Source organism: Eublepharis macularius, chromosome 7 (assembly GCF_028583425.1).
Source record: "Eublepharis macularius isolate TG4126 chromosome 7, MPM_Emac_v1.0, whole genome shotgun sequence".
Classification (NCBI taxonomy): domain Eukaryota; kingdom Metazoa; phylum Chordata; class Lepidosauria; order Squamata; family Eublepharidae; genus Eublepharis; species Eublepharis macularius.
The window spans coordinates 60,022,768-60,094,856 of NC_072796.1; the positions used below are offsets into that span (position 1 = coordinate 60,022,768).

At 46.5% G+C, this 72,089-nt stretch overlaps 1 protein-coding gene across 1 annotated transcript; it reads left to right on the forward strand.

The window, feature by feature from the left end:
* Nucleotides 1-18,630: 18,630 nt before the first annotated feature.
* On the forward strand, nucleotides 18,631-19,593 carry LOC129333932 (uncharacterized). The gene has a single exon (XM_054985868.1). The coding sequence runs from the start codon at nucleotides 18,631-18,633 to the stop codon at nucleotides 19,591-19,593; it is 963 nt and encodes a 320-aa protein (XP_054841843.1).
* The last annotated feature ends 52,496 nt before the right edge of the window (nucleotides 19,594-72,089 follow it).

Sequence of the window (72,089 nt, forward strand, 5' to 3'; positions counted from 1 at the left end):
ATGGGCCAAGCTACAAGTGACGAATGAATGACACTTGAACAGCAAGTGTATTTCTCCCTGTTCACTTGCCGTCCACTCAATCCACTTGCTGTTCAAGTGTCATTCGTCACTTGTAGCTTGGCCCTATGATTCACTATTAGAAGCAAGGGGAAAGACAGCTTCAGCCACTTGTTTGTGCTTGTCTTTTCACTCACGCAGAGCTAATCGGAGGGGCATTTTGAATCATAGAAGAGGCATGGGAGGTAAAGGTTCAACTCCCTCTCACTGACAGCATCTGCCTGGGTTACCAATTAGCTTCTAAGCACTGGCTAATTTGTTTCTTTTAAAAATGGATCAACCAAATTAGAGATCTTTTGCCAAATCAGCAATCATATGAAGTTTCCTTGGGGCCTCAGATGTTCCCACAACTAGGTGAAAAGGGGTTGCACACAAGAGCCATCTGACATTCTCCAAGAGTGTGTCTTGGAGGGCACCAGCTCAGGGCCTTTTATGTTGTGCAGGGCAGGTCTATTTTAGAAGATACTTATTTCAGAAAGGTAAATAAGAATGAATATACATATTCCTAAATCTGTCTTAGACATATTTATTTTCTTCCTCTTGTATACCCTAGTGCACAAACACAGCAGTCTAATAATTTAAAAAAAGACATGAAAGCTTTACCAAATGGTATTTAGTAAAATATCCCTTTTCTATGATGCTCCTTTCTCTCAGTCTTCTTAGTGGTCTTCCTGCTGTTATTAATCTGAGCTGCTTTTTCATAAAAGGGTTGCAGGCTATACAAATGTCCAGCTTATTGTTGTGGCTGGGCTTCCAACTGTTGTTATTATTTGGCCTCTGGCAATATTTCCTACTTTTATCCCCATTTGAACAGCATCCACAGTTCTTGGGTATTTAAATTCTTACAGAAATTAGACTTGACATATGAGTCTATAACTTAGAAGACTGTGTCAATTTTCTATGGGATTTTATTTCCACCAAACCGGATCTGAACAACTTAATGGGTTCAACCCTCACCTAGTAATGTGTGATCCAAATTCCAATGGTTTAGAGTAGACACTCATAACAAAAGGTCATTAAGCAAGCACCATAAAAGCTTAATGAGAGGATTCCAAAATAATGTTAAAACTACATGAATTGATGGGAAAGACTCAATGCTAGGAAACAAAAAATGGAACAACAATAACTATTCAGGGGTTCTATTCACATGCAGGAAAAACTGAAAATGAAATTGGGATTTTAAAGTCAAAATAATGATGCAGAAAGCTATGGAATTCTGTGGCATTTCTACTTGGCCCCTTTGGACGTTGACTTGAATTCCGTGGGAAACAGGATACAAATGCAACTGCTGAACTTTGCACGACAGAATAACAGGATAACAGTACAATGATCTAGGCATTGTATGGCAGGCTTCTGTAACAGTTTTTTCCCCTCAGAGTCTTCTCCCATGGCTGAAAAGGGAGCTTGCTGAGGGCATCAAAGTAGTAGACCATGGAAAGCGTTAACCACCCTCTAGTGCTCCAATGTTCAAAAATTCAGTTTCCCACAGCTGCTTTTCATTTTAAAAATTGGAGGTTGTTATGTACATCAGCTGTGCATTGTTTAGTTTGGCCCTGAAGCCATAATTATAAACACGTGTCAGCAAATGACTCTTGCACGGAACTTTCCAGAACTGTAACCTGGCTTGCACTACAAAGTCTGTCAGAAGTGGATTTCTTGGGTAACTTTGAGAAAACTTCGAGCAGAAGCAAAGAAAAAAAGCTTCTGCTGACCTCTTTGCTGCATGAATCACCCAGGTTTCATTCTTGCTTGCTCAGCTGCAAACAACATGCTGAGCTCACTTGCCGAGTTGGATGGCTGATCCCCAGAACATCAGGAGGAAAGATCAGTATGTGCCAGAATAGCTACAACCTTATCAAAGCAATACTCTCAACTACGGGAGTCAACCCAGGAGGAAAGCTGATAGCTGAGCCCCAGGAACTGTGAATATGACACAGGAATCAACAGAATGTAGATTTCCTCTAGCCACCTAGATGCTGAGAGATGCCTGGTCACCTAACAAAAAAAAAATGGTGCCATTGTTTATGTTTGACAAAGCAGCTAGTTTGACTGCTATGTAGTTTTATTTTTGGATTTGAATATTTGCAATCTTTTTGGCATAAAGGGCCTGTGAGTGAACACATTAAGCTATCTTATACTGAATCAGACCATTGGTCTATCAAGGTGAGTACTGGTGGGCAGTGGCTCATCAGGCCTTCAGCTATATATCCCCTGCATCACCACTTGCCTGATCCTTTAAACTGGAGATCCCAGGGGTTGTACTTGGCCTGGATCTAGTTCCAGTCTTCTAAAGTGGTAGTGTTGAATAAGGACTGGAGTCTGAGTCCAATTCCTTACGCATTGGGTGATCTTGGGCAGTCTCCATTCTCTGACAGAAATACAATGTGGAGGTCTGGGGACCCAGTGGTACTATTAGGTAATTTTACATTCAGGACTAAATGGTCTTATAGGAACCTCATTCAGTGCAGGACAAACCACTTAAGAGACCAAAGAATTACAGCCAGCAAACCTATGTACACTGACTTGGGAGGAAGCCCAACTGAACTTACATGAATTTACATGTAAAAGTATATAAGATAGTACCATCTGGCAGGTGTTTCGGCATCCCTATCCCCTCTTTAGCATCTATTCCTATTCTAGCATCTCTCAGCTTGGTTTGGTATGCAAAATTACTGCTGTGTTAGAGAAGAATTTGGTTGACATATTACTTTTGCCCTACCTCTAAATACAAATTAGTCTGGATGAAAGTTCATTTCTATAAGTTTCTTTCTTATAAAAATTGGATTGTGCATTGTCAAATATTGCTTTAAAAATATTAAACCACCCATAACTTTGCTTAAGGCTTCTTTAAAGTATTGTGAAAATCTGCTAGGAATTTAATGGACTAAAGCAACATGTGGCAAACATCAAAAATAAAAAAGAAAGATTCAGTAATGGCCCCCACCTCAATTACTCTGAATAACTTTTACATCTGAGAAAAGGCTAGAAACTGGCAAGCTGCTATAATGGGCAAACACTCTCCTTTGCTGTTTAGCTTTAAGAAAGGTCTTTTTAAATGAGGTTCTTAACAGAACCAACAACCATTTCATTCACTGTGGCAAGACACATAAGCTTCAAATGTACATTAAAAGGCTGACCAATATCTTCAGGAAGGAGAACAATGGTGGGCAATTGTACCACAGTTAGCGCAAACCACCTGGGAAAAAAATTGTAGCCCATCTTAGTTCTGCACACAACCCCAAAATACTACTGCAAAAGCCCCCATGATCCTGGAAGAAATATTTGCATACACCACCACCCCTTCATGACTGGTCAAAGAAAACCAGCCCTTTCTACAGAACTCTTCACATAAGGGGTAGGAAGAAGGAGATGTGATAAGCCTTCAACCTATAGCCTTGAATGATTTCCCTGACTAGAGAGAAGGTGTAAAAAGCAGAGGTGGGCATGAATCGCGAAAAAACTGAACCATACAGTTCGTGGTTCATGGCGTTTTCATGGACCAGGAACAGCTGGTTTGCTGGAAATGAGGATCTTGCCAGGGTCTTCCTCTTGAATAAAGAAGGGAACTTCATAGTCGCCCACTCACTCAGGTTCTGAGACTCAAGGCTTTTCCTTGCTCAGAACCATAAGTAAACCCTCCTTCACCAGTAGTGGCTACTCTACCCAAGAGTAGACCATTGGAAGGCAGAAGAGAGTGAATATTGTGGTTACATCAACCTCATTAAGCACATGAGCCACACAGCAGATTTCACATCTTTTTACAGCTTTTTTTCCTAATGAAGAATTTTGCCAGGCAGCCTTTATTGGAAGGGGCAGATGCATCAAGATAGTATGACATCTCCATGTTAGGGTTTCTGAGGGAATAAAGTGTAAGGGAGATAGTGTGCATGTCTTGCCAGTAAATTTTCATCATTCTCACTTATGAGTGATACCTACAGGATTTGTGGACAGTGTTAAAGGCATTCTGAATTGTACTCTGTTTTTATCTTAGTTTATTTCTTAGCCCTTTTTTGGTTGCTGGTGTTTTGAATTAGAAACTAATGTTGAGCAGTTTTCCATATGGTGTCCTTTCTGTGAATGTTGTGCTGACACAGGATCTATTGTGAAATTCTAGAATTTCTAAGAGACATGACTCATTGGAGCCATCTGTAAATTGTTCTCAGTTTAACCAAACTAACTAAAATGCCTTTATTTCTGAAACGTCTCTTGCCTAACTTTCTGGAGAACTTTCAGTAGTCCATGACATTTTCCCACCTCAAATATATCTTGATTTCTCTTTGAGTATGTTGAAGTTAGGGTTGCCCGGTGTCCAGTATTTTCCATTTCTGTCCAGTAGATAAACTGAGAAAAAACTGGACTGTCCAGTATTTATAAATGTTCAGTATTTTCTAATTAAGTAAACCTGCAAACACCCTGGCCAAGGTCCATGCAAGCACTCTTTCTCCTGCGGCTTGATAAAATGGTGACTCCCCTGTCCACTTGTTCTTCATCACAGCCAGGTAGGTTTGAAAAGAACCAAAGTCTGCACTCAGCGGCCAGACAAGACATTTCCAGAGAGATCCTATTGGTTCAACTGACAAAAGCTGGAAAGGAGAAGACTTTCATGGCCAACCAATATTGCAACCTATGGCTAATGGTGAAGAGATGAAGAGGTGACAAACTCAAACCCACACATTAATTGGAGTGAAAATTGGCCACAACTTTACTGAAATACAGCATGAAGGAGCATTGGCGATGCATATGGATCAGATCCCAAAGCATCGGCTGACCTGCCTGCCAGCCGATGTCCCTCACCCCCCCCAGACCACTGCTGAGGGGGGGACCCCAGGAGTGATATTAAGGTGGAGATCATATGGGTGTACACCCCTGTAAGATTCCCCTGCCACCTGGGAGTGAACATGCCCTGGCAGCTCCCAAGCTGGGCATGCACCTCCTTAACTCACTCCCAAGATTCCATATGGGAATCCTCTTAATGGGGAGGCTGGGCACGCAGGCCCTGCCTCCCCTCATAAGGGATCCGATCCAATGACAAACTGCCAGATGAAGTTGTGACAAAGAGAACAAACATAACCACAGGGAGAGATGGGTGAGTTTTTGCAGCCAAGAGCAAAGTGCGGAGGAGCGGGGCTGGCAGTTGATAAATACCCAGATGCTGGACCAGAGGGAGAACTGCCTCCCTGCAGTCCGAGGTCAGGCCCTGCCCCCCCCCTGGCTGCTCCCTCCCAGCCACCCCTGATAGGCTGGCTGGGAATTTTAAACTGATTGGCCCCCAAGCCTGCAACTTTAAACTGATTGGTCCCCGAGCTCACCCAGAGGATACTGGGTGAGCTGACAACATGGCGGCTGCCATGCACCGTCCTCATCCTCACCCATGGCAGCAACCAGGCCCCTAGGTGACTCTGGTGACTGTAGCATATTCCCATGTTAATTAACTAATTTGGAGGGGGGTATTAGATAATGGTAGGATTAAAGCTTCTACAGAAAAGTGAAAAAGATATTGGAGGTCATGGCAGGGGAAAAGGCTGGAGACATTGGAGGCAGCAAGTCTCTTGGGGGGCAGTATGTGAACAGGGTGTCTGCCTTGCATTTTTATCTTTTGCTTAGCCCTGATGACTGCAGGTACTTTATTACTATTAATTGCTTTAAAGCTATGCAATTTTACTTAGAAGTAAATGACACTGTGCTAATTGAAAGTTACTTCTGAGGGCCAAGCTACACATGACGAATGACACTTGAACAGCAAGTGTATTTCTCCCTGTTCACTTGCCCTCCACTCAATCCACTTGCCATTCAAGTGTCATTCGTCATGTGTAGCTTGGCCCTGAGTAAACATGGTTAGGATTCTGTGGTAATTCTCCCAGTGATTTCATTGGGAGTGTTAAGCATATGCTGTTTCGTTTTCAGGACAATGGGAATTTTAATATGCTTAGCTTTGGATAGATTGTGTGTCATCATTTGCCAAACCCACCGTAACTCCAGGTAGGGCTGCCAGGCCCTCTTTACCTGAAAAGTGGGGATGGGGGAGTGCTGGGGGGGTGATCCTCGTGTCCCAGTAAGCAGAGGCAGGTAAAAGTATCCTGCAACCAGGGTCCTCAGGGCTATGGCATCTCAGCAGGCCCAAAACACTGCATTTTTGCTTTGCTTTAAGGTGATTCTTAAATAATTATCTCTGGTGAGAAGCCATAACTTTTAGTTTAAACTGGAAGTGACATCATTGGGCCTGCACAGCTTGTGTGCAGCATGCTCCAGCTTGCCTCTGCTCACTTTTCCTACCCCTGCCAATCTGCCAGGTGAGTGGTGAAGAGAGACTTGGGTGGGAAACTGTTCAGCCCTGACTCCAGGAGCTGTTCTCACTCTCACCATGTTATTTGTATGACTGTAAATATGTCATACTAAAACCATGCAGCATTTCAAAAAAATCTATAAACAACAAAAAGAAGGGAAATAAAAACATTGACAAATATACAAACACATTAAACAAAATAAATTTGGAAGAGATTTTTTAGGCCATCTATCCTAAATCCTCTCTTCAGGGCATGAAATCCACAACTAAAGCATTCCTGAGAGATGGCTGTGTGGCCTTTGCTGGGATACCTCCAATGAAAGAGACCTTACCATTCCTCTAGGGAGAAGGTTTAATTGTTGACTCTATCTCACCAAGTGCAGACTTTGGGACAAGCTACAAGTGACGAATGACACTTGAACGGCAAGTGGATTGAGTGGAGCGCAAGTGAACAGGGAGAAATACACTTGCCGTTCAAGTGTCATTTGTCACTTGTAGCTTCGCACTGTGTCATTTGTTCACTGCTTGACCAAAGAAGATAGATATATGTACCGCACAAAAGTGACACTTCATGCTGTGGTAACTTTACCAACTGAAATATAAACATGAGATGGGCCTAGCAGAGCAATCCTATAAGTATGATCAAAGGCTTATCAGCCTTGCTCTCCTTTCAGTGACCTATATGAAACAAGAATGCATCCATTTGACAGGGCTTCCAGGTATTTGAAAAAAATTATGAGTGGTTTCTAGATATTTTCATTAGATTTTAACCACACTGCTGCAATTTCTTGTTGGTAGGGTGGACAGATTACTAGTTACTATCCACTTCATACTATAACTTATAGTATGAAGGGGACTTAGAATTTTAATAGCGCTGTCCTATTAAGGATCTCCTTTGGCCGATTGTGATTTAGTTACTGGTAAACGTGTTAGGATTTCAACGAATATTGTCAATTACAACAATGATTATAATGGCTTTGACTATTTGTGAAGTTGGCATTATATGTCTTCATTTCCTGTTTCTTATCAATGAATCATAAGAGATAAAGGACAATGCTTTAGTTTGCTAGACAAACCAAGGCCTGATATTGATAAAAAGAAATCTTTTCATTCCTGGCACATCTTCATCTGTTTAAAATGCACTGCAGCGAAGATACAAATGACTGTTAAATCATGAGTTAGCAGACAGCCGTTACCAGCCCAAATTTGTATACCTTTACAATAAATTACCTAGGATCCAAGGATGAAGAAAACAATAACAGAAGGAGAAAGTGAATTATCCTCCATGCTTATTTAGTCAAAGCTTAATCTCAGCTGCAGCTGAATGTGGCTTTGGCTTGTTTTCTCAGGGGGATCCAAACATTTCCAGAGAAAAAAGGGCAGCTGTCCCAGACATTGAATGAATGGGATACTTAGCCACAAGTCGATGAGATATAAAACCCCCAGAATAGGAAAACAATTTTTGAAGGTTCCCAGGGTGAAGAACTTTGAAACAATGCATTCATATTTATTCCCTTTATGCACCAGAGCTGGCTGTGCTGTCTCTCTCATTTCTCTGTTGAAGCTCTCACTACCCCACCCATCTCTTCCTTTTCCCCAGCTGTTTCTTGGTGCCTCGAGCCCCTATAGAGATGCTGTAGACTACCAAGGGCAATTTATATGAATACTTCAGGAATGCTGTACTTCAAAGCTTTCAATACAGGCTCCAAGATATTGCCATGTTGTACTTTTGAGGGTAAGCTGTCCAGCCATCAGTCATGAGGAAACATGTTGTTGGTGTTTCACTCCACTGTAGATTTTAGTCAAGGTGGCATCAACTGTATACCGCTGCCTGTGATGCATCTCTAAAGTGGACATGTCAGGTAATACTTGGTCACCATGACAGGAAGCACCAAACAAACAAGAATTCCAAAAGTATTATACAGCGTAGTTATACAGGCAGCTGTGAAATCCTAAGCATAGTTGCATCATTTTAAGCATATCGGCTTCAATGGGTGTACCTTAGAAGAGTGTATCTGTTTGAGATTGCACTGTTTGGACAGTGCTTTCTAGTGAAGTATATTTTAGTAGTCCTGGTTTTGCTGATGGGTTTTGCTGATTCATTTCTCAAAATGACTGCCTCCAGCTTCATTGTCCTTTCAGTTAATATCTTCATATTATGTCCGGCTCTATGACCCCTATCCACAGAAATTAGGTAGGTGGCAATTAGGAACAGTGTATTTAGTAGGGACAATGGAATGCCATCATCCTGTAGGTAAAAGAGATGCCTTCTCTTTTATCCTTCAGGTGCTAGATGAAAACTTTTTGAAAAAATTTCCAATTCTTTTGATGGAATTCTTCTCACATTTATTAAGCCATTCTAATATTTTATTATGGATTTTGGATGGCATGTAGTATTCTAACTAGACATGACTATGTTGTGTCTCTTTGTCCTTGTGGTGTTTCTCTGATTTCATTACTGCTGGGTTGGATGATTTTACATTTCATGCATGGCTGCATGGGGGAAAGCCTTCCCCACTCCAGAATTCATGTTGAAGTTTACAGTACTGAGGTCTGTACTCAGTATATGCTCAGCCAGTGCTGGGTGCCTTTTGCAGGCTAACATACACAAGGGGTAAGTGAGGTGTATGACTCAACTCGCAATAGAAGAACCATCCAGGTGCACAGATGTGCAGGTGATTCATCCAGGAAAGATCAAAGGGTAGAAAAGTAACACATAAGAGCTTGGGAGGTCAAAAGTGTATGTGTGGGGGTGTGGGGTGTGTGAATCTTCCTTTCAGAGCAAGAAAAGAAAGATGACCCCAAAGGGTTGGGCAAATCCCATGACCATGAGGAAAAGCCTCTTGCTGGCTATCTTGCCTTCTTACAGGAGCTATCTCACACAAGATCTCCATTGCAATGGCAGTAATAACTATGTGTTGCTGAACCAAAGAAGAATTGTCACGCTATGAAACTGAGGTAATGAGTTATTTCTGAAACTTACAACTTCAAGGATAAATTTGCCAGCCCTAATTTTCCAGCACAGGGTATGTAAAAAGTCAGGGTCAGTGGATCATAGTTTTATTGCCTTTTCTTTTTTTTGTTGTTCAGTCTGTTATGTCTGCTTATGATTGTCACTGACCAGAGTACAGATTCCTCCTCATCAGTTAAAGAGGCCAGAGATTCAGAGGAAGAGGCAGCTGCCTAAAACTGCTACAGACTGGACTGCCCAGTATAGAGTATGAGTATGGAGATGAATGCTTGAAACTCTATAGAAGGAATCAGTGTACTCTGAAGAAAACTGTGTGACAGGAAGAGAAGAGGGGCAGGGTCTGAGATTACAAACCTGGATCTCTGTAGAGATTATAACTCTGGGGCTCTACAATTTTTTTGATCTACATTGAAATTATTTCTCTTCACACAAAAATGGCATCTTGCCGGAATCCAGTCCATAAGTCAAGACACAAGTCACTGTTGAAGAATGAGACTATATGAAGAGTGCTTACTTCAAAGCAAACTTAAAAAAAAAACTTGGAATAAAGCAACAATGTTTTTTTCCCAGTAGAAATAGTATTGCTCTGTGCCTTCCAAAGCACAGAAGCAAAATACACCTTTATATCACTCCCAGAGTTAAGGTTATTTTTTTCCATTTGAACTCTCATGACCATAAAAATGTTGAATTTTAAGAAATGTTAAGAAATGTGCTGGGTATGAGGGGGAGGAGGAGGGGGGTTCAAAATGTATATTTACTAGTTCCTTCAAAAACTTGAGATTTTGAGGAGGACTATGCTTTTTATGAACCCGTGGCTATTGTTTGGAATTAAATGCCCCAAATACCAAGACTTTCATCTCTGTGCTATGAGGTTTTCTTAAATCCCACATTACTGCTGATTATGGCTTCCATTTTGCCCCCCTCCCCCCACCAGTTGAAACAAAAGGCAGACACAAAGCTTGGGATTAAAATTGGGCCACTTTATTGATTACAACATACTTGTCACTACGGCAAAGGATCTAGCTAACTAGCGGTACAGGTCAAGCTCTGGGGTCACCTCGGACCTCCGCTTTGACCTGTCTGGGCGAGCCCCCACTGTACCCGGCAGCGGCAGCCAAGCAAATGGTTCCCCCTCCAAGTCTGCAGCACCTCACCGTACAGCAGGAGGGCCTTACTTGTACAGGGGAGCCATGCAGAAGGATTCAGTAGCTGCTGGGAGCTTGAATCAGAGAAACATGAACCTTGTGCTACTCCTCAGTTTGGTGAACCTAATCATATAAGCCACAAGCTAGAGCCGAGTTTCTCTCCAGACTTGGTTTTCTTATTTACCTGCAAAATCAGAAAGAGTCCAGTAGCACCTTTAAGACTAACCAATTTTATTGTAGCATAAGCTTTCGAGAATCACATTCTCTTCGTCAGATGCATGGAGGGCAGAAGGAAACTGGCCAAATATAGAGCCGAAACAGACGTGACGCATTTCACGTGCCGTCCACGCGATTGCACTTACACGTGTCTCCAGCGGGTTTTGCTGTTCACGTGCTGCCCGTGTGTTTCGGCACCCCCCCTTCACGCGTTCGCGGTCGACCGTCCACGGGTTCTCGGCTGTACTTCTGTGACGCGCTTCCCTTGGCGCATGCTCACAGGAAAATGGCCGAGAAATAGGCCATCAGTTGCTGCACCTGAAGTGGCCGGCAGGTGGCGTCATGCATTGATCGTCACTATAAGTTGGCATCGCGTCATAGCACTCTATGCGCACTGTCCGGGTTTGCCGACGCTTGTTGGGGTTTGCTGAAAGGGCTGTTCGAAGTGACGCGGGGTGCCAGCCCCAAGAGCAGCAGGCAGGTCCTGCGCCCGGCATGACCAGAGCCCGGCACACGCTGACTGGCCGCATGTGTGCAGGACCCACGGTTGTGCAGAAACCTGTTGGCGTCTCTGGCCTGAAGGACTGGGCTCCCCGGTCCTGTGCCCGCCGATTCTGTTACGTCTTGAGGGCAGGCTCCCCGCCTGCATGTCTGCCCAATGAACATTTTGCTGACATTCAATTCCCTGGATGGTCCAATCCACCTTTCTTTGTGGTGGGGGCGGATCTTGGGGTTGCCGAATCGGGGCGCCTCGTGATGATTGACGTGTTCCGCATCTCCCTTCTCTTTTGAGGCCTACTGGCTCTTGCCAGGCAGAGGGGGCACACATAGCACCCATCTTTGGCATGCAGGCTTGCTCCCTTCTCCTTTGAGGCCTACTGGCTCTTGCCAGGCAGAGGGGGCACACATAGCACCCATCTTTGGCATGCAGGCTTGCTCCTGTCTCCTTTGAGGCCTACTGGCTCTTGCCAGGCAGAGGGGGCACACATAGCACCCATCTTTGGCATGCAGGCTTGCTCCCTTCTCCTTTGAGGCCTACTGGGTGGGTGCCTGGCATAGGTCGGGCGAGAAGCGTGCCTGGACATGTCCCAAGCTGAGAGAGACAAGGGGCTGGGGAAGCCTTCAGGTGGCTCTTGCCAGGCAGAGGGGGCACACATAGCACCCATCTTTGGGGAGGGGAGGCGGCACAAGGCATGCAGGCTTGCTCCCTTCTCCTTTGAGGCCTACTGGGTGGGTGCCTGGCGTAGGTCCGGCGAGTAGCGTGCCTGGACATGTCCCAAGCTGAGAGGAACAAGGGGCTGGGGAAGCCTTCAGGTGGCTATTGCCAGGCAGAGGGGGCACACATAGCACCCATCTTTGGCATGCAGGCTTGCTCCCTTCTCCTTTGAGGCCTACTGGGTGGGTGCCTGGCATAGGTCGGGCGAGAAGCGTGCCTGGACATGTCCCAAGCTGAGAGAGACAAGGGGCTGGGGAAGCCTTCAGGTGGCTCTTGCCAGGCAGAGGGGTCACACATAGCACCCATCTTTGGGGAGGGGAGGCGGCACACGGCATGCAGGCTTGCTCCCTTCTCCTTTGAGGCCTACTGGGTGGGTGCCTGGCGTAGGTCGGGCGAGAAGCGTGCCTGGACATGTCCCAAGCTGAGAGGGACAAGGGGCTGGGGAAGCATTCAGGTGGCTCTTGCCAGGCAGAGGGGGCACACATAGCACCCATCTTTGGCATGCAGGCTTGCTCCCTTCTCCTTTGAGGCCTACTGGGTGGGTGCCTGGCATAGGTCGGGCGAGAAGCGTGCCTGGACATGTCCCAAGCTGAGAGAGACAAGGGGCTGGGGAAGCCTTCAGGTGGCTCTTGCCAGGCAGAGGGGGCACACATAGCACCCATCTTTGGGGAGGGGAGGCGGCACACGGCATGCGGGCTTGCTCCCTTCTCCTTTGAGGCCTACTGGGTGGGGGCCTGGCGTAGGTCGGGCGAGAAGCGTGCCTGGACATGTCCAAAGCTGAGAGGAACAAGGGGCTGGGGAAGCCTTCAGGTGGCTATTGCCAGGCAGAGGGGGCACACATAGCACCCATCTTTGGCATGCAGGCTTGCTCCCTTCTCCTTTGAGGCCTACTGGGTGGGTGCCTGGCATAGGTCGGGCGAGAAGCGTGCCTGGACATGTCCCAAGCTGAGAGAGACAAGGGGCTGGGGAAGCCTTCAGGTGGCTCTTGCCAGGCAGAGGGGGCACAAATAGCACCCATCTTTGGGGAGGGGAGGCGGCACACAGCATGCAGGCTTGCTCCCTTCTCCTTTGAGGCCTACTGGGTGGGTGCCTGGCGTAGGTCTGGCGAGTAGCGTGCCTGGACATGTCCCAAGCTGAGAGGAACAAGGGGCTGGGGAAGCCTTCAGGTGGCTATTGCCAGGCAGAGGGGGCACACATAGCACCCATCTTTGGGGAGGGGAGGCGGCACACGGCATGCAGGCTTGCTCCCTTCTCCTTTGAGGCCTACTGGGTGGGTGCCTGGCGTAGGTCCGGCGAGTAGCGTGCCTGGACATGTCCCAAGCTGAGAGGAACAAGGGGCTGGGGAAGCCTTCAGGTGGCTATTGCCAGGCAGAGGGGGCACACATAGCACCCATCTTTGGCATGCAGGCTTGCTCCCTTCTCCTTTGAGGCCTACTGGGTGGGTGCCTGGCATAGGTCGGGCGAGAAGCGTGCCTGGACATGTCCCAAGCTGAGAGAGACAAGGGGCTGGGGAAGCCTTCAGGTGGCTCTTGCCAGGCAGAGGGGTCACACATAGCACCCATCTTTGGGGAGGGGAGGCGGCACACGGCATGCAGGCTTGCTCCCTTCTCCTTTGAGGCCTACTGGGTGGGTGCCTGGCGTAGGTCGGGCGAGAAGCGTGCCTGGACATGTCCCAAGCTGAGAGGGACAAGGGGCTGGGGAAGCATTCAGGTGGCTCTTGCCAGGCAGAGGGGGCACACATAGCACCCATCTTTGGCATGCAGGCTTGCTCCCTTCTCCTTTGAGGCCTACTGGGTGGGTGCCTGGCATAGGTCGGGCGAGAAGCGTGCCTGGACATGTCCCAAGCTGAGAGAGACAAGGGGCTGGGGAAGCCTTCAGGTGGCTCTTGCCAGGCAGAGGGGGCACACATAGCACCCATCTTTGGGGAGGGGAGGCGGCACACGGCATGCGGGCTTGCTCCCTTCTCCTTTGAGGCCTACTGGGTGGGTGCCTGGCGTAGGTCGGGCGAGAAGCGTGCCTGGACATGTCCCAAGCTGAGAGGGACAAGGGGCAGGGGAAGCCTTCAGGTGGCTCTTGCCAGGCAGAGGGGGCACACATAGCACCCATCTTTGGGGAGGGGAGGCGGCACACGGCATGCAGGCTTGCTCCCTTCTCCTTTGAGGCCTACTGGGTGAGTGCCTGGCGTAGGTCCGGCGAGTAGCGTGCCTGGACATGTCCCAAGCTGAGAGGAACAAGGGGCTGGGGAAGCCTTCAGGTGGCTATTGCCAGGCAGAGGGGGCACACATAGCACCCATCTTTGGCATGCAGGCTTGCTCCCTTCTCCTTTGAGGCCTACTGGGTGGGTGCCTGGCATAGGTCGGGCGAGAAGCGTGCCTGGACATGTCCCAAGCTGAGAGAGACAAGGGGCTGGGGAAGCCTTCAGGTGGCTCTTGCCAGGCAGAGGGGGCACACATAGCACCCATCTTTGGGGAGGGGAGGCGGCACACGGCATGCAGGCTTGCTCCCTTCTCCTTTGAGGCCTACTGGGTGGGTGCCTGGTGTAGGTCGGGCGAGAAGCGTGCCTGGACATGTCCCAAGCTGAGAGGGACAAGTGGCTGGGGAAGCCTTCAGGTGGCTCTTGCCAGGCAGAGGGGGCACACATAGCACCCATCTTTGGCATGCAGGCTTGCTCCCTTCTCCTTTGAGGCCTACTGGGTGGGTGCCTGGCATAGGTCGGGCGAGAAGCGTGCCTGGACATGTCCCAAGCTGAGAGAGACAAGGGGCTGAGGAAGCCTTCAGGTGGCTCTTGCCAGGCAGAGGGGGCACACATAACACCCATCTTTGGGGAGGGGAGGCGGCACACGGCATGCGGGCTTGCTCCCTTCTCCTTTGAGGCCTACTGGGTGGGTGCCTGGCGTAGGTCGGGCGAGAAGCGTGCCTGGACATGTCCCAAGCTGAGAGGGACAAGGGGCTGGGGAAGCCTTCAGGTGGCTCTTGCCAGGCAGAGGGGGCACACATAGCACCCATCTTTGGCATGCAGGCTTGCTCCCTTCTCCTTTGAGGCCTACTGGCTCTTGCCAGGCAGAGGGGGCACACATAGCACCCATCTTTGGCATGCAGGCTTGCTCCCTTCTCCTTTGAGGCCTACTGGGTGGGTGCCTGGCATAGGTCGGGCGAGAAGCGTGCCTGGACATGTCCCCAGCGGAGAGGGACAAGGGGCTGGGGAAGCCTTCAGGTGGCTCTTGCCAGGAAGAGGGGGCACACATGGCACCCATCTTTGGGGAGGGGAGGCGGCACACAGCTTGCAGGCTGGGGCAGCCTCGAGGTGGCTCACAGCGAGGGGTGCGGCAATGCAGCCTGCATGTTTGTGGAACGGGACACGCGGCTTGCAAGCTTGCTCTTTTCTCCTCTCGGGGCAAGCTGGGCACAAGGGGGGCATGGGTGGACCTGCGTCAGGAAAGGGGGGGCTCGTGGGACGCCTGTCGCCATGGGCGGGAGCATCGTGCAGAAAAGGACAAAATGCGCATGCGCGGTCGGTTGATCAGTTCTCCAATTGCCCACGTATGCGCACACCGGGTTCGAACGCGGGGCGCCGTAGGCAGTGGGCGAGCGCCGTGCGCACTGCCCGTGGGGCCCCGCTAAGGGTAGCTGGTGCTATTCGGGCTTATCTCTCGCCCTGTAAGGGGGTGTGTGGCCTCGGCCAACAGAGACCCCGGGGAATGGGGGGGCGTGGCCTCGGGGGGAAAGGTCCAATTGGTTTGGGGGGGGAGGGTCTGCAAAACATTTGTTTTGATTGCCGGGAATTTGGGGGCGGGAATGTAGTGCACCAAAAATGTTTCCTGCAGCTTCATTGTGGCCACCATTGGGCAAATAAACGGGAAAGGAGCCAATGGGCAATGAGCCCGAGGAAGCCATCACATCACCCCGTGATGGGGCTTTTGGGGGTCGGTGTGTGTGCTTGCTCTTTATTCTCCCAACCGCGTTCCCTCACTGGCCCGGGGGGGGCCATCACGGTGCAGGGTGGTGACTGATAAAAGTGCACACGCGCGGATGACTGCTTGAATGTTGCAATCATCCACGTGTGTGCACTGCGGATTCAAACGCGGAGCACCGATGACAGTGAGCGGGCGACTTGTTCACTGGCCACGGTGCCCCGCCAAGGGCAACGGGTCTATTTGGGCTTATGTCATGGCCGGGAAGGGGGGCGTTCCCTCGGCGAAGTAGGAAACATAACTTTACATGTATTGTTCTTTGATAAAATGGGCAGGGAATGCGGGGGGGGGGAGGGCGCGCTTGCTTGCAGAAGGAGGTGAGGCAGCGTAGTTTGGGGTGGGGCGAAGTGAATGTAAAAGGGAGGAAAAACTTTTTCCCCTTTACCAATCCCCAGTGTTTGATAAAAAGACAAGCAAAGCGGTCGTGGAAGTGTCTTTATTCATGAAAAAAAACCTGGTGCACTCAATTCAAGCGAACATTAGAAGTGCTGGAGCACAAGTCAACGAGGGTGGTGCTGGATAACAAGCAACCGCCCCCCAACCAACCCCCGTGAACCGTGACCGGCACAACTGGCCGCCACCCCTCCCCGGCCGGATCTCTCGAAAGGCCAGCGTCTCCCACCGCCCAAGCTCCCACCGCCACCCTTATGCGTCCGAAATCCGCCCCACAGCCGCCACCGGTTAGAAACAAAAAGTAACCCCCTCAACATTGGGAAAACACATTAATAGGAATGCCCGAGAAGACGATTTGACCCCGGTGCAGAGGGGCCTCATACACCCTACAGCCGGTAGCATCGTGGTGGGCAGCGCTGCCTTTTTGCAAACAGGTAGCCCCTAGGAAGGGGTTCAGGGTCGGCCCGGACACGGACCTCTTTGCGCGTGGAGCGGGCGGCTCCGGCGGCCGGTTCTCACCTGCGGCAGGATCCGCCGTGGGAGCGTGGTTGGGAGCGTCGGTTGTGGGGGCGTCACCGTCTGCGGAGTCCCTGGGGCCGGCAGTGCTTGATGGTGGGGCAGCGGGGGCCTCAACCGCGGAGACCATCCTCTCCAGGAGGCGCACCATGTCACGCATGCAGCTTTCTGCCGTGGCTGCTTGGTGCTCTGCCGCTTCAACCGCCCGGCTAAACAGTTATTTTTGCTCGCCTCGGTCAGCAGCCTCACTCTGCCACGCCTCCTTCTCCACTGCGCAGGAGTCGGTCAGCTCCGACAATATTTTCTCCACCGCACGCCGAATCGCCTCCATGCACACGATCGCCTCGTTGCGCGGGCGCTCCCGGCGCCGAAGTCGGAGGTTCGACATTCGCTCCGCCGGAGACAGACGGCGTGTCCCGGCGGCCGTGGTGTCGGCTGGGTCGCGTGTGAAGAACGAGGGAGACGGTGTTAGATGGGGGCCTCCCTCCCGCAGGCACCCCGCATTCCCGACCGCACAACTGCCCACGGGACAAGGGACATTACTCACCGATGGTCTCTGCCGTGGAGTGGTCTCTGGCCGCTGCTGCCGCAGATCGATCTGGGAGGCAATCGCCGGCGGGCTCCTCAAAGGTGTCCTCGGTGTCCTCCGTTCCAACGCCGGCCACATTGTCGATATCCCCCTCCGGTTCCCCCTCATTGGCTCTGGCCGAACGTCGACGCCGGTCAACGACGGTTGGGGGGACGCCAGTGCCCATCACCCGTGGCACCACCAGATCCTGCTCCAGCCGCAGGAACCGGTTCAGCTCCTCAAAGAAGGGCCAAACCCTCCGCCCGTGTCCCGAACGACTGTTCCCGTCCACACACTCCTTGTAGCCCCTTCTCAGAGTCTTCGCCCGCTCACGACACTGCTCCCAGTCCCCGGGGAAACCCCTGGCCACCATCTCGTTCGTGATCCACTGGAACTGGCTCACGTTCCTGTAGCTTGCGGAAAGCCTGCTCTGCACAGCGTCGTCCCCCCAAATCTGGATGAGGGCTCTCGTTTCCTCGTCAGACCAGGGGGCGGCCTTTGCCTTCTTGCCTCGGGCCACCGGGACCACCGAGAGTCCGGCACCGGTGCAGGACGTGGGGCTGGTGCTGAGGGTGATCAAGAGAGGCAGACTGCTTGCGGGTTTGGGAGGTGCGGTGGGGTCCATGTTGCGGTTGGCCGTTCTGGGTATCCTTTGCTGGGCTCGGGAGCAACAAACGATCGTCAACGGCGGTCTTCGCGGTCAGTTTTGGGCTGCCTTTACAGTACGTTGGAGGGGGGCGCGACGCTGACGCGGCCGGCAGGGGACCAATCGCCTGTCCCCTCGCTGCAAGAGACGGCTGCTCGAGAGCGTCTGGGCGTCACACTTGCGCGGCATTGGACAGTGTCGGCCGCGTCACGAGGGGGCGGGGGGGCGGACAGCTAAGGAGAAGGGGCCGTTGTGGGGCGGGAACCTTGCGGTCGCCGTCACACCATGGCGCCCACTCACGGGAAGAGGAGCAGCACGGGCCAGCCGCCGAGAGAAACACTCCGTGCCTTTGCGGTCGCGCTCTCCTTGTTCGCGCGGTCGGTCATCCGCTCTACGGCCGCCACAGCTGACACTGTGGCCCTGCTCGCGAGGCAGCTGGGGGAGGACGTTAACGGCTGCCGCGCGCGACAAAGAAGAAGACTGCGGCAGTTGGTGGCAACACTTGCGTCCGTGGAGGAGATGGCGCAGTGCTTCATTGTTGCTTTCCTGCCGAGGAAGGCATGGGTGCTTCCCCGGGCATGCCCTCACTGGTGGCCGTGGTGGGAGCGCTACGAGTTCAGTGATGGGCAGTGGCTGCAGCAGTTCAGAATGCGACGTGCCACGTTCGAGTACATCGTTGGGGAGCTTCGCGAAGATCTCGTCCGCGAGACGACCCACATGCGCGACCCAGTCCCTCCCGAGGAGATGATCGCCATCACCATCTGGAAGCTTGCCACGGGAACCACAAACTCCGCGACACTGCCCGCCTTTGGCCGTGGCGTCTCTACCGTCTGCGGGATATTCGACAAGGTCTGCGAGCTCATCGCTGCAAAGCTGACCGAGAAGTGGATCTGCATCGATTACCTCGAGGACATTATCTCTGGGTTCGAGGAGAGGGGATTCCCCAATGCCTGGGGCGCCGTGGACAGGACACACATCGAGATCCGTTCTCCGCCTTTCTCTGGGGACAAGTACATCAACCGCAAGGGATACTGCTCCATGATTCTCCAGGCGGTGGTGGACAGCGATGCACGATTCCTGGACATTTTTGTGGGCTTCCCGGGAAGGGCGCACGACGCGCGTGTGCTCCGTAACTCGCCCCTGTTCAAGAGACTCGAGGATGGTGCCCGTTGCCCGAAGCGGCCGGTCACTCTGGAGGGGGTCACATTCGACCCGGTAATCATCGGGGACCCTGCCTATCCTCTTCGGCCCTGGCTCATGAAGCCCTATCCGGCGCCATCAACGCGCGCCCAGGAGCGCTTTAACTACAGACTGAGCCGGGCGCGCATGAGTGTGGAACGCTCGTTCGGAATTCTGAAAAATCGCTGGCTTTATTTACAGCGCCCCCTACTTGTCAGAGAGCGCCTCATGGTCGCGGTAATCACCACCTGCTGCATCCTTCACAACATTTGCCTCTCGCGCGGGGACATCGTTTACGGGCCGTTCCCGCGCGAGCCGCTGATGGAGCCCGCGGATGAGCAGCCGCAGATTCCCTGGTCCGAGGCCGCTCTTACCGTGCGGGCAGTATCGATTCGTGCCGCCATAAGTGCGCACTTCCAGCATGCCCGATAATCCAATAAAGCTGTGTCCGGTACAGCCGGTTTCAGACTGTGTGTCTCTATCCGGGGCGGGGGGTGGGATGGTGGTGAGGCGGGCGGAGGGACAGCATCTGTGTGTTTGGGCGAGCATGGGGGAGGGGGGCCGCGTCGAAGGTGGTGGTGGGCGGGGGGCGGGCGGGCGGAGGAACAGCATCTGTGTGTTTGGGCGAGCATGGGGGAGGGGGGCCGGGTCGAAGGACTGCTCTTTGGTGCCGTTCGGTGCCGTTTTAGGCAGAGGACCCCATGGGCATGAGGATAGAAGGACGGTTTTGTGCTCATGGGGATCCTCGCTCGATCCTGGGCGACCCATCACGGTCGCGGTTTTCTTGTTTATTGCCGGGGGGGCCTCTAGAGGCTTGGCTGGTGCTTGGCCCGCCCGCCTGACCGGAGTTAGGGCAACCCTCTACATCCTCTGTCTTTTATTTTTCAAGAGATCGTGCTGTTGCAGCCTGGCGGTTGCTCTTGCCTGGGGGCGGGAACCGCTTTGAGTTGGGTTTCACACAGCATACCCCGGGTTTGGTTTGCTGTGTGTTCCCTATCCCCAGGTCCCATTCCGACCGGTGCATACAAATGGAAAGAGACACACAAAAAAACCCCATCATGGAAGACTTCACCCCAAAATGTGTCTCAACCCAAAATGGTGTTTAAAATCGTCTCTTGCTAAGCAAAGTCCAGCTCCTGGGTAGCCGTTCTTAAAATTACCCCACCCCAAAATTGCTTCTAGTCTGGCTTTCACTAGATTCCAACAATTTCCTGAAACTTTATATACCATTGATAAATATCTAGCAGTCACTCTTTATAACACCTAATGAGTTCATGACGCTGTTTGGTCACCTGAATTAAACATGACCCCCTCATAGGGTTGCGGCAAACTGTTTTGTGTGTGTGTGCGTGCATGTGACATTTTGGTTTAATAAAACAACTAAAAAGAATTGACTCAACTGCATGAGGAAATCATATTTTCTTTGGGCAGAATCTCCCACATTTGGTGACATGGAAAACCAGCAGACTCCTCACTAAAGGCAAATCTGGAAGCTGTTTGCAGGGAGAGTTTTCACAGGAAGGGCCCGGGGGGAGCCTTGACTGTGCTCTGGCCCGGGAGCGGGAGCACACGCTTGGGATATTTTCCGGGGAATAATACAGAGGGGGCCCTGATTGGCAGGCCTGGGAGCGGGGACACAGAGCTGGTGATTACTGGGGGTGGCACATACAGCCTACTGGCCTTCGCTTTGTGTGCGCAATTAAGGATGCCTGGTGCTCCGTTAATGTCCTTTACCAAGAGAACGGGGGGGGGTTGCGTGAGGGCCCTCCCTTATTCAGAGCCAAATTCGAAGGCCAGGCAGTTGGATCTTTAGTATAATCCGGCCTGGTCCGGGCATTGCTGCACGAAATTTACGCACAAAGGAGTGCAATGGTGAGAGTCCCGGTTCCACGTGGAATCGGGGCCCTCCACCACCCTGCCGGCCACAGTGTGGCGGCAGGGCCATGTGCGATTTCGGCGGTGCCCATGGAGATGGGGCGACTACGCCGCCCGTACAATACCCAGCGATCGTGAAGTTTCAGTCATGGTGGGCGCCAAGGCAAACCGCAATCCAGCCTCTCCGCAGGCTTCTGAAAGCCCAGGTGTGCTTGCAGTGGGCAAAGAAGGTGCTGACTGTGCCGGCTCCTGCCCGGCGCCCGCCCAATCATTGCGGCTACTCCGCTCCCATGCTCTCTGCTCTTAATTTACATACAAATAAGTGGCTTGGCCAGCCAGCCATCCAGGCTCCGCTCCACCCACAGGACCTCCCCACCCAGGCCTACTCATGGTGATGGCTCGCCCATTGTCTGCGCCCTTCCCTTTGTCACTGTTTTGTCGGGCCCCCATGGGGGCCCTAAGCGTTGTTTCCTCTCAGCAGAAGCTGAGTTCATGGGTGGGCATATGACCAAAAGCCGTTTTCGGGCTCGCGAGAAACCCTGCTCCACGTGGAAACGGAGCTCTCACCAAACCGCCACATTGCGCGGCGGTCGAACTTGGCTCTGAATAATGAAGTCGCCCTCATATTCCCGGTTTTATCGCCCACAGGCTCCATCCCAGCCCTCTTGCGGTCAGGTCACGGGTGCTCGACGCTGCGTGGCGGATGCCAAGTTTCAGCATCGGGCGAAGACGAGGGGATGGTGCTTGGTCGGTTATGGGCTGAAAAGCCTTATTTTTCGGGGCGCACACCGGTTTAATACCGGCAGTACCGGGCGGATAGGCGTGCAATATAGGAAAAATCAGCATATTCCTTCCTGGCCTGCCGTTTCTCGGGGCAGGGGGAGGACTTTCCCCACCACTGTTCCAACAGAGCAGGTTTCGTTCGGGGGATCAAATGGGCGCGCGGCAAGAGGGATGGCTTTGAGTCCATTGTGATCCCCATTCGATCCTTGCCTGGCCCGCGTTGCCTACTTCTTTTTTTCTGGGGCCCAAGTTGCTGTGCAGGCAGTGTGATTTGCACATGTTTCCGCGACAGGCATGCACTGGCCGTGCCCCGGGGACCTCTCTTTTGTCCTTCAGATCACTCCTGCGAGAAAACACTAGCCTCTCATTGAATTTGAATGACTGGCCAGCCGCGGCCTCTGTTCTCCAAATCTTCCTTGTGTCCTGTCCTGCTTCTCCCTCCCTGCCCTCCCCCCCCCCAATCTCAACATGGAGGACACAGGCCACTTCGGGGAGACTTGGCTAAGGAGTCCCCAAACCCCCCTGCCGTTTCTGTTCTCCGGACTTTGTGTTTGAGGCACAATTATAGGACTTGCAGGAGAGATTTGCCTTGTGCCAAGAGTGGCGGAGGGTTTCTGTGTGTCTCCCTTGTGTCACTCGGACGTGAGGCCTGCCGCGGGGCTCCACCCAGAATAAGCGACCTGGCACCTGGTTCCAACAGAGCAGGTTTCGTTTGTGGGATTCAATGGGCGCGCGGCAGGCCCCGTGGGGGCTGGTTTTGCATGTTCTCCTCTCAGGGCCCCAAGTTGGTTTGCAGGCCGTTTCATTTGCACATGTTTGCGCGACAGGCATGTATTCGACGCGCCCCGAGCGCCACTCCTTTGTCCTTCATATTTCCCTTTTGTGCGATGCAAGGGTGAAGTCATCCGATGTTAAGATGCGCTCTGCCTCTCCCCCCCTGAATTCCCTCCCCGAAGGTCGCAGCCAAAATATGCATGCTATCAGAGGGGGCTGCCACACAGGAGTCCTGTAGAGCAACAAGCAGGAAGGCCTGCTTAGTGCCCTGGGACTCCTTGTTCGAGCCCCGCATCGCCGCCCACCCGGCCCGCCTCCCTTTTTCGCATCTGCTGAGACCGACGGGTGGGAACCGCGCTGGCGGCCGCCGGTGTCCCCATGAATTTTTCACCGACCGGGGGGGGGGGGCGCGACCTGAGACACGGCAGGGCCTTGCATGGCTCTTCCCAGCCATGGCCCAGAGGAGAAAGGAGCAGCCCTGCCAGATCTGTGTTCCTTCCACCCCCCCCCCGCCCAAATCCAGGGTGCTGGTTCCAGGCCCTTTGTCCAGATCACCCCCCAGGTGTGCCCTGGACCTCATGTGTCAATATTGAGCCAGAAAAGGTTTTGCTCCAGGCCTCCCCTGCCTGTGGAGACAGAAAAGGTTTTGCAGCCCTGCCAGATCTGTGTTCCTTCCCCCCCCCCCGCCCAAATCCAGGGTGCTGGTTCCAGGCCCTTTGGCCAGATCACCCCCCAGGTGTGCCCTGGACCTCATGTGTCAATATTGAGCCAGAAAAGGTTTTGCTCCAGGCCTCCCCTGCCTGTGGAGACACGGCAGGGCCTTGCATGGCTCTTCCCAGCCATGGCCTGGAGGAGAAAGGAGCAGCCCTGCCAGATCTGTGTTCCTTCCCCCCCCCGCCCAAATCCAGGGTGCTGGTTCCAGGCCCTTTGGCCAGATCACCCCCCAGGTGTGCCCTGGACCTCATGTGTCAATATTGAGCCAGAAAAGGTTTTGCTCCAGGCATCCCCTGCCTGTGGAGACACGGCAGGGCCTTGCATGGCTCTTCCCAGCCATGGCCCAGAGGAGAAAGGAGCAGCCCTGCCAGATCTGTGTTCCTTCCCCCCCCCTGCCCAAATCCAGGGTGCTGGTTCCAGGCCCTTTGGCCAGATCACCCCCCAGGTGTGCCCTGGACCTCATGTGTCAATATTGAGCCAGAAAAGGTTTTGCTCCAGGCCTCCCCTGCCTGTGGAGACACGGCAGGGCCGTGCATGGCTCTTCCCAGCCATGGGCCGGAGGAGAAAGGAGCAGCCCTGCCAGATCTGTGTTCCTCCCCCCCCCCGCCCAAATCCAGGGTGCTGGTTCCAGGCCCTTTGTCCAGATCACCCCCCAGGTGTGCCCTGGACCTCATGTGTCAATATTGAGCCAGAAAAGGTTTTGCTCCAGGCCTCCCCTGCCTGTGGAGACACGGCAGGGCCTTGCATGGCTCTTCCCAGCCATGGGCCGGAGGAGAAAGGAGCAGCCCTGCCAGATCTGTGTTCCTCCCCCCCCCCCCGCCCAAATCCAGGGTGCTGGTTACAGGGCCTTTGGCCAGATCACCCCCCAGGTGTGCCCTGGACCTCATGTGTCAATATTGAACCAGAAAAGGTTTTGCTCCAGGCCTCCCCTGCCTGTGGAGACACGGCAGGGCCTTGCATGGCTCTTCCCAGCCATGGCCCAGAGGAGAAAGGAGCAGCCCTGCCAGATCTGTGTTCCTTCCCCCCCCCGCCCAAATCCAGGGTGCTGGTTCCAGGCCCTTTGGCCAGATCACCCCCCAGGTGTGCCCTGGACCTCATGTGTCAATATGGAACCAGAAAACGTACTACCTCAGCCTCCCTTCCCCCCAAATCCAAGTTGTGTGTGTGTTCCAGCCCCCCGGCAAGAGCACCCTCCAGGCTTCCCCAGCACCTTTTGTTTAAAGATTATCCCAGAAAATGGGTTCCCAAAACATGCAAACATGCTCAAAGCGCAACCCGTTTCCGGATCCAGGACATGTGTATACAGTGTGCGGAGCCTGTTAAGTTTAAACAAAGCTTTATTTTGCCGACAGACAGGGCTCACCATGGCAGGCGGGAACCCCAGGCCCCCTGTGTCCATTCACTCAACTGTCCATCGAGCCAGACGCCCCCCCCCCTTTGACGGCCAAGCACCTGGGCAAAGCTTGGGACACGCGAGAATGCCCTCACTCTTTTTGGCGAGGGTGGACGCGGGGTCGAAGTCCCAGGCTCTTCGCGGAGTTGCTCGGGTGCGTGCGGTCTTCCATGCTGAGTTGCCGCGAGAAAGGCGGCAGGAGACATCCCACCATCCAGCAGGTCAATCTCCTCCTCCTCCTCCTCTTCCTTCCCCGCAGTGGGGCCTGCTGGAGGGAAACCAATTGGAAAGCAATAAGCATTCTTTGCCCCGACCAACCATACCACTGAGCATTGTGGAAACACCGACCAAAGCCCCCATCTAGGCGCCCTCTGTCGACCCAACAGTGACCTCGCAGCGCCCACTGGGCCGCCAAGGATGGGGTGGCACAAGAGGACTGGAGGGGGCGGTGTCCGGGGGGCCGCGATGCCTCTGGCGAAACACCCATTAGCCACTTACTCCAAAACTGGTCCCGGCGTGCCTGGATTCTCTCATGGGCCAACCCCACAGCCTCCATCCGTCGCTCGGTGTCACTGGCTGAAAGAAAGGCGGTGTAACGATTAAGGAATTTCGATCGTTTGGGGATCCCCATCCCCAAACCTGCAAGCCGTGTGTCCCTTTTCCCTGGCAATCGCCACCCCCAGCCTTCCCCAGCACCTCTTCTGTCATATTGGGGGATGACCGGGCCCGCTTCTCTACTGACCGTAAAATTGTCCGGACATGCTTCTCGCCCGACCTATGCCGAGTGCAAAAGTGGAACTTGCCCGGGCATGCTGCCGGCCCAGCCCATGCTCCGCTTTAGCCAGCTAGGCCTAGAGAGGAGAAAGGAGCAAGCCTGCAAGCTGTGTGGACCCTCCCCAAACATGAGTGCTATGTGCGTCCCATCTCCCTGACAGTTCCCCGCTCCAGGCTGCACCAGGACACACAGCGTGCATATCCGCTGGACTCTTGTTGGTCATATTGGGACATGTCCGTGCACGCAGCCGGCCCAGCCCATGCTCCCCTTTAGCCAGCTAGGCCTCAAAGGAGAAGGGAGCAAGCCCGCAAGCTGTGCGGCCCCTCCCCAAACATGCGAGCTGTGTGTCCCTTCTCCCTGGCAAGAGCCACCAGTAGCCTTCGCCAGCACCTTTTGTTGACCTATCCCCAGCACCCAGAGTATAAAAGTGGAACTCGCCCAGGCACGCTGCGAGGCCGCAGGCCAATGTCCCCCTTTGGCCAGCTAGGCCTCAGTGGAGAAAAGAGCAAGCCTGCAAGCTGTGCGTCCCATCCTCAAACATGAGCGCTGTGTTTCCCAGCTCCCTGGCAGCTCGACCTGCGCCTGGCGCCACACAATCGGCTGTACAGTCGGTTTGTTGATGTAATATTGCCTCTGACAAGCAGAGCTGCAACCTTTTGTTTATGTTCACTTCTGTATCACCATCAATTGCTGACCATAATCATTATAACCATTAGATATCATTATAATATTTCACAGTTTAATTCAATCCTGTTAAGAGCAAGCACAAAAAAATCAGCTCTTTAAAAGTTCTCCTTTTGGAGGTTGGGTGTATAAAAAAAATATAAAACCTGCATTGGTACTGCTGCATAGTCCTTTACCTAACCTCTTTCCAAATTGCAGAATCTTGTGATCTCAATCACATTCTTCAGATGGTAGATGCTAAAATAGCATGCCACACTCCAGAACTTCCTATATTGCAAAATGCACACAAAAGTTTTAAAACTGGAAGCTCTCTATCTTGCTTCAGGAGGCTGAACCATGCAGGCAATGTACTGTGCACTGAGCCCGGCTTCTACTGAAATCAATAGAAATGCTTTTCTAGGTTGTGGGACACTTGGGTGCAGACAGGATTTCTAGAACTCAGAGAGGAGAACCTAACTTTGGAGTGCTGACCAGCCAAATACCAGCTGGTAGAGCTGTGACTGACCCAAGGCCATGCAGCTGGCTTCAAGTGGAGGGATGGGGATTCAAACCTGGTTCTCCAGATTAGAATCCCGTGGCTCCTAACCGCACTGTGAGGCCGCAGGCCAATGTCCCCCAGCTAGGTGTCAGAGGAGAACAGAGCCGGCTTGCAAGCCGCTAGGCTAGGCCTCAGAGGAGAATAGAGCAATAGAGCTTGGGCCGCCCAACAGAGAATATAGTTTGGGCTGCCCAAGCACCTGGAGTTCAAAGGCGGAACATTCCTGGGCCCGCTGTGATGCTGCAGAACACCGCACCCATCGAGGAACAGCTTCCGGGGGCCGCCCACTTGTTTCTTGACCAGACTTACTTCGTGGTCGCTCGCCCAGAAACTCCTTTTCCACCATGTCGACCTCGATGTCCTCCACAACAGCGGTCAAGTTCCTGCGGACCGTGTGGGCGAGATCGACACGGTCAGGGAACAGCGACTCCAGGCGGAACGGCACCATGGTCTCCTCCGCCACCTCCCGCTCGTGCTCCGTCAGCCCCTTTTCCTCCATGGCCGCGGCCGCCTGCTCCGCCCACTCCTCACGCCAGTTGCTTGGCACCCACTCCGCCATGCTTTGCGACGATGGCGGAGGCACGTCTGGTCGGCAGGGGAAGCCTCACGAGTTTGCGGGGGTTTGCGCGGGCAAACCAACTGCACAGCCAATTGCGTTGCACCACGCGGAGGCCGAAAGCTTGTTGGTCGTAGCCGAAAAAGCGGGAATCGGAGACACCGACCGGGTCAGTGCGGCAGGTCAAGAGCTGATCAAGCCCCCCCTAATTCCTGGGGCCTCTGAATGGAAAACCAGACGCAGCCGTGATGGGGTCCACCCGGAGGCACTAGGGGCAGTGCGCCCCTGGATTTTGGGCAAGAAAATTTTTTTTGACAGACATGTCTTAGACCTCGCCCGTGCACTCCCTCCAAGCCCTGGGCGGGCCCTGGGATTTCGGACAGTCCCATGTGTGTTTCTCACAAACATGTTCCCCCCTCCCCAAGTGAAGACATGTCTGTGTTTGTCTGTGTTTGTCAAAGGCATGCCCTCCCCCAGTAGACAAGCACCAACCAACGGACAGGGCACCCCGCCCCGCTTCGAAGCCCTCAGGCAGCTGGGCAAGATCCCGGAGCGCGGGGGGGAGCCAGGGGGGCCATCTCTGACACAAAGCCAAACAGTCATCCAATCTTTTGAGGCCCGCGTTGGAGGCCCCCGGACCAGTCCATTGCGCATCACCTGCTCGCTCGCAAGCTGCAGGCAATAGCGCCATCTAGCAGTCATTGAGAGGTCCACAGCCCCCGGGATGGTAAAAATAGCCGCTCTGTTCTGGGAACTCGCTGGTCGTCAGAAGGGGCACGTGCAGACGCGGACACACAATCACAGGTCTGGTGCGGGCAGGACACGCGCCGAAATTCTGAAACAGCCACGGGCGGGCCGAAACAGACGGGAGCGCGGACACGTGCGCAACCACGTGTAGTTCTTAACGTGTGTTTTGGCTCATAGAGGAGGAGAGGGGGGATGTAAACAACTCCTTTGATATGGAGATGCACACAGCTCCTTTTGGTGTGGGGATCAGTTTGCTTGTGTAAAGATTCAAAGTAGTTTGCCGTGTTAGTCTGTAGTAGCAAAATCAAAAAGAGTTCAGCAGCACTGCAGCACAAGCCCTCGATAACTACATTCCTCCCCGCCAGATGCATCTGACAAAGAACCGTGGTCCTCGAAAGCCCACGCCAGGTGCCACTGGACCCCCTGACCCTGCCTTTGTAAAGGAAATCAGTTACCTGTGATAATGAGATAACCATTCATAGTCCCTATTCAGTCCCAGCTTGACAGAGTCAAATTTGTATATGAATTCCAATTCAGCAGCTTCCCGTTGGATTTTGTTTTTGAAAGGTTTCTGTTGAACTACAGCGACCTTTAAGTCTTTGATGGAATGTCCTGGTAGATTGAAGTGTTCTCCCACTGATTTCTGGACGTTGCCATTTCTGTCAGATTTGTGTCCATTTATTCTTTTGCGTAGAGGTTGGCTGGTTTGTCCAATATACAGAGCAGAAGGACATTGTTGGCACATGAGGGCATATATCAGATTGGAGGACGAGCAGCTGTAAGAGCCAGAGACAGTGTAGTTGATGCCATTGGGTCCTGTAATTGTATTCCCTGGGTAGATATAGGGGCAGAGCTGGCATCTGGGTCTGTTGCAGGGCCTGGTACCTGTGCTGGTGACTCTGCTGGCCGATTCATGGTTGTGAGTGAGAAGTCGTTTAAGGTTGAGGGGCTGTCTGTAGGCAAGGAAAGGTCTTCCACCCAGGGCTTCTGAGAGAGAGGTATCATTTTCCAGGATGGGTTGTAGCTCAGTGATGATACGTTGGATGGGTTTGAGCTGGGAGCTATAGGTGACAACCAGCAGTGTTCTGCTGTTAGTTCCTTTAGGTTTGTCCTGGAGCAGACTGTTTCTGGGTACTAGTCTGGCCCTGTTGATTTGTTTCCTCACTTCATTTGGTGGGTACTGTAGCCCCAAAAATGCTTGTTGTAAATCTCTTAAGTGGGAGTCCCGATCAAGAGCATTGGAGCAGATACGATTGTAACGTAAGGCTTGGCTGTAGACAATTGACCGAGTGGTATGTTTAGGGTGGTAGCTGGAGGCATGTAGATATGAGTATTGGTCTGTGGGTTTCCGGTATAAGGTGGTATTTATCCTTCCATTATGTAGTTGTACAGTGGTGTCCAGGAAGTGTACCTGTTGTGTAGAGTGGTCCAGGCTTACGTTGATAGTAGGGTGAAAGTTGTTGAAGTCCTGATGAAATCTCTCAAGGGCTTCCTTCCCATGGGTCCAAATGATGAAGATGTCATCCAGGAATCTTAAGTATAGTAGTGGTTCCAATGGATGGGAGCTGAGGAAGCGTTGCTCCAAGTCCGCCATGAATATGTTAGCATATTGTGGTGCCATGCGTGTGCCCATGGCTGTGCCATTAACCTGTAGATATAAGCTGTCACCAAATTTGAAGTAATTGTGAGTGAGTACGAAGTGGCAAAGTTCAGTGGTGAGGTGTGCTGTGGTTTTGTCCGGGATAATATTCCTTATGGCTTGCAGTCCATCTGCATGTGGGATATTGGTGTATAGAGCCTCCACATCCATGGTTGCTAGGATGGTGTCATCTGGTAGGTTGTCAATGGACTGTATTTTCCTGAGGAAGTCAGTGGTGTCCCGTAAATAGCTGGGTGTGCTGGTGGCATAGGGCCTGAGGATAGAGTCCATGTATCCTGAGACTCCTGCTGTGATAGTGCCTATTCCTGAAACAATGGGGCGTCCTGCGTTACCTGGTTTGTGGATTTTGGGTAGTAGGTAGAATCTTCCTGGTCGTGGTTCCTGGGGTGTGTCCATATGGATGCATTCTTTTATGTCCATGGGGAGTTCTTGTATGAGTTCCCTTTTGTATTGCTCCGTGGGGTCAGAAGGTAGTATTTTATAGAATGTTGTGTTGGAGAGTTGTCTTTCTGCTTCTTGTATGTAGTTATGTTTGTCCATGATGACAACTGCTCCACCTTTGTCAGCTTCCTTGATTACGATGCCAGAATTATTTTGGAGGCTGTTTATGGCATATTTTTCTGCACGGCTGAGGTTCTGCTTTAGGTGTTGTTGTTTGTCGATTATCTCAGCCTGAGTACGTCGACGGAAGCATTCCGTCCAATGTAAAAGTCCAATGAGGAGTTGCGGCCCTCAGGGGGTATCCATGTGGAATTCTTTTTTCTGGAGTTTTGTAATGATGATTGTGTATTGCTGGGTTGGGGGGGGGTGATTGTTGCTGTGATGGTGTCTGGTCAGTGCTTTGTTCATCGTTTTGTTCAGCAGAGTAGTTGAAGAATTCTTTCAGTCTTAGGCATCTAAAATAGGCCTCCAGGTCTCCACAAAGTTGTATAGTTTATGTGCTAACATATTCATGGCGGACTTGGAGCAACGCTTCCTCAGCTCCCATCCATTGGAACCACTACTATACTTAAGATTCCTGGATGACATCTTCATCATTTGGACCCATGGGAAGGAAGCCCTTGAGAGATTTCATCAGGACTTCAACAACTTTCACCCTACTATCAACGTAAGCCTGGACCACTCTACACAACAGGTACACTTCCTGGACACCACTGTACAACTACATAATGGAAGGATAAATACCACCTTATACTGGAAACCAACAGACCAATACTCATATATACATGCCTCCAGCTACCACCCTAAACATACCACTCGGTCTATTGTCTACAGCCAAGCCTTACGTTACAACCGTATCTGCTCCAATGCTCTTGATCAAGACTCCCACTTAAGAGATTTACAACAAGCATTTTTGGGGCTACAGTACCCACCAAATGAAGTGAGGAAACAAATCAACAGGGCCAGACTAGTACCCAGAAACAGCCTGCTCCAGGACAAACCTAAAGGAACTAACAACAGAACACCGCTGGTTGTCACCTATAGCGCCCAGCTCAAACCCATCCAACGTATCATCACTGAGCTATAACCCATCCTGGAAAATGATACCTCTCTCTCAGAAGCCCTGGGTGGAAGACCTTTCCTTGCCTACAGACAGCCCCCCAACCTTAAACAGCTTCTCACTTACAATCATGAATCAGCTAGCAGAGTCACCAGCACAGGTACCAGGCCCTGCAACAGACCCAGATGCCAGCTCTGCCCCTATATCTACCCAGGGAATACAATTACAGGACCCAATGGCATCAACTACACTGTCTCTGGCTCTTACAGCTGCTTATCCTCCAATCTGATATACGCCCTCATGTGCCAACAATGTCCTTCTGCTTTGTACATTGGACAAACCAGCCAACCTCTACACAAAAGAATAAATGGACACAAATCTGACATTAGAAGTGGCAACGTCCAGAAACCAGTGGGAGAACACTTCAATCTACCAGGACATTCCATCAAAGACTTAAAGGTCGCTGTAGTTCAACAGAAACCTTTCAAAAACAAAATCCAACGGGAAGCTGCTGAATTGGAATTCATATGCAAATTTGACTCTGTCAAGCTGGGACTGAATAGGGACTATGAATGGTTATCTCATTATCACAGGTAACTGATTTCCTTTACAGAGGCGGGGTCAGGGGGTCCAGTGGCACCTGGCATGGGCTTTCAAGGACCACGGTTCTCTTTGTCAGATGCATCTGGCGGGGAGGAATGTGGTTATCGAGGGCTTGTGCTGCAGTGCTGCTGAACTCTTTTTGATTTTGCTACTACAGACTAACACGGCAAACTCCTTTGAATTTTTACACAAGCAAACTGATCCCCAAACCAAAAGGAGCTGTCTGCTTCTCCATATCAAAGGAGTTGTTTACATCCCCCCTCTCCTCCTTCCCCCCTTCCCCCCTCCTCCTCTATATTTGGCCAGTTTCCTTCTGCCCTCCATGCATCTGACGAAGAGAACATGATTCTCGAAAGCTTATGCTACAATAAAATTGGTTAGTCTTAAAGGTGCTACTGGACTCTTTTTGATTTTGCTACTACAGACTAACACAGCTAACTCCTCTGGATCTTATTTACCTGGACACATCATTAGTAGAACTGGTGCATTAGGAATTTTCTAGAGTTTTTTTTTAAAAAAAAATCTGAAAATGATGTACATATGCAATTTCTGTAGTATTCAGGTTTTCATAAGAATCTTTTTTTACCCTAAGAGTTGTAAATAAGTTTACACATTGATAAGACACTGCAAAATATAGTCTTGATTATATAATACAAGTATAGTGTTTAACCTAACTACAAGAACACATTTCTGGGTGCTCCAGGTTCTCTGAATTTCCAGCTTTCATAAGTCTTTGGCTCCTTCTGTTGTGGAGATATGCCTTTATAACTCCACAATGGAAGGCCCTTAAAGACTTTCTTTAAAAAATGAAAACAAAAAATTAAAACTAGGAATTCAGAGAATCTGGTATACATATTGTTATACCATTAGATATTGACTAGCAACAAAGCCCATTGTGGAAAAAAATACAATGGGCTCTAGAAAAGGGAGGGAGGGCAGGCAGACATTCCCTCGTCTTCCGTCACTAATCTCAGCCAGATGAAGGGAGGGGGACGGACATGGTCAACTGCTCCGCGCCTGATTCCAGCAGGTTGAAAGAGAGTGAGCATTGCCACCTGCTCCACACCTGATCCTGGATGGGTGAAAAGGGGGTGGGCATTGTCACCTGCTCCACTCCTGATCCCAAGAAAACAATGCCTGTTTATGGCGTACAATCTGATGGAGCTTAACAGAGTGATATTTCTTTTAAATAGAACTCAAAAGGGAAAAATCGATGAAGGTAGACACATCTCTCAGATGGGCAGTAGACTATTCTCATCTTTCAAAGGACTTTAGTAGAATTGTTAAAAGACATTGGTACTTAGTGTGCCATTTACCAGGATGTGCACAACCACCAACTATAGGCTTCCGCTGCACTGTTAACTTGAAAGATCGGTTGGTTCATTCCCGCTTTAACAGCACCAATACCAGACCCGAGACCCACTGGACATTTCCAATGTGGGAAGTGCAATGTCTGTAATCTTGCTGTTATGGGGGTCAATTTTCAAGATTTCCTCATCTGGTAGGGAGATACTTTTAAATCATTTCTCCATGTGTAGTACTAGTGGGATTGTCTACATTATTGAGTACAGCTGCCTGCATATTTATGTGGGGAGCACGAGTAGACCCGTTAAAGTACGCATCCAAGAGCACATTTCAAGAATTAAAAACAAATGCTGGGATGCTCCCCTTACACAAGATTTCTTGGATCACCATAAACGTGAGAGAGAATTTAGATTCTTGGTATTACAAGTCCTCAAAACAGATATATCTTTGGACTTCCATAAAGAATTATTAAGAAGAGAGGCATTTTGGACCTTTGAGTTAGATTGTTTAGGGCCTTTTGGGCTCAACACTCATTGATTATTCTGGTTTTGTGTAATTATGGATTCATGTAATTGTCTTGAAATTGAAAAGGGAGTATACAGCTTTAAGAATTTATAGTATTATTTCTTTATATACTCGGCAAATAGAATGTTAAGTACCAGCCTTTGACCAAGCATGTGATGTGGTTGTGAATCTTGCATAGCTGGCACATAGTAAGTATGGTGATACTTTGATCTGTATTGTTCGGTTCGAAAATTTGGAGGTTGGGGCATTACATATATGATGTTCTTTACAGAAAGTTATTTCCCGTGATCAAGAGGACTGTGAAACAGGAAGGTATCCAGAATCCTGTTGGCATACCACCATTGTATGGGTTCATCCCGCTTTCGTGGGGACTCTCACTTATGTTTCATTTCACCACTTAAGAACACAGTGGATTTCTAACTTGAATGTTGGACCGCTACGAGTTTTTCCATTCCATAATTTACACCCTCCCCCAAGGAGCAACTCGACCAATTTTCTACAGCATCAGCAACGTAGCGTTAAATGATTTTCACTGGACCTTTTGAGTTCTATTTAAAAGAAGTTATATCACTCTGTTAAGGTCCATCAGATTGTGTGCCGTAAACAGGCATTGTTTTCTTGGAAATATATAGTGTTTTGTATATTTTATTTGATTGCCCTATGATTAAGGCTTTGGATAAATGTTCTAATCCATTATAAGTTCTATTTCTATATATGGGGATGTTTGTCTGTTTTTGGTATAATTACTCATATCAGCCCTTCTATCTATTCCACTCCTGATCCCAGCTGGGTGAAACGGTAGGCATTGCCGCCTGCTTCATGCCTGATCCCAGCTGGGTGAAGCGGGAGTGGGCATTTCCACCTTCTCCACTCTTGATCCCTGTTGGGTGAAGAGGGTGGGGATTGCCACCTGCTCTGTGCCTGTTCCTGGCCAAGTGAAGAGTAGGTGGGCAGGCATTGCTTCCTGCTCCACACCTGATACCAGCTGAGTGAGGGGGGGCATGCATTGCTGCCTGCTCCATTCCTGATCATAGCCAGGTGAAGGGGGGCAGGCATTGCCACCTACTCTGCTCCTGATCCCGGCTGGGTGAAGAGTGGGGTATTTCCTCCTGCTCCACAATTGCTCCCTCTCAGGTGAAGAGGGGATGGGCATTGCTGCATGCTCCATGGCTGATCCAAGCCATGTGAAGGGGGATGGCCTTGCCACCTGCTCCACACCTGTTCTTGGCCAGGTGAAGGTGGGGTGTGTGCATTGCCACCTGCTCTGCTCCTGATCATGGCCAAGGGAAAGGGGCAGGCATTACCACTTGCTCTGCACTTGATCCCAGTCACATGAAGGGGGGACAGACATTGCCACCTGATCCACATCTGATTCCGGACGTGTGAAGGTGGGGCTGGCATTACCACTTGTTCAGCTCTTGACCCAAGTGGGTGAAGGGGGGCAGGCATTACCTCATGCTCCATGCCTGATTCCAGCCAAGTGAATGGGGGTGGGCATTGCCACCTGCTCCGCTCCTGATCCCAGCTGGGTGAAGGGGGGACCAGGCATTTCCACCTGCTTCATGCCTGATCCCAGCTGGGTGAAGGGGGGCAGACATTACCACCTGCTCTGCTCCTGATTCCAGCTGGTTGAAGTGAAGTAGAGCAGTTGGTATTGCCAGACCCCCTGCTCTGCTCCTGATACCAGTTGGGTGAAAGTGGTCGGTGGGCATTGTTACATGCTCTGTAACTTATCCCAGCTGGGTGAAGGTGGGGGCAGGTATTGCCACCTGCTTTGCTCCTGATATGAGCTGGGTGAAGAGAGGATGGGCATTTCCACCTGCTCCACTCCTGGTCCCAGCTAGGTAAGGCAGAGGGTGGGTATTGCCCCCTGCTCCATGCCTGATCCCAGTTGGGTAAAAGCTCAGCAGGCATTGCCACTTGCTCCACACCTGATAGCTGGGTGAAGGTGGCAGGGGCACATTGCTACCTGCTCTGTTCCTGATCCCAGCTAGGTGAAGTGGGGCCAGGCATTGCCTCCTGCTCCACTCCTGATCTTGGCTGGGTGAAGGCGGGGAGTGGGCATTGCCCCCTTTCTGTTCCTTATCCCAGATGGGTGAAGGCGGGGAGTGGGCATTGCCAACTGCTCCACTCTTCATCCCAGATGGATGAAGGCAGGGGATGGGCATTGACTCCTGCTCTGCTCCCAATCCTACCTAGGTGAAGGCGGGTGGGGAGGGGGAGAGGCATTGCTGCCTGCTCCCTGCCTGATCCCAGCCTGGGCTTCCCACTGTGGCATGCTCTCTGGAGGTCTGGCTGCCTCATCTGGGCTTCTCTCCACAGCAGCATCCTCTGGAGGTGCACCAGGGTAGGAAGTGAGTTGTCTTGAATATGCTTAGCCTTTTATATCATAGGATATCACACTATTAAACCAAAAAACTAAAAAAAGATGGGCAGGAGTCTCTGAAGTAGAAGAAAGACAGCATTTGTCTTGTACAATGAAACATTGACATAGGAACGGCAACATGTAAATGAAATGAGAACAATGCCTGTGATCAGGAAAACTGTTTCATTCCCTATCAGTTTGGTGTAGTGCCAATTTGGTGTAGTGGTTAAGAGTGCAGGACTCTAATCTAGATAACCAGGATTGATTCCCCACTCGTCCACTTGAAGCCAGCAGGGTGACCTTGGGTAAGTCACATCTTCTAGGAGCTCTCTCAACCCCACCCACTTCTCAGGGTGTTTGTTGTGGGGATAATAATAACATACTTTGTAAACTGCTCTGAGTGGGTGTTAAGTCATCCTGAAGGGTGGTATATAAATCTATTATCATTATCATTATCATTATCATTATCATTATCATTATCATTATCATTATCATTAATATTAATATTAATATTAATATTAATATTAATATTAATATTAATATTAATATTAATATTAATATTAATATTAATATTAATATTAATGTTAATGTTAATGTTAATGTTAATGTTAATGTTAATGTTAATGTTAATGTTAATATTAATATTAATATTAATATTAATATTAATATTAATATTAATATTAATATTAATGATAATGATAATGATAATGATAATGATAATGATAATGATAATGATAATGATAATGATAATGATAATGATTATTATTATTATTATTATTATTATTATTATTATTATTATTATTATTATTATTATTATTATTATTATATTGCAGCAAGTAAGCCCAGATTTGTAAGATTTGTATGTGCATAGGGTCTGCTCAGTCCTTGGAAGGCACAAGGCCAATGCTTCAGTCCCTGTCCCCCTTCTTTGTTTATGGTCCTCTACTGAAGGTGCCAGGTCCCTATACCCTCCTGCTGGGAGGGCTGGAGACCTGGCACCTACCTTGTGCTGGCAGCATGTTCAATTTTCACTCGTGTGCACCCTGGAGCTGGCATGATGTCATCACTTCTGGAAGTGATGTCACTCTGCTGGCCACATGAATGCTCCTGCACTCCACACGGGGGTGATTCAGCCCATTTGAGTCCCAAATGGGCCCCAAATGAAGCACAGGAATGTTCCCATGGCTGGCACAATGATGTCATTTCTGGAAGTGATGTTGTCATGCCAGTTGGGAGCACGCACATGGTGCATGTCCCTGAAATGCCTGCAGATGGCAGGCAACCTCTGGGAGTGTGCCACCTCCCGCCAATCACTAGGTGATCAGCAGAGGAGGAGAAAAATCCCTTTAGCCACATATGTCACAGATAAAGGACTTTTGCACAAAGAAATCTTAGTTATTGAAAACGATCGACAAGTTGCTATTGAAACAATTGCCTCCACATGCAATATGCTATTCAGCCACTGGCCAATCTCAATCCACTCTCAAATCTCTTTGAAATCAATAGAATAAGATAATCATGAGTAACTTGCACCCTATTCATGTCAACAATATTTACTATGCCTAATGTGCACAACCTGCTATTTCAATAGAAATCTTCTTCATATTCCCCTTGAAACCAATTTGAATATATAGATAACTCTTGAAATGAAGGTTCATTTCTAAGTGATTTACATATATATTCTGAAAGATATATATTGTCTTGTAGACCATCTCTTCCTCCCCTTCATTCAAGTGAGTTACAGTGGGAAAATATCCCTTTTCTTTTTTAAGCTTTCCCTTTTAAACATTTCCTTTTTAATTACAGTTTCATTTAAAAAGAGCCAGCTCATAGAAAGGGAAGAACCCCTGTGTAATATATTGCTATAAATCTACATAGAAATGCTAGATCAATGTCAGCTCACTGTGATTTCTCATTATCTTAGTCTATTACAGCTTTCTAAAATGTAGTTAACACTTTGTGCATCTTGGCCAATTATTTCTTTCATTTCATCTGGATTTCATTTTCACTTTTTTCTGGTAGCAGGGCTCTTTTTGAATAGCACAAGTGATTGAATAAAGTCTAATTAGATGCCTCTGATCTGGAAGAGTTCTATCATCTTAGCTAGAGAAGTACATCTTTTTTTCATTCAACAAAGCACCAGTAAGTAGCTGATGAGACTTTTATATGCCAGGGCAAGAAAGGAGGTGATCTCTAATAATAATAATAATAATAATAATAATAATAATAATAATAATAATAATAATAATAATAATAATAATAATAATAATAATAAAACAGCCAAGAATGCTAATGGTATGAATCAGATAACTTACTTCTCTTTTGTGGCCCAGTATTATTCACATGCTATTATCTTGAACTTTGAAAGGAAAGTGAGTTCATTCCTTGAGAATCTTGCAGACCATTGCAAGAATCAGTACAGAGCTATTGACAGGAGATGGGTATCCATATTTGAAATATGCTATAATGTTTAGAAGAACTTGTGGTTTTGGCACCAAGAAAACCAGGAGGAGAGACACAAAAGTGTTTAACATTGAAGTACTCTTTGTGATATTTTGGTTGTCCCAATTAAAAAGTCTTATTCTTCTTTCATTTATAGGGATTCTCAGATATTTTAAGATACCAGAACATTTATTTGAATCAAGGTACTTTTCTTTCCTACACACATACATACATTTGTATACAGACACAGATAACTATGCCAACGTCCACCTCATGTCCTCAGAAATAAAAACTTGACTACTGGAAGACACAGGCAAATGCCCTTCTGATGAAAAAAGAATGACCTGAGATTTGGGGTATGATGGAATTTCACCCCGTGTGTCTTAGAGCTATCCAAGACTTTTGTTTAAGCTTGGATTTTGAAAAAATAGAAGTCTACCCAGAAAGAGCTAATGAATGAAATGGAAACAAATGAGATGTAATTATCCAGTCTCTGATAGAGTCTTCTAGGAAAGGGAGGAAAAAAAGCTAGGCTCAGAAGGAAAAGAATGGAACATGGGATTGCTGCTGCTACTACTACCACTGCTAAATAACAGGGTCCCATTCTTTCTTTAGAAATCTCAGAGCAGTTATTCCTGATGCTCGATCAGGAACACACCTGCTTAGTTTTAACAATGCAAGACCAGTAATATTCTCAGCACCTGCCTCTCTAAGCAGACAACTTAGCTACATTATAGCTTAAAAGGGATGTAAAACAGGAGGCAGTTCAAAAACAAACAGTGGCACAATAGTTTTATTTTAAGACCAACCAAAGAGCCCCGTGGCACAGAGTGGTAAGCTGCAGTACTGCAGCCCAAGCTCTGCTCATGTCATGACCTGAGTTCAATCCTGGAGGAAGCCGGATTCAGGTAGCCAGCTCAAGGTTGACTCAGCCTTCCATCCTTCCGAGGTTGGTAAAATGAGTACCAAGTTTCCTGTGGGTAAAGTGCAGCTGACTGGGGAAGGCACTAGTAAACCACTCCGTAAAAAGTTTGCCAAGAATAATAAAAGTTAAAATGTTAAAAAAAAAAGTTGCCAAGAAAACATCATGATGCGATGTCTCCCCATGGGTCAGTAATGACTCGGTGCTTGCACAGGGGACTACCTTTACCTTTACCTTAAGACCAAACAAAATATCTCATAACAGTGAGTGAGAGTTCAAGTTCCCTGGAGTTCTTCATCTGGTTGGATAGTCAGTAAAAAAAAAAAAGAATGTGGAGATGGGGTAAGGTGAAAAGAAGTTTCAGGCCATAATGGAAGAGCCCTTAGGATCTCTTTACATGTGTGCCAAACTCAAGTTTGATTGTGGGAAACCACAACTCTACTCATGCTTACCTAGTGGCCCAAAGCTTACCTTTAAAACAATATGAAGGGGGGGGACTCAAATCAGATCCTGTGTGTACATGGAAGCAGGAGGAGCATCTTCCTTTGCACCCCATTCATTTTAATTAGCAGAGAAGGACTTTGGGGAGGACTATTTGTGCAGGTTCTGGGCAGATGTATGGAACTGGTGAAGCTGAAGTTGGTTTCCAGTTCCCAGTTCCTTATTTGCAGTTCCTAGTTTCTTGTTCATAAGTCCAAACACAAATATTGGGGCAAATTGAAAAGTTCTGCACCCAAAAGAAAGTTTGGAGGAGCGCATATCATATACTCTAATGATTAGAAGACTCTGTACTCCAAGTGAACTTCTGCTGGGTCCTTCCCCAAAGCCCTATACTTGTGTTAATTGCTTCAGAGTGGGTGCACCCAGGACAAATGTGTGTGTAGAAATGAGGAGGGCAGCTGACCCCAAAACAATCTTTGGATTACCCCCAATCACACAACCCTGAACTCCAGAGACTATCCCCCACAAGAATACATGGACTGGACCAAATTCAAACTCTGTTTCTGGCATAAAGAGATTTTATTTTGGCTGCCTCCAAAAATCTTGTATTCAGAAGTGATGCAAATAAGGAACTGGAACAGCTACATGTTCTCTGCACCTGTAACTTGTATTAAGGTTTTGTGCTCAGTTTACTACCAATATTATACACATTTTGATAGTACTTTGTATGCATAATTTTCAGTGTACATTTTATACCAATGTTGGTGTACTTTTAAAATTATAATCTAAGATACAATACTGTTTGGTGTGGCATTTGTGGGTGCCTCCTGTAGTAGAACAGTGGTAGTCTTTTTATTCATTTCACCAAAGTATGTTGAAACCATCTGCAGAATGTGAATCTTCAGGCTTCTTACAGATATGAGATGTTTTCATTTCCCATATCTTTGCAACTGTTTTAGTCCTCAGTCCCCTTTTATCTTCATGCCAAAAATTATATAGCCATTTCCTAAATTATATGGTGTTTGAATATAACTTACTTGCTAGTATTTCCCAAATGGAAGATAAGTCTCTTTTCTCTAGGAACGAATGATGTTCTATGAACATACTTATGATTTTGTCCTCAAAAGCAGGATCAGAGAGTCTGGTTTTCCAGGACATTTTCACAATGTAAGATGACAGAATGATGAAAAGAGCCAACTCCACATATGTTAAGATGCACATTTACTGAAAACATGCTAATAACAGTGCAAAGTGCATGTAGAAGCTGCTGACATAGCTTGGAAAATGCTAGTACAAACAGACACCTTGTATCACCTTCACAAAGCTGTTAGATGTGGTTCAAAGCATCCAAAGGGCACTCTCAAACATTGCTAGCCTCTTGATGTTAGTGAGATACAGATTACTAAAGGCACAAAGAACATTTTGCCACTGACATGTGAATTCACAGACTATTGATCAAAGAAGGTATAGAAAAAGGTGTACTGTAGTACTGCACTAAGAAACAAATGGGATGAAGGAAAAGGAAAGCATTTGGTCACCTTACACCTTTCCAGGAACTAGCCAGAACCAGGTACAATCAGATTTAAAAAAAAAAAAACTATACAAGTACATAGTGATCACAAAATAATATTAAAGTTTTTAAAAAAAATGAAAAAAGGACTTAACTTTCAAGATAGCACAGAGATTTGTAGAGAGCAATAAATAATGTTAACATTCTGCCGAGTGAGGTGCTGACCCACTGTTTAGATGCAGGACAATGGGATTTCTGAATATGGGTGCTTCAAAAGTTATTTTAGGGTGATGAAGCCGGTGGCCATTTTCACACGTAGTTAACGTAGCACAACATCACACAACACTCACAGAATGCTAGCGACTTTATGGCGCAATTTCTGACATCATTGCACCACAAAAACGAAATCATGATGGGGTGACATCAGAAATTGCACCATGAAGACTCCACCATTCCATGAGTGTTCAGTGCTGTTGCATGATGTTGTGCGACATTAACAATGTGTGAAAACAGCCAGTGTTTGGATTGGCACCAGTGCTTTTAGGGGACAGTGTCTAGAGTCCAGCGCTGTGTAATTTGGGATAATCCAACAATTGTTCACTTTTGAACTGTTAGCACAGGAACTGGGCTGTGGAGGTCTATCTGGAGAACAGAGTCCCTTGACTCCGGGCTGTATAATATGCGGTGGAGTAAGCCTTATTTTGGTGTGCAGAGGGCATGTAGCTGTTCCAGTTCCTTATTCATATCTCTTCCTAATATAAGCTTTCTGGAGGCAGCCCAAATAGAAACTCTTTGTGCCACAGCCAGTGTTTGAATCAGGGCTAGTCCATGTCATCTTGTAAGGGGTAGTCTCTGAAGTTCAGGGTTGTATGATGTGGGGCAATCCAAAGATTGTTTTGAAGTGCAGCTGCCACCCTTTCTACCTGTGCAATTGTCTTAGGTGACCCTACTTTGAAGCACTTAACACAAAAATTTGGCTTTGGGGAAGAACCCAGCAAATGTTCACTTGGAAGGCAGAGTCCTGTGAACATGAGGGTGCATGATATATGCTCCTTCAAACTTTATTTTGGGGTGCAGAGAATTTCGATTTTCCTCAATATTTGTGTATGGATTTGTGAATAAGGATCTAGGAACTGAAAATAAGGAATCAGGAACTAGAAACTAGGGATGTGCACCAAGACAGTTTCCGTTTCAGGGTTTCTGGAATAATTCTGTTCCATTACTGGTTTGTTCAGGGTCAGCCAGTGCCAGCTTGTAACTGATCCATTTGAGAGGGTTTTTTTTTTCCTCATGAGTTTTGGCCCATTGCTTGTGCATTGGCCACACATGATCAAATGCATGATCTTCTTTTCAAGGAGGAGTGGGGAAACAAGGTTCTGGGGCAGCTGTTTTTGCACACAATGGCACCAAAATCACATAGAACACGGTATTCCTACTAAACCATTGAGATTGAGAGTGGGGTCCCATGTTTATGGATCCCAAAGAAAGCTTGAGGAAAGCAGACGTCAAGGTGAGTGTTGTGCTGTGCAGTGTGCATGCATGAACACCCTGTTCTTTTCATGGGGAGAAGGAAGAAAGTTGGGAAACAAGGCTTTGTTTGTGCTTAACCAAAAAATGTGTTGCTCAAAAACCTTTCAACCCAGTGAGTTTCTCCTCAAGCACAAGAAAGCTCGCACATCAATGGGCTCCAAAGAAGGTGAGTGGTGGGGGGTGCACATGATGACCAGAAACTTACTGGCAAAGTGGCATTGGCACAGCAGACCAGCACCAAGTTCTATGTAGAATTTTGGCTCCTTTTTACCTTTATGCACACTCCCACTGGGAACCAAATTAATCTTCATGTGGAACTGGTTGCAGCAGAAATAGCCCTCCCACTGCAGCCCTTCTCTACTAGTTAAAGGACATAGGGAGCAAAGGAGAGAATAAAGATGCTTGTCCTGCCTCCATGTGCACATGGGAGCCAATTTGCCCCCTCCACCCCTGGTTACAGGTCAACTCACATGTTAACAGGTCACACTTTAAACACAAGTTGAGTTAGTGTCTTCCCCCAATCAAATCTGAATTTGGCCCAAGTGTATTTTGTAAGGTATTGAAAGGGAGTACAGAATGTGTTGCAGATTTTCAGAAAAATCCTAAACTGAGTTGCACCTTTCCATTGAAGTTAATTGGCTTACATGGATGCAAAACAGATTACAAAGATGCACTAAATGTTGTTGATACAAAAAAGGCAAATGAATAAATAAAAAAATATAAAAGCTCCCCTCTGAATGTTCTACCAGAACTAAATGGAACATAGTCCTTTGTTTTTTTTTTGAAAAATTTTTTATTGGGTTAGAGCATTATTATTTTTACATTACATTCAATTTTCCCCTAATTTTTCGTTTCTAACCCCCTCCCTTTCCCCCCCTTTTGTTGACTTCCAACAGCTTTCCCACCCTCTGTCCCTTTTCCCTTACTTCTATAAAATTCATCTGTCTAAAACAAATATACATTCTCCATTATATTAAGCAGTACATCTTTAACTCCTTTACTTATTATACACCCAAACCGTACGTCTTTAGATAAACAATTTATCCCATTTTCCAGTTTTGAATATTTCTATATATCATAAACCTATACATCGTAAACCATAAAAATTTCCCACATTTAAATCAAACAATTTGATTTATTCTCTATATATTACTCATTTCATCTTTTTATGGTAATTCTATCTAACTTATCACATAATCAATCAATTTAACTCTTCTATGCATTCAGTTTGGTGCATATAAATCTTATCAGAGAAAGAAAATATTGTTAATTACTCAATCCTCATGTTTAAACCTTATCATTAATTATTCTCTATCAGTATTCTATCACTTAATCTTTACATATCTATATATATCTCGATCAATTAATCTAACTGCTTATAAATTCACATTTCTCTTCCTCCCCCGGTAAAGTCACCCCTCTCTTTTATACTTTTATTATACTTCAGTAGTTCTCAAACTGCCACAGTTTTCCTCCCACCTCCCATTTCTTCTCCAAATATTGTTTCAGCTTCTCCCAGTCTGTGTTAAACTGCCCTGAGTCCAGATCTCTCAGTTTTCTTGTCATCTTGTCCATTTCAGCCATGTACAGCAATTTGTAGATCCAATCTTCAATAGTTGGCACTTCTTGTACTTTCCATTTCTGCGCATACAAAAGTCTAGCTGCTGCAGTCATATAAAATATCATCGTCCTATGATGGGCTGGAATTCCCTCCATTCCCAAGTTTAGCAGCAGGAGTTCTGGGTTCTTATTTATTTGAAACTGTAAAATTTCACTCATTTCTCTTATTATTTCCCCCCAGAACTGCCTAGCTACCTCACACGACCACCACATATGATAGAGGGAGCCCTCATGCTTCCTACATTTCCAGCATTTGTTAGAAGTGTTCAAGTTCCCTAGCGCAATCTTCTTTGGTGTCATGTACCAACGATAAATCATTTTGAAAATGTTCTCTTTGATATTAATACATGTCGTTATCTTCATTGTAGTTTTCCACAGGTATTCCCATGCCTCCATTGTTATTTCTTTATTAAAGTTTATAGCCCATTTCACCATTTGTGTTTTAACTATCTCATCCTCGGTATACCATTTCAACAGTACTTGGTATACCTTGGATATTCTTTTCTTGTCTTCTTTAAGAAGGGTCTGCTCTAGTTCCGAGTTCTCTGTTCGTATACCCCCTTTTGCAACATCCGAATTGTATAAATCTCTAATCTGTCTGTACTGGAACCAATCATAGTTAGGTGATAGTTCCTCTTGCGTCTTTATTCTAAGTTTAGATACTTCAGTTTTAGTTATTTCTTTGTACGTTAAACATTGTTGTTCATTATCAACAGCTCTCGGATCTATCACCTCGTATGGAACCACCCACAAGGGGGTTCCTTCTTGTAGGTAAATTCTGTACTTCTTCCAGATTATATATAAACTTCTCCTTACAAAATGATGCAGGAACATCGAGTTGACCTTTACTTTGTCATGCCATAGGTATGCGTGCCATCCAAAAAATTTTTTATATCCCTCTAGGGCTAATAGTTTCTTATTCTTTAATGTCATCCACTCTTTTAACCAAACTAGGCAGATTGCATCATGATAAAGTCTCAGGTTGGGCAGTTGCATTCCGCCTCTTTCCTTTGCATCTTGTAGAACTTTTAGGAACATAGTCCTTTGGAATGCAAGGAGAAGAAGAAAAATGTGGAATATTAGCAAACTGAAGAGTAATTTTTCACAATACATTTCGTAAAGCGTCAATAGAAATGAAATTAGGTAATATTACCTAGTAGTCAAAAGGTAAACAACCACCTATAAGAAGGATCCCATGGGAAAATCATCTTCATATGGTACAGAATCTCTAATAATAAATAAATGTGTGTGTGTGAGTGTGTATGTATGTGTATATATATATATCCTTTTATCCTTACATTTTTAAGGATAAAAATTGTGAAGGCTATTTAATAAACACTACACAGCTAATCTTTGACAGACTGTCTGAAGGAATGATGCAAAGAATTTTATTCCCTTAATCTCTCATCCAAATGTTCATTGTCATAAACTCATATTCTGAACAAATAGCAGTAGGCAGTATCTGCAAACAGCATTTTAAATATTTGAAGAGATGTTCTGTTTTTTTATATGCAGTTTATTATTGTCTGAAAAATTCATCTGTAGCTGTAGGAGGCATGGATTATTGTCCTGGCCCCTTCTACAAATTCCAGTAAGGCATGGGATCTGATTGGCAGCCAATTAACAGCCCACCCAGTGGGGAAATCTATGGAAAACCATATAAAGGGATTTCTACCTTCTCAAACTCAGGCATTTCCTGTGTTCTGCTGCAGATGAACAACATCAAAATAGCCAGTCACACAGTATTAAGCAGACATTTGGGGGATTTCCTATGATGGGCAATTTAGGAGACTGTTGTTTGGCCTGCTTCATTTTGTCACAGGTGGGTTGGCATAAACAGGCCTGGTCTCTGGACTGGTTAGGCCATAAGTAGGGGAAGGCAGGAATAGGGAAGGTTGTTCATGGTCGAGCAAATTGGTGAGCAGTCTGAGGTATCATATGATGAAGTGCCTTTCCTGCAACAGCATATCATTTACTCTATGGTGGGCTGAATTGTGAGGGAATTCCCTTGGTACTGAGTGAATTGTGAGGGAATTCCCTTGGTACTCAGCATCAGGCATCAGAGAGGCCAAAACTCAGTACGAGCTGGGTCTGGCCAGGAGGGCTTGAGACAATAAGAAAAACTTCTACAGATATGTGAGAAGTAAATGCAAGGTAAAAGAGGCAATTGGACCGCTGTTGGGAGTAGATGGAGAAACTCTGATGTAAGACATAGAAAAAGCAGACAGGCTTAATGACTTTTTTGCCTCTGTTTTCTCCCTGAAGAACTCAGGCACATCTAGAGATAGTAGAAAATGTGGCAGGACACCTGCATGGCTAGTTGACATCGACAGAGAGGTTGTGGAGAGGCATCTGGCTGCACTGGATGAATACAAATCCCCTGGGCCGGATGGGGTGTACTCAAGAGTGCTGAAAGAACTTTCTAGAGAACTTGCAGAACCCCTGTCCATCATCTTCAAGGCCTCCTGGAGGACTGGGGATGTGCCGCAAGATTGGAGAAGAGCGAATGTTATCCCAATCTTTAAGAAAGGGAAGAAGGATGACCCGGGAAACTACAGGCCGGTCAGTCTGACTTCTGTTGCTGGGAAGATATTCGAGCAGATTTTAAAAGGATCAATCTATAAGCATCTGAAGGACCACTCAGTGATCCGGGGAAGTCAGCATGCTTTTTGTCCCTAACAGATCTTGCCAGAACAACCTGGTTTCCTTCTTTGATCGAGTAATCAGCTTACTGGATCGGGAGAACTCTGTTAACGTGATTTATCTGGATTTCAGTAAAGTTTTGATAAGGTCCCCCATGACATTCTGATGGGCAAACTGGAAGACTGTGGACTGGACTATAGGACATTTTGGTGGAAAGGGAACTGGTTAGAGGACTGCACCCAAAGAGTTGTGGTCAATGGCATTTCATCAGATTGGAGGGAGATGTCCAGTGGGGTGCCGCAGGGCTCGGTTTTGGGCCCGGTACTTTTCAATATTTTTATCAATGATCTGGATGAAGGAGTGGAAAGGCTGCTCATTAAATTTGCTGATGATACCAAATTGAGAGGAGAAGCAAACACCCAAGAAGATAGAATTAAAATTCAACAAGACCTGAATACTCTGGAGAAGTGGGCAGCTGTGAATAGGATGCAATTCAACAAAGACAAGTGCACAGTATTACATCTGGGCCACAAAAATGGGAAGCACAAATACTGGATGGGGGATACACTTCTGGACAGTAGTATATGTGAAAGAGATCTTGGGGTAAGAGTGGACTGTAAACTAAATATGAGCAGTCAGTGTGATGCGGTGGCAAAAAAGGCCAATTCAATCCTGGATTGTATCAAAGGGGCCATAGCATCAAAATCGCAGGAGGTCATAGCCCCTCTCTATACTGCCTTGGTCAGGCCACACCTGGAGTATTGTGTGCAGTTCTGGAGGCCTCACTTCAAAAAGGATGTGGACAAAATCGAGAGAGTGCAGAGGAGAGTGACAAGGATGATCAGGGGTCTGGAGACTGAGCCCTACGAAGAAAGGCTGAGGGCCTTGGGAATGTTTAGTTTGTAGAAGAGAATATTGAAAGGGGACATGATTGCTCTCTTTAAGTATTTGAAAGGCTGTCATTTGGAGGAGGGCAAGGAGCTGTTCCAGTTGGCAGCAGAGGGTAGGACACGAAGCAAGGTGCTTAAATTACATGCACAAAGGTACCGGCTGGATATTAGGAAGAACTTTTTCATGGTCAGAGTAGTTCAAAAGTGGAATCAGCTGCTTAGGGAGGTGGTGAGCTCCCTTTCACTGACAGTTTTCAAGAAGAGGCTGGATGAATATTTGTCAGAGATGCTTTAGGCTGATCCTGCACTGGGCAGGGGGTTGGAGTAGATGGTCTGTATGGCCCCTTCCAACTCTATGATTCTATGAGCGGCATCAACCAAATACTTGGTTGTTTGTTCAGAATATTGAGAAAGGAGGATGAGGCTTAGCAACTCTTGGCACTGTTCATGTGCAGGCAAGGATAAACAATCAGCATCTGCAGCTAGGGGAGTTGCCCAAATGATGGTCACCATAAGCTGCCTAGTGCATCCCACCATAGATATGCTACATAGCTTAACACATAGATCACCTATTTAAATAAACTCATTAAACCCAAGTTCAGCTGTCCTATGAGAGTGGTGCTGGGGACAAAGTGAAAATGTTAGTGGTTACAGTAAATCTAAGTAATACATTCCTGAATATGTGTGAAAATTTACTCACAAATATGATGATATGATAATCCTTTAAACCGCAAGCCACAAGCTGGTGAAGAAGCTCTCTTTGCTAGTCCCTCTTATCCTACAAAAAGCAGAGGTCTTTTGACATGTTCTCCAAGTGAGAATACAAGTGAGGGGGAGAATGGGATCATGGTGGCAGGCTCCATCCCCCTTCCCAACCAATGTGTATTCATTGGAATGATAATTTAGAACATGTCAGCATATGTATGGCTGTCTGTACATGATCAGAAACTTGGATAGGGTCAGCTTTCCTAGACATATGAGTCCTCTATAGATGACATTGTATCCACTGAAATCAACATATAGAAGGGTGAGCTGGCACAAATGGGCTGGCTATGCACCCTGCCTATACACTATTTCTAGTTAATGTGTCTAGGCACATCATAAGGGTGCACACAATGACCCACTTTGGGGCCCCATTGGGGAGAAAGGGGGGATAGAACTATCTAAAAAAAGAAATAAGCATAGCTCCCTTCCTATGATTGGGAATGCTGTTTTTTCAAGGGTTTCTGATCACAGGGATAGAGCCTGTGCATGTGCCCTTCCTACCTGTATAAACTCAATGTAGCAAGCTGATGATCACATATAGGTTGGGGATAGGACAAGGGTGCCTGTGCCACCTCCCATTCTATGTGCATTCACTACACTGCAACAGCACATAACATCATCTGAAGAGGAAGACAGTACATGTACAAGTAAACTTGTTTCAGCTAGAATCTATGACACTTCACCTCACAAGAAGCTGGGAGAAAGAGAGTACAACTTTAGGAAGGGAATGGTTAATTTGTACTCTGTTGTAGCTCAGAGATTTTGTTCACCTGGATGATGGCTACAATTGAAGCTTCTCAGGTAACCCGTCACCTTGGTTGTTGAGCATATTGAAATAGATATGGTATTGTGAAGTAACCAATGAAACAACTTGACTCATCTAAATACAACATTTTTGGAACTAGAATTCCCATCTTACTATACAAAAGGCTAAGCGTATTCAAGACAACTCACTTCCTACCCTGGTGTGCCTCCAGAGGGTGCTGCTGTGCAGGGAAGCCCAGATGAGGCAGCCAGATCTCCAGAGAGCATATGATGGCAGGAAGCCAAGGCTGGGATCCGGTGCAGAGCAGGTGGCAATGCCTGCCTCCCGCCTTCACCCAGCTGGGATCAGGAGCAGAAAAGGAGGCAATGGCTGCTCCCTGCCTTCACCCAGCTGGAATCAGGAGCAAAGCAGGTAGAAATGCCTCCTCTGCCTTCATCCAGCTGGGACGAGGAGCAAAGCAAGTGGCAATGCCCACCTCCAGCCTTCACACAGATGGGATCAGGAGGCAATGCTTGGCCCCACTTCACCCAGTTGGATCAGGACTGGAGCAGGTGGCAATGCTCACCTGCCGCCTTCACCCAGATGAGATCAGGCATGAAGCAGGGGGCAATACCTGCCCTCTGCCTTCACCCAGCTAGGATCAGGAGTGGAGTAGGTGGCAATGCCCATTCCCTCTTCACCCAGGTAGGATTAGGAGAGGAGCAGGTGGCAATGCCCACCCCCACTTTCACCCAGCCGAGATCAGCAGTAGAGCAGGTGGAAATGCCCATATCCCACCTTCATCCAAGTAGGATTAGGAGCAGAGCTGGTGGCAATGCCTGCCCCCACCTTCACCCAGCTAGTATCAGGAGCAGAGCAGGTGGCAATGCCTGCCTCCTTCACTCTGCCAGGATCAGATACAGAGGAGGTGGCCACCACTCCCCCCCCCACCTTCATCTGGCTGGGATCAGTGACAGAGGATAAGGGAATGCCCGCCCACCCTCCCCTTTCTAGATCCCGTTGTATTTTTCCCACAACGGGCTTTGTTACTAGTCAAATATAATAAGGAAACAGATCAACAAAGCCAGAATGATAGCAAGGGACAACCTGCTACAAGATAGACTCAAACAAAACAACAACAGAATACCACTGTTGGTCATTTACAGTGCACAGATCAAATCAGTTCATTGCATCATCAGTGACCTGCAACATATAATGTACAATTACATTTCTCTCTCGCAGGCATTGGGAGGCAAGCTTTTTCTTGTCCACAGACAACTCCCTAATCTAAACAACTACTCAAAATAATTCATTTCCTAACATGAATATGGTTTGTGGGACCAGGGCCTGCAATAAACCAGTGCCAACTCTGTCTACATATTCACCCGAACACCACAATCACCAGCCCTAACAACACCAGTCACACCATCTCAGGTTCATTCATTCGCTCATCTTCCAATATTATATATGCCACCATGAGTCAACAATGTCCTTCTACTCTCTACATTGGACAGACAGGAAAGAAGAAACAAATACATGTGACATTAGAAATCACAACACTCAAAAATCAGTGGGAGAACATTTTAATCTTCCAGGATATTCCAGTACTGACCTAAGAGTAACAGTCCTCAAACAAAGAAGCTTCAAGGGGAGATTACATTGTGAGATTGCTGAACTTGGATTCATTCACAGATTCAGAATATTGGAATCCCACCACCACCACCAAAACCAAGTAGGGACATAAGGTAATTATCTCACTACAGATGCTAATTTTCTGCATTTCCTACCCATAAACATTTCTCCCCTGCTCAAAACAAGAAGCCTTGTATCTTTGCATCCTGACTCCATTCTTTGCAACACTCCTCCCACTTTCAGACTGAGCTCAGAGATTTCCATCCCTACTTGTATGTAATGAAGGAAGCTTTAACTCTTGAAAGTTTATGCCTTTGAAATCTTGTTGATCTCTAAGGTGCTCCTGGACTTGAACATTACCCTTAAATAGAAACAAAACATTATTTGATCATTGAATTCTCTGAGAGTTTCCCAGAGACAGGAAACAAGAACCTTCTACCAGGTAGGGGGTGAAGGTCTGATGGTGTTTATGGAAGGGTAGGAACCTTTGCATGGAGTCATGAATGGTATGTGTGAAGTATTCCAGGAGGAGAGTATCCTCATAGCTTCTGCAAACAGATTCCAGCAAAAGGCAAAAGTAACTAACTAACTAAAGGGAAAATGTTTTTAAGGATATGACAACAATGGGCCTAAACTATTCTTACGACTGCAGCATAAGAGTAGTTTGCTTATCTTTTAATTTACTATTACCGAAGAGTATGTTTTAGACATATGGGGTAAGGATGGCATTATTTCTCCATTTATTTTTCTGGCTCAATATGGATTTTTCCTTCCTGTAATTAATGACTTTAATTTCAGGCAAGATTAAATATTTCTTCTTATGAATTTGGTGTTATTGTAGTTAGCAGCCTAACTTGGTCTATATATATACTAACATACATGGAGAAGGCGAGAAGATTCCTTCATATATCTAAATTACTACAACAGGGTTGATTACCAAAGAGTGACCCTATTCCAAAGATAAAATGAAGTAGGTAAGGATACCCATGATCAATACGTGAATTAGAGTACTTGAAGAGAGAGAGCATCAGGAGAACTAAAAGGAACTAAAAGAAGAGTCCAGTTGGTACACTGGCGGCAGTGGGAAATGGTCCCTATCTTTCTTTGGGATGATGGAACAAGACTGGAGAGGTTCCAGTTGCATAAATCCCAAGTCTCCATTGCAGACTAGAGGCACCTACAGGCTTTATTTTTATTACAGGCTCTAAATAAATTCCAGTAAATGCCCATCTGTAGGGGAGGGGTGGCATTTGCTGCCATGAACTACCCCCCCCTTTCATTCATCCTTGGAAAACATCTGAAAAGGGCTCAGGGAATTAGCACTACCAACGTTGTTTGTTTCATAGTAAGAGGGCCTGATCCAACAAGGTTACTAAATACATAGATTCCCAACCAAATATATTTTTTGTGCATTTGAGGCCCAATCAAGAGGATGATCTGCATGCAGAAGCCTTACAGTGCAATCCTGTGCAGTTATTCTGGGCTAAATCTGCTAATTTCAATGGACAGGAACAATCCCAAATAGGATTTAATTATGAATCCCTTATATTCAGATTGATTGCACATTTGGGACAATGGATGCCCCAGGGTTGAATAGGACATAGGATTATTTGCACATTACAGATGCTAATTTTCTGCACTTTGCACCCAGGCTCTATCAAGCTAACTACAACGTGGATTAGTGTGCTTTCTGGCACACTAATTTATGATACCCCACACCCTTTGCCTGGATTATAAAGAATCCTTCCCTTCCCACTCCTCCTGTTGGATGAAGGGAGCTTTGATTGCCCCCCACCCCCCAGTCAGGAATAAAGAGGTGGACACAAGGTTTTGGGTATTAAAGGGACACTTTTATTTAACAAATAACAATGTCAACATGGCAAGGGATCTAACTACAAGACAGGACAAGCCCTGGTGTCCGCACCAGGACCATCACCTTGACCTGTCTGGGTGAGCCCTGCTGCCCCAGGTGTGAGCCATCCATGTGCATGGCTACAACCTGGCAGGCCAGGCAAATGGTTCCCCCCTTAAAGCTCCAACTACTCTGCCATGAAACCTGAGGGAAGGACTTGTACAGGGGGTCCCTGTGGCAGTCTGTCCTCTTAGCTGATCACCATGAAGACCACCAGCTGATCCGGAAGGACCCCCATCCCCCTAATTGGGATATGCCAAGGATGCTCACCAGCCCGCTCCCTTTTCCAAACTCTATCCTGCCAATGACAACCTATATACAGCTCCACCATAGCCAATTACCACAACCCATATACACAGTGCAAGGTAGGCAAAAAACACCTCTCTTCATTGGTCAATTAGGGAAAAGGAGAAAAAATTCCTACCAGGCCCTGATAACCAGTGACCGGCAAAACCTGCATTATTATAGGGAGGGTGGGTGGGTAGGCCAAGCACAAGAAGTTGACTGCCAGGCTCATGAGGCAGAACAGCAGAGCCCCTCAAGAGTCCATATGCATTGAAGGAGAGAGCTTTCTCCTTTGGGGGGAGGGGCAAAAGTAGCCCCCAGCCCTAACAGCCTTTGCCTGCTCGCTAGGAGGGCCAAATTCTCAAAGAGCATACCTTGGAAATCTAGTTGGTCTTTAAGGTGCTTTTGGACCCAGATCTGCTCTTATATTTTTATGGTTACTCTTCTATGTTTAAAAAAATTAAGACTTAGACTGAAACCCTTTTCCATATTAATTAAAAGTAATTCAGTAAATTGGTAGATTCTCTATAAACTATCCATTTCAGAAGCTCAAGGAGAATGTAGAAACTCTGCTCTGGTTATTTCAAATGCTGTTTTGCCAAGGGCAATTGTAATCAAACTAAATAAAATTAAATTGATACATTTACTTGCTAAGCAGGTACCATGCCATGAGGTCAAAGTGAAAAAGATAAAGAGAAACTGAAATAATTAAAACTTGAGAATATAACTATGCTAATTAGAATGCTCATTAGTCTTCATAATGGGCAACAGTGCACGGGAGAGAAAAAAGACTAACAGTGAAATCCTAAGTAGAGTTACTTCTGTCTAAGCCTATTGATTTCAACAGGCTTAGACTGGAGTAACAGGATTTAACTGTTAATGTTACTACAAAGGATGAAATAAAAATCTTGATAATTTTTTTTTTAAATCAGAAAATAAGTGATGGTATGACATCTCCTTTTGGCGCAGGACTCCATGTTTCCACTGCCAGCAAAACAGATAAATATCCCACTTGTTCAAATAAACAAAGACACAGGTGCCTCTTTTTCCCAAGCAATGATGGCACTAAACTGAAAGAGGCATAAATTGCATTTTACTTAGCTTTCCTTCTTGTTTCTCAGAGGATCATTACTCCATTTCTCACCAGCTTACTGATGAAGTTCCAGCCTGTTTGCTTTCTTCTCTCATCAATGTTATCTCTTGCTTTGTAAAGGGGTCTCCTCTCCCCATCTTCAAGTCATTTAGATGCTTTTGTGGAATTTGCCTGTTATTTTGGTATTGGTGCTACTGTTAATGACAATAACAGTAATAATGAAAATGGTGTCCCTTACTTATTATGTATCTATTCTGGGTCTTCGTGCTTTCAGAAAAAGAATCTGTTATTCTACTGACTAGTTTAAAGGACAGAGATGTCATGAGGCACAGTCTAAATACTAAGCAGGTCATACTGTTTTTTAATATTTATTTTAAAAATGTATATTCTCCCTCTCAGCAAATTTCTTTGAAAGCCAGCATACACAAAACATGTAGGACAATATGTGATGTTACCCCAGTCCTCCTGTTCCCCCTACTCCTTGGAATATGCCATTTGAACTGGCACCCAGCAGCTGTATATGATTGTTTCTTCAGACTGTCCTGTCCTGAATTCAGATGATGGTGATTCCTTTATTAGCAGTAGCAATGGCAGGCAGTGATGGCACAAATTGCTTTCCTCCTGTTATCCCAGCTGCTGCTAGTTTTCTTCTCTGCTACTGTTTTCTCTTCCTCTGCTGCTTTTTTCTCTTCCTCTCCTTACTAAATATATCTTCTTACAATGGAAATTCTGCAAGAGAACTTCACTCCTACTAAAAACTCAAACTTATGGGAAGTGAAGGGTTATTGTTGCAGTGAGGGAAAGCCTGGCTCCTATTTATCTGATAATGGGTACTCTCACTGACAGCAATCCTGGGAGCCATAGCACAGTGGTGGGTAGGGTTGTTAAGAGAAATTTGGAGGCAGTTTTTAATCAATTCCTTTTTGATCAATGAGAAATTTGAAGACATGAAGGAAGGTCCTGCAAAATGTCATATTTTCACTCTGTACACACTCAGAGGCAGGCAGTGTCTTCCTAAGCCTTCTTACCTACCTACTAGTGTACCCCCCTGGGGTATGTAACATACAACAACTGCAAGAACTGAAGTTACAAAAGGGCACTTCAATTTCTGTTTGGAGAGAAATTAAAGAGAAATCCTACTCTTAAAAAAGAAAAAAAAGAATAAGATGAATAAATTACTATATCTAAAGAAGTGATTTTTGGAAAAAGAAATTTCCCACCCCAGAACAACCCTTTGACAGATCATCTGCTTGGCATGCAGAAGGTCCCAGGTTCAATATCTGGCATCTCTGTTAAAAGTATCAGGTAGAAGTGATATGGAAGATCTGAGGGTCTATCGGAGACTCTGGAGTAGAGGTGGACACAATCCAAAAAAAATTACTGATCAAGCTGATCGGGGATCGGCGCCAGCGACGACCCCAAATCACCGATCCACACCGGTCATCTCCCATTTCTGATCCATGGATCGGGGATCAGGGAGGCCAAAGCGGAGAGGTGCCCCGCTGTTCCCAGCTATGTGGGAAGGTGGGTGGTGGCGGTGACCGCTGGATCTGGCGGGCACAGGGAGGCGGTGACGAGCTGCCTACCCTCAGGGAGGGGACGTTCACACACACACACTTAGAGCAGGGGGGGAGTTTTTAACCCGGCGACGAGCCACCTCCCCTCAGGGAGTGGATGTTCACACACACTTAGAGCAGGGGGGGGGAGTTTTTAACCTGGTGACGAGCCGCCTCCCCTCAGGGAGGGGATGTTCACAGACACACACACACTTAGAGCAGGAGGGGGAAAGTTTTTAACCCAGCGACGAGCCACCTCCCCTCAGGGTGGGGATGTTCACACACACACACACACACACACACACACTTAGAACAGAGGGGGGGAGTTTTTAACCCATCCCTGCCTCTCCAAATAGAGAGAGAGAGAGACACCCCGTCAACATGTTTCAGCCAGCTTTTAAAAAAACGCAGGGACAGAATCCTCCATTCCTCCCCACCCAATTTTAAAAGCATGCAGCCAGTCTTCCAAAAGCATATTTTAAACACACACACAAAACCATGAATGAGGTTTCCCAACAAAATACAGTGTTTTAAAAGCAGGTTAAAAACAGAGAGTGACAGACAGAAAAACAGCCATTCCTCCTACAATGCCCCGTTTTTTTAAAAAGCAAAAAACGTTTGGAGTGCCCATGTCTACAGAACACTCCCTTCCCCTCCCTCCCCTGGCTGTCTTCTCCCAACTGGTGAGTGTGTTGCTGCTCCGTGGTTGGAAGGAAGCCTTGCTGATCAAGGCAAGCTGGGCTTCCATTTGGGTTTCCAGGGTGACAGAAGGAGGGCAAACTCAGCTCAGGCATTCCCCTGGCTCCATTGCCAGGGGAATAGATAACTGGCGCTGGAGTGACTGGATCTCCGATCAGATACCGATCGCTCCAATCAAGCCCTAATGTAGCCCCCCCCCACGCTGGATTGGTCGCCATGGACGGCACTGATCCTCCGGGTCCCGATCACGCAAACGCCATTATCGTGGGTATTTTTCTATTGTAATGCCGATCGTGCCCATCTCTACTCTGGAGAGCCATTGCCAGTCAGAGTAGATAATACTGACTTCAATAGATCCATGGTCTGACTCAGTTTAAGGCAGCTTCATGTCCTCATGTGGTGGTGATGAAGAGTGTTATCAAGTTATTGCTGACTTATGGTGACCCCTGGTAGGGTTTCATGGCAAGAGACTAACAGAGGTGGTTTGCCATTGTCTGCCTCTGAAACTCTGGTCTTCATTGAAGGTCGCTCATCCAATTACTAACCTAGGCCGTCCCTGCTTAGCTTCTGAGGTCTGATGAATTTGGGGTTGCCTTTGTTATCATGTGTTCATAGTGTGCATCTTTATGCAAAGCACACAAAGATCTTTGCATCCTCACCCCAACATCCAGTATAGTATTCTTTTCCATTTCCCTCCATCACTATGATGGTCATTTCAAAAATGGCTAATGACTGATTCTAAACATAAAATGTCATCCAGATACAACAACAAAAACAACAATAATAACATTTGATTTATATACCACCCTTCAGGATGACTTAACACCCACTCAGAGCGGTTTACAAAGTATATTATTATTATCCCCACAACAACAATCACCCTGTGAGGTTGGTGGGGTTGAGAGAGCTCCTAGAAGCTATGACAGCCCCAGGATCACCCAGGTGGCTACAAGCGGAGGAGTGGGGAATCAAACTCAGTTCTCCAGATTAGAGTCACATGCTCTTAACTACTATACAAAACTGGCTATAGTATTCATATATAAGAATAGAGAATGAGGTTCTTTAGTAGTCAGCTAGAGCCCTGATTCAGCAAGGGTGTTTTTCTTTGGTGGAACTGGAACTGCATGTTCTTCTGACTGGCTACACAACACACATTATGATAATAATCTGTATAGATCTGAAGCATCTATTATGACTGTCATTCAATTCTTTGTGCTTTGGAATACACACCACTATCTCTGGCAGACATGCACATCATTCTGAATAATTATACCAAGATGAAGGAGAATGATGATATGATAAATCAGAAAGAAATGGAGCTAGAACAAAATATTTGAGGTAATATTTAAGGAGGAAGCAAAGCTGCATTGTGAGTTACTAGAGATAAAAGAAGAGAGTGTAGATGAGGAAGGATGAACTTGTTCTTTGAGATGCAGTAGGGACAGCAATGGCAAGTAGTAGAGATGAGGGAAGTGGCATTCAAAATACACAATCAAGATAGCTAGATTATCACGGAAATGGGGAATGGAACATATAGTGATAAAAAACACTTATGGAAGAAAACATGGGGTTATAAAGTAACCTGTCTGGCTATGAGAAAGCAAGCATCCAAGCTGAACATGACACAAAGTGATGCCAATTTCATTCCTGCCACCACTATGTAATGAAGATCATCGAACAGAAGGAAAACTAAGTAGTAAGTGATCCAAATTTAATATTACGTTATTTTGTGGAATTCTAACTCAAGGAAAGAGTCGGTCATAATGTTTTGGATCCTACTATAGTCTATTTAGGAGTGTGAGAGAGTCTTTTATTAAATTGAAATTTAACAAATCTGATATTTAATTTTCTAAATATTTATATTATGTTCTGATAAAGTAACATAAAGAAAGAGTTGAATACAAGAACCCTAATGTAAGTAATTACATAAATGAAACCCCAAGAGAATAATAATTTGGTAGGTTGAACCAACCCTTTAAACAGCTAGGTAGGTCAGGCCCACCTGGACTTGCCCTGAATTCCATCCCTGGCTATCTTGTTTTAATTAGCCTGATGTTTTTTAAAGTTTAAAAGATGTGGCACTGCTTCTTGGTTTTTTGTGTTCTGCTATGATCCTTCTTGGGTCTTTTAATTTTTCTCTGCCAACTTTTTAAATAGTAATTAAATGGATTTGTAGTATATTTGTTCCTGTGGTTTGCAAGCCTCTTTGGGATCCAGTGTTGGCTGAGTGGGTATGTGTGTAAATCTTTGAAAGAAATAAAGTGATATTCTGCACATATCAATTTATTTGAAGCTAGATGCTAAATGGATAGCTGTTTTACCAAGTACACTAAAACAGTCACAGCTGGGTACAAAATTAAATTAAGGTTGTAGCCTCAAGCTTTTAACTGGAAACACCACTCTGTTACTAGCATGAAATAAGCATTCTGAATATGAGAAATTAGGCAGCTAACAATTTGATCTAAGTAGAGTTGGAGACTTGTGATGTCAATGAACTTAGAAGGGTGTAACTCTGCTTAGGACTGCACTGTAAATTAAGAGGCCATTCTTCTGGGGCATCAACTGGCTCTCTGGGCTGGTAAAGAGAGTCTTTGGTCAGTGGCAGAGTTACTATGTTTTCTGGTAGTGCTCCTTTGTTCTTAGCAATAGGTTGGTAGGTACAAATCCAACTGGTGCACCTTCTTGCTGGGAAAAACGTCACTGTTGAATCTGCCTACCATGCTACTGTTCCAAAACAGGCTCCCAACCTTGTGGGGGGGGGGAGAGCGGGGTTAGTGCCTAGTCAGTAGACAAGGAAGAAAATTACCAGCTGTGCACATATAGTGATTGTGTAAGCAGCATTATATTGCTTGTAGAGAAGCATATGTTCATCTCAGTATAAAGCTTTCCATTAGTGCTATCCCAATGTTAGTAATTTGGCTGTTTCCCAAAATCAACACATGGTGTTATCTGGAATCAGTATGTTTAATATTGCATTTCCATAAGCTGAATTCGTCAGGAGTTTAGACAGGAAGGTATCACGCAAATCTCCTCCTCCAGCTCTCTTACAATCAGATAAAACCACATCTGGTGCAAACAATGTCTGTTCTTTTCAAAGGAAAGACTGAATATACAGGACATTTCGATGGTTTGAGTAATGCAAATTCTGGCTTCCCCTGCTGTGGCTACTAGGCACTGTGTTTCCCACTGCTGTTGTCAGAAGACAGGTACATTATAAGAAGATAAGCAGCAGCATTCATATGACATGAGCATAATGTTTAAATTCAATGAACAGTTAGCTAAGGGAAAGTAGAATACTTTTGCTTTCTGGCAGCATAATCCAAAACAGAGTTATACGCTTCTAAGTCTACTGAAGTGTTTAGAAGTCAGTCTGTAAAGTCAATATGTAACTCTGCTTAGGATTGCACTGTGGTCATACTGGAATGATATTCTTTCTACTGTGGTCATCTTCTTCTTTTACTTTAGATATCCAGTGTAAGTACATTAGTGATAATCTGAACACATTGTCACAAGATTTGACAATTTTTTGTGAAGAAATCAAGATGCCAGTGCCCTGAGCAATCTTATCCTCCTGACACCTCTCTGTTGTTGTGTTTTGCCTATAATACACCATGTGAGTTAATATGAGTTCTGGAAATGAGACACTGAAGAAAATGTTGGACTTTCCTGTGATTGCTGAAAATGAGTCAAAGACAGTGTAAATTGTCACTGGTCCTTCTCAATAACCAAAAACATATGACACATTATGGCCGATTCTGCACACATTGGATAATGCACTTTCAATGCACTTTATCAATCGTTTGAGGTGGATTTTTTGTTCCGCACACAAAAAAATCCATTCCAAACGATCTATAGAGAGGATTGGAAGTGCATTATCCAACGTGTGTGGAATCACTCTATGTGTCTCTGAATAAATTAAAGGGGAGATCCTTAGCATTGCCATTTCTTGTGAGCTTCCCTTGTCACTGATTGAACCATTGTGGTTGATAGGTAGCATACTGGGCTTACTCTAGAGATACTGGCTTTTACTCTCCACTAGGGGTGTGCAGTTCAGGTTTTGGAAACCCGAAAAAAACCTGAATCACCCCAATTTGGGTTGATTTCGGGAAACCCGAATCGATTTGGGAAACCCAAATCGCCATAACCCGAATCAATTTGGGTTGATTCGGGTTGATTCGGGTTTTTCAATGGGAAAATGCCTCCGTCTTCCCGGACACCTGGGGGAGGCATTTTCCCACCGAATCAACCCAAAATTGGTGGGATCCTTCCTCTAACTCCTCTCTAACAATCCTCCGAGGTTCAGAACGATTGGACTTTGGGGGGCATGTTATGGCCCCCCAAACCAGGTCCCCCCATCCTCGCCTAAGAAAGGGGAAAGTGAGCGTCTTTTTAGCTTGCTACTGCTAATCTTCATTATTTCCTATGGGGAAAAAATGAAGAGGCAGGCTTCCTTTGCCAGGGGTGGCATTTTGCATGCAAAATGCCCCCCAACCCTCAGGGGCCCTTCTCCCACCTCTACTCCCCCCCCCCACCAAGACTCAGCCTGCTCCCACTTGGGGGGGCCATTTCATGGCCTCCCCAAGTAGGTGCTCTTTTCTCTACTACTTACAGCTGGGGGAGGCTTGTCTTGCCAGGGGTGGCATTTTGCATGCAAAATGCCCCCCAGCCCTCAGGGGCCCTTCTCCCACCCCCACCAAGGCTCAGCCAGCTCCCACTTGGGGGGACATTTCATGGCCTCCCCAAGTAGGTGCTCTCAGCCCCCAAAGTCCACCCCCTACAGCCCCACACAAACCCAATTCCCCCACAGCTGCACACACAGACCCAAATCCCCACATTAGCCCCTCACAGACCCAAATCCACCCCCAGCAGCCCCACACCCATAACCCCAGGAACAGGCTGGCAAAGGCCAGCCCTCTCCCTTTGTTCCCTATGCTGGGAACTTCTAAACTCTCTCTCCCTGGGCAATTCTGCACAGCCCAGGGGTGCCACAATGGTGGGCACACTTCTGAGTGCCAGCTGGTCCCTGTGAAAGAGCACCTGAACCACAGACACCCTCCCTCAAATTCCCCCACCACCTACAGAGATAGCTGGCCAGCCAGCCCCATTGTTCCCTATGATGGGAACCAACTGCACAACAAAGAATAAAACACGAACAACACAAAATAAAGTTTTTTAAAAATTATTTTCTACCTTTCAAAGTACAAGTAGGCAAAGCATTATGACACATTACACCAGCATTCCCCCACACAGAAAAATAATACAACTCACTTAACATCAGAGAATCACAAAAGTACAATTCCTGTCATAAACACTATTTCTTGAACAGCTTTAGGTTACACAGCAGGGGGGCAAACCATAGGGCATTCCAGCATTCCACCTCACAAAAATAACACAACTCACTTAACATCAGAGAATCACAAAAACACAATTCCTGTCAAAAACACTTTATTTCTTGAACAGCTTTAGGTTACACAGCAGGGGGGCACACCAAAGGGCATGGCAGCAGTATCTTACACAATAATAACACAACTCACTTAACATCAGAGAATCACAAAAACACAATTCCTGTCAAAAACACTTTATTTCTTGAACAGCTTTAGGTTGCACAGCACGAACCAGGGTGCCTTTGCACACCCCTACTCTCCACTAAGCCTGCCTCAAGCTCACTTGGTGATTTTAAGCATTTCTCTCAGGGCCAAGCAACAAATGACGAATGACACTCGAATGGTAAGTGAACAGCCTCACATGTATTCCTCCTCCACTTGATCACATGTATTGATCAAGTGGAGCACAAGTGAACAGGGAGGAATACACGTGAGTCTTTTCACTTGCCGTTCAAGTGTCATTCGTCACTTGTAGCTTGGCCCTCAGTCTAAACTACCTTGCAGAGTTCTTTTGAGAATAAATTGGCAAAACATCTATCTTCACTCTCTAGCGTTGTGTAAAACAAGGGTAGAATGCAAATATTGATTAATAATATCAAACTGGGAAAGTAATGGGACACATTCTCATTTTTCACTGTGGTTCCTCAGCAGCTCCATCTGAGCCTCAGCCTTTTTGGATTTCTGCCTGGAACATGCAGGAACAAATTTAGGGCAAGTGCTTTTGAACACTGGAGTTTTATTTTCTTACTTGATTTACTGCTTTTCCCATAGATTGGTTGGCAGGGTATTGGAATGACTTAAAACAGTGGTAAAGAGAAGGGAACTGGACTGTAGCAGATACATTAATTGATGTTTTATACACAGAACAGCACCATACATAAACACACATGAAAGCTGTTCTGGGATGAAGTGCTAGCATACTCCCTAGTGATACTAGCCTGACACAGGTTTATCCCTGCACTGAGAACTGGATCTTTGCATGTACAATTTTCTTTAGCAAACAATTCAGAGGAAATGTTTCAGTGAAACAAAGTGATGGAGCTGTGAAGCTAACATATGAGCCCTGCTAGTTTCTCCCCTTTTTGCTTAATAGATTTTGTTTGAAACATATTTTTATTTTCTTCCCATTTCTCTAAAGGATGCCTCAGAGATATGAAGAAATGGTACTTTAGCAAGATATGCTGCAGAAAACATTTCTTGTTCATGTTTCTAAGAAGAAAATATGTATTTGTTTCCGCCCCCCTGGTTAGAACGCTCTTAATCAAAGGAAGGACTAACCTTGATTTCTAGGTTCCATGTTCTTTCAATTATTGCACCATTTTACTTGCTTGGTAAGTGAAACTGAACTCCTCACCCTATTAGCATTATAAAAGGGGGAAAATATTTTCTTCTTTTAAAATGCTAGTACTAAATATGGTAGCCCAGTATTGAACAGTAAAAATAAGCAGAGCTTAAATGGATAAACACCTTCTCCCCTGCATAGCTCCAAGATAAATCAAGGATACGGGAACCTGCAATTTGTATTTCATCTGTGATCTTCAACTCATTTGTTTGATGAAGATTGAGCATTCATGCCCTAGCTTAGTATGGAAACTCTACTTGCAATAGGAACAGAAGCAAGCGCATGCACATTCATCCCAATGCATTTATAGTCTACCCAGATAACTTTTAAAAAATAGAGCATATTGTATGGGCACCACAGAAGGGATTTTTGACCCAGTTGGACAGGACATTCTGTACATTGCTTCTGAGCCCACTGCATTAAAAACTCACAAAGATACAGTCATTCTCCTTACTCTAGCTGAAGCTTACATTCTGTCTCATATAGAAATGCCACTAACATGATAATGATTTTGACTACCATTGTCCCTCATCAGTGCCTTTCAACAATTTCCTGCTGCACAAATAAGCAGATGGAATAAGTGGCCCAAAGAAAAGACTTCAGTCATTTGCTCCCCCAGAGGGTTATTAATCTTCCAGCCAAAGCCATGGGTCCTTGACTCCTACTATTTCACAAATGATCGGGTATGCATGTTCAAATGCAAATCCTTTATTTCTTCCATCCTATTTTAGGACTGGATGAACATTATACCCACTTTACTATTGATACATTATATTTTTATTAATTTTCAACCAATTTAAAAACCTAACAACTTAATTGTGCACTCTCACCAGAAATAACAAGGCAAGATGAAAATAATATGTTAAAATAATTGAGTCTCAACGTTCTGAACAAATAACCCACAATTAACCCACAATTAAGCAAAAACTTTAGATGGCTGAATTAAGGCCTTCCCTCACCTTTAGCAGGTGTTCAATCTGATAGGCAGAGTGCCTAGTGAGCCCAGCGGATTCTGTGTGTTGGCTGCTGAGGAACAAAGTTTCATATGGAGCCTGATTTTATCTTTAGAAAAGAAGTATGCATTCTTTATAGCAAGGAACCATAAGAAATAAGAACAAGAATAAGTAGAATAAGAAATAAGAATAAGAAAAAGTAGAGACTCTAATTTAACTAACTAAATCAGGATGGAGAGAGATGCAGGAAACATATCCAGCTCTCATGGTTGCAAGATGAAGAGAGATAGTAAGGTGTCACTGGAAGAAAGATTCCCTTAAAAGTAGCAATCTACACTTCAGAGGGATAGCAGCAGAGAAGTGGAAAGAATACACAGGTCCTGACTTATCTGTTGCTGTGACTCTCCCCCTCTGAAGTTTGAGACTAAAGAAAGCACAGTCCTTCACTTCCAACATAATCCACCTAGGTTTAGATAACTGAGGGTTACTTTAGATGTTACTTCTTTTATGAGTTCACCATCAAGCCAAACCTGTACTCTGCATAGTCATACAGCAACTCTGGGGAATGGCTTCTATTAAGAAAGAAGAGTGAAAATGGGCTTGGAACGCTGCTGTTGGGGGAAGGAGAGCTCCTGCCTTTCTCCCAAGCTTTTTCCCCCCATGCAAAATCAGTGTTGTGGAGAGAGATTTTCCCATTTCTGCTGGTCCATGTGGAGATGCATATGCAGCAGCAGAAATGCATATGTGTGCATATGAAGTGGCAGAAATGAGAAAGCTCTCCCGACCTCCTCAACACTGTTTTTGCATGGGGAAAAAAGCTTGGGAGTAAGACGGGAGCTCTCCATCCCTTGGTGAGTCTTCCAAGCCTATTTGTGCTCTCCTTTTTTAAAAAATAGAAGTTATTCCTTGAAGTTGCTGTATGACTGCATGGAGCATCTGTTGGCTCTGTGGCAAAATTATAAAAGAAATAACTCTTCCTGAATAATTAGCCTGTATGTACAACCTACCCTTCTCTGAGCCCCAGAGATATGTAAAAAGTCTCATCAAAGCCACAGCTTAGCTGTTTTGATAAAGATCTTTTAGAACCTCCATACCTTAATTACAACAGTTTTGGTTGGTTGAGTCAGTCAATGCTGTTCCAACAGCATTGAGTGGCTGGTTTAAGAGCGCCTCCTGCAGTCATATTATTATTATTAAAGTCATATTTGTTTGTTCATCCCCTTGCTTGGATCTTGCTTGGATCTGTCACAAGCACTATTTGCTGGCATTTAATTTCAAGCCCTCCTCCCCCTGCATATATAATTCTTGCCTTAAATCATCCTAAAATGAAACCATTGAGTTGGATTCAAGCTGAATTAGAAATTTCCACTGATTCCCCCTTCCTGCCGCAGACTCCCCTCAAGTCATTCCTCCAGTTCCCTTACCCCATAGGAACAGGATTCATCATCACCTGGGCTGCAGTGAAAGGTGGGAGGCAGGAATGTTCCATTCTGCCAATATTTAATCTGGATCCAACCCATGCACTCATTCATTAAAAGCCACAAGTTTAATCATGCTTCCTTGGAAATAAATTCTACTGATTGCAATGAGATTTGCTTTTGAGTACAAATTTTCAGCTCAGACTGCAAGCTTCTGATTACTCTTTGAAATGTATAAAATATATTGAAAAATGAATAAGAGCTTGTCCAGCCAGTACAACAAAAGCTTGTCCATTCAGGTAGCTGACAACATGTTCACAAATCATACAATATAGTGAACGTTGAGTTTCTTGTCATCAAAGTGTGAATCAAACCATTATTTGACTTCGACAAATCTTCATGCATTGGACTGCTCTTGAGGGACTTTCACTCCAGATTATAGTACAATATACTCTAATTCAATATACTCTAATTGGGGATCACACCAGTTTTGTGTATGCAGATCCACTAGAAGACAAAGCAAAAAGGAGTGTTGTTTTATAGCATTACAAAATAAGCTGCATAGATACAGTAATAATTTGTTGCATTGTGACCTTTTGGCAGGGCTTTTTTTCTGGGAAAAGAGGTGGTGGAACTCAGAGGGTTGCCCTCGGAGAAAATGGTCACGTGGTTGGTGGCCCCACCCCCCTGATCTCCAGACAGAGGGGAGTTTAGATTGCCCTCCACACCACTCGGCGTGGAGGGCAATCTAAACTCCCCTCTGTCTGGAGATCAGGGGGCAGGGCCACCAGCCATGTAACCATTTTCAAGAGGTGCCAGAACTCCGTTCCGCCACCCTGCCTTTTGGCATGGCAAATTTGAATAAAATTACGGACCTATCATTATAAGAAATTAACCATACAGAACATTTTATGGGAAGTTCTTGACTAAACTGTCTTCCTCATTTAGGAATATATTTGTTTTAGCCAATGGAAGGACTCAAAATGTATTTCTCCAATATATAAACTACATAGTAGGTTTTCAAGTATTGGAGAATGGCCTCTTTCTCTTCCTCGCCACCTTCACTTTTTTCTAGTGGCTATAATTTTCACTAATGTTGATGCTACTTCTCAAGAAAGGATACTATAAAGGCCTAAGAGCAAAATGAGATGTGAAGTGAGAAGTTGGTGATCAGATCCCCTGATCCTTGAATTTAAAAGCAACTGGTGGGAAGGGGGAGAGGAGAGAATTGAGTTGGAACTGTAAGATTTTGGGGGTTGCTGTCTCTCATGCCATTTCCTTGATCTAAATTATAATCCTTAAACTGCTGTTAGCTCCATGGCAGAGTTTTATAGAGGGCTCTGTTCCTACTTTCGCACAAGGTGAATAGCAGCTTTGAGGAATGAGGAGGTTGTATAGATCAGCAAAATGGTATGGTGATCCTCCCCATAGGGTTTTCAAAGCAATAAACATTTAGAGATGTTTGCCATTGGCTGCTTTATTCACTGCCTTTGATTTTCTTGGTGGTTTCCCATGCAAGTATTAACCAGAAATGACCCTGCTTAGCTTCCAAGATCTGATGACAGCAGGCTAGCCTAGGCTATCCAGGACCTCTTTTGCACTTACAGTTTAAAGTGCTATTTCTGAGCAGTGGGGCAATAGCACCCGCTCAATTCACACTGTTCTCAGCAGTTTTGATTTGGCCTCTTATGATTCCTTTCAGACCTGTCTCGAAGTCTCTGCTCAGTTTCGGGCTTTCGGGGCATTGCAGTGCACGTAACCATTTTTTAAAACTTTGAATGTTTCAATGTTACTACATCTTCTGACCGACAAGCCCCCCCCCACATGTGCACCCTTGTGTTAACCACCCACCCCCACCTCACTGTTCCCAGTGGTAAGGCAGGACTTGCCTTTGCACAGTGGGGGGGTGGGGAAAGCAGACTCCTACCCAGCCCTGTGTCAGCTGAGATGTGCTGAGCCACGGCTCAGCTGCGGCGGCCGCTCTCCTGCTCTGCAGCCCGGAGAATGGCCACCCCAGCTGAGCTGTGGTTCACTGTGTGGCTAACTGAGATGTGCAGCGAGCCATGGCTCAGCTGGGATGGCCACTTTCCTGCTCCACAGGGAGCAGGGAGAAAAATCAGGGTAACATGGACAAAGAGCAGCACTGCGTCCCATGACTAGCTTGCAAGTGTGAAACCCCTACAGACATGAGATGGAGAACATGTATTGAAATGCAAACTGGAGTTACATGGAGAAATTAGATATTTTGCACCGTTTTCTACTGATTGTCGAATACAATTTGAACAGCTATCAGTTTGTCAATAAACAGAGAGCCATTTTGGTATAGTGGTTAAGAGCACAGGACTGCAATCTGGAGAGCTGGCTTTGATTCCTCACTCCTCCACTTGAAGCCAGCTGGGTGACCTTGGGCTAGTCACAGTTCTCTGGAGCTCTCAACCCCACCCACATCATAGGGTGTTTTGTTGTGGGGATAATAATGACTTTGTAAACCACTCTGAGTGGGTATTAAGTTGTCCTGAAGGGCGGTATATAAATCAAATGTTGTTTCAGAGTAGGATGTAGGAGACTCAGGTTTGAATCACCACTCTGCTTGGAAGCTCACTAGATGACAATAATGTAGTCACACACTTTCAGCCAAACCTACCTATCAGGGTTGTTGTGAGGATAATATGAATGCAAGGAGAATGATGTAAGCTGTTTGGGGCCCCCATTGTGGAGAAATGCACTATATAAATGAAGTAAATATAAATATAGACAAAGATGGGGGGCAAATAAAAGGTAAGCTGTTTAGTGGGCTTTAAGGAGAAAAGGACATAGGGAAGGGTAAGCATATGCCAGGAAGAAAGAAAAGGAAATAGTGTGGTAAAGGTGATACAGGAGAAAGTGAAGTACCCCCTACAAATCCTTGCAGGTCCCTCCCCATGCAACTGGGGCCAGCTCAGCTGGGATTACACAACTGGTCCATGGGACAGAGGCTGCTGGGGAAAGAAGGAAAAGTGAAGATGGAGATGGACACGTGGGTGGGAAGGAGAGAAGGAAGCAGGAAAAGAGAGAGAGTCTATGGGGGCAGTGAAGGGAAAAAGGATATGATGGGGGAGTAGAAAATGAGATGCCCTCCCATAACTCCTTGCATGTTCCCCACTTGTAACTAATTTTTCTCTTCCTGTTTTCTTTCATCACTGTGTTTTCTTGTTTCTTGAATATCCAAACTTTACCAAAAATCACAATTATGAACAATTAATAGAAGAGTACAATAAACGATTTCAATTTCTGCCTCGCAGGAGTCTCAGCTAATCAATCTCAGCCAGTAGACGAGAATGTTGAAAAGAAAAAAAAGAGGGGAAGTTGATAGTAGGGATGTGCACCAAGAGAGTTTCTGTTTCCATTTCAGTTCTGGGGGTTCCAGAATCATACCGTTTCATTGCTAGTTTCAGTTCAGCTGGTCACGACTCTGAACTGATTCCCTCCCCCCCCACACACACATTTCGGTCCATTGCACACACACATGTGCAAACTCACAGTGTTCTTTTTGAGGATGGGATAAGGAAACAAGGCTCTGGGGCAGCTTTTTCGTGCTTAACCAAAAACAACACCAACCGTTAGCCTCCTTCCTTGTCTAAATGACTGATCCACAGATTTTTTCCTCAAGCACAATAATACACACACAACTATAATGGACCTGTAAGAAGCAAGTATAGATGGGTACATCAGTTGCAACAGGGCATTCCCAAGTTGTATAGTGCTTGAACCAGTGCAGTGCAGCAACATTAAAAATAATCCTGCTTCATGTTCACTTCCTTTTTCTTTTTCTATAGTACAAATAACATTACTTTTGCATTCTGCTGCTGCCTGTTGGTTTCATGTTTCCTTGTGCTTTGCTCTCACAATGAGTGGCGAATTCTTGCTGCCAATCTTCTTATCACCTAAGTGCAGGGAGGCAGGCAAAATGATTGGGGGAACCTCCCCTCTCCCGCCCAAACAGATCTAAGTTTTCTTTTTGCGTGGGGGCAGGAAGGATCATTTTTGAAAGAGAGGAGTTACATGTTTGCCAACTTACTCAGAAAAAGACAGAACCCTGAAAGTATATGGAAACAACCCCCTTTTTAAAAAAGAATTTTTTATTTAAAAGATAAGATATGACAATAGAAAGTGCATAATAAAGCTTATACAGGCTGAAATTAATTTGAGACTTATACTAACTTATACAAATAGTACCTTTGAAATTAAATTGTAACTTAAACAAGCACTACATTTAAAATTGAGTTAAACTGATTAAACTTAAGTGTAATAAATCTCCTGCCCTCTTCTTGGTTACTTATAAAAAAATTAATATCAACTATTTTACAAATCATTCCCTATGTTTCATCCTTTTATTTTTATACTAAGTTACCTTAATTAATATTAGTTCTGGCCTAAGTAATCAAAGAAATCCCTACATTTTTTCCAAAATTCAATTATTAGTCTATCTATGGAAGCAATCCTAAACAGATCTACTTAAATGTAAGTTCCGTGTTATTTAATAGTGCTGTCCGGTGCGGAAGCACATGGTGGACTCACTGAAACCGGTACCCACCCCTCTCCCCTGGCACCCACCTTACCTGAGTCTGTGGGAAAGTTGGCAGCTGGAATGCATGAGATGCTGCAGAAGACAGCTGCCGAGCCGCCCAGCTGCTGATCAGCTGGAGTGGCACCAGGAGCCAGGCTAGCATGGAGAAAGAGATCAGGACCGGCGGAGAGACCCACCTCCCACCCACAGAAGCTGACACAACCCTGGAGGGGCTGTCCAGGTAGCAGGAGCCTTGCACCTGGGATCCAATGCTCCCACAGGGTACGGGTCCTATGACAGAAGGGACAGGATGGGCCCATCTGGGGCAGCAGATAACAATGGTCACGGGGATTGAGGGTGCTGGCTAGAGCAGAGAGATGCCAAGGCTGGGGGTGGGCCTGGAGTAAGGGGAGGAGCCAGCCTCAGTTGAATGGCAGACCAAAGGCTCAGCCAGGGCAACAGACAGAGTCAGGGGCCAACAGACAGACTGGAGTGATTGGTGGAGGGAAGGACATAGCCCGCAAGGGTTGGTTGTTGGAGGGAATGGGAGGATGCAGCACCAAGGGGGTATAAAGGCAAGTCTCCCTGTGAAGCCAAGGATGAGTAGCATTGGCGTGGTCTGGGAAGAGGAGAGGCAAGTGCAACTGGGTAGGAGAAGGAACAAGGTGAAACAACCACCTCCCCTACCCCAATTCAGAGGCGGAGGGAGAAGGCCTTACCTGAAAAGGGGCTGGGGGCAACAGGGTGAAGCAATGACCTTGAGAGGCGGCCGTTGCAGTGCCGAACAAATGCTTACTCTCAGAGAAGTTTCTTTCAAATTGCAGCCTATTCCTTCCAAATGTTTCCAAAGCTGATAGAAGGGAAGGGGAGGGATCTCCCCTTGCAACGATTGGATTAAAAAGGAAGGAGGCCTGTTTCCCAGATAGCTACAGGATGGGAGATGGGGATGACCTCACACCACAAGAACTGGTCTTATCCCCCCTTCCAGCCAACCAAGTTAATTAACAATGTAAGGTTTCTCTCCCCTTGGGATCTTATTGGTGCTGTTCAGGAAAACAAGAGAGCCCAGGGCCTCCCTGCTTCTGGAAGTCATGGACTAAAATGAAACACACAAACTTTCAAGCAGGACAGACTCATTTCAAACTACTTTCCTGGAGGTGGATCAGCATTCTAGAAACTGCTTTAACAAGCCAAACCAGTGAGTTCTGTGTGTAATTTTGGCCATTGGACATTATGGCTGTGTTATCTGCTGCAGTGCACTTACAATAGAGTGCATCTTGTAACTGGTTAGGAAAAGATATTTGCTAGACAAAGAGTGAAATCCTATGGAGAGTTACTCCAGTCTAAGCACACTAATTTCCATGGACTTAGACGAGAAAATTCTGCATAGGATTTCATTGTAATCTGGCTAATTTCTTCTAGGCGATGCAGTATGGGGCAAAGAAGACTGCAGAAAAAAGAGAAGTTTGGAGAGAGTTGAGAAGAATAAGTGGCCATTAGGGTGAAGTAAAAGGGTTCAGTTTGCAGTAGACTACTTTGCTTCCTAAGAAATTCAGGAGTTCATACAACTATCCTCCACTATCTATTGTACTGTTAAATCTCCTGTAAAAAAAAAAACTTTTATCAACAAAAGTTCTTGAAAGGAAAAAGATTTTTAATCAGACTGTGAAAACAGAATGGAAAAAAATGAACACCACCAGTCTCCAAGCTAATGGTTAAAACAGTCATATAGTAAATTCTCGCTGATACTTTTGGAATTTAAAACAACCCTTAAATGGCCTTCCCACCTCTTTTTTACTGCA

Coding starts and splice junctions, on each gene's coding strand:
- LOC129333932 (XM_054985868.1), top strand. CDS start 18,631: ATGCGACGTGCCACGTTCGAGTACATCGTTGGGGAGCTTCGCGAAGAT.